General features: G+C 36.7%; 5 protein-coding genes and 3 pseudogenes across 8 annotated transcripts; 3 read left to right on the top strand and 5 right to left on the bottom strand.

Moving 5' to 3' along the window:
• Positions 1-8,365: 8,365 nt before the first annotated feature.
• LOC306862291 (olfactory receptor 52K1-like) lies at positions 8,366-9,245 on the top strand (annotated as a pseudogene). The gene has a single exon. The product of its transcript is annotated as an olfactory receptor 52K1-like (transcript).
• A 6,538-nt stretch (positions 9,246-15,783) lies between these two features.
• On the top strand, positions 15,784-22,824 carry LOC306862926 (DNA polymerase delta subunit 3-like). Its single transcript, XM_079406033.1, has 12 exons — positions 15,784-15,935; positions 16,370-16,425; positions 16,529-16,631; positions 16,735-16,774; positions 17,037-17,169; positions 17,259-17,505; positions 17,584-17,656; positions 17,747-17,915; positions 18,042-18,151; positions 18,536-18,618; positions 18,978-19,056; positions 20,304-22,824. Exons 1-12 carry the CDS (start codon positions 15,879-15,881, stop codon positions 20,504-20,506), a joined length of 1,353 nt encoding a protein of 450 aa, XP_079262159.1. The 5' UTR covers positions 15,784-15,878; the 3' UTR covers positions 20,507-22,824.
• A 5,886-nt stretch (positions 22,825-28,710) lies between these two features.
• Positions 28,711-35,411, bottom strand: LOC306862585 (chordin-like protein 2; the record flags this gene model as incomplete). The annotated part of the gene is made up of 11 exons (XM_079405472.1): positions 28,711-29,588; positions 30,599-30,691; positions 31,346-31,522; positions 31,604-31,792; positions 31,898-32,066; positions 32,961-33,025; positions 33,171-33,264; positions 33,885-34,030; positions 34,136-34,229; positions 34,457-34,569; positions 35,315-35,411. 11 exons carry the CDS (start codon positions 35,409-35,411, stop codon positions 29,455-29,457), a joined length of 1,371 nt encoding a protein of 456 aa, XP_079261598.1. The 3' UTR covers positions 28,711-29,454.
• Positions 35,412-36,523: 1,112 nt separating this feature from the next.
• On the bottom strand, positions 36,524-40,984 carry LOC306862290 (X-ray radiation resistance-associated protein 1-like; annotated as a pseudogene). Its single transcript has 11 exons — positions 40,880-40,984; positions 40,024-40,096; positions 39,816-39,913; positions 39,552-39,700; positions 39,366-39,451; positions 38,805-38,928; positions 38,488-38,622; positions 38,287-38,380; positions 37,817-38,209; positions 37,360-37,475; positions 36,524-36,685 (listed from the first exon to the last, which is right to left on the bottom strand). The product of its transcript is annotated as an X-ray radiation resistance-associated protein 1-like (transcript).
• A 1,714-nt stretch (positions 40,985-42,698) lies between these two features.
• Positions 42,699-47,756, bottom strand: LOC306862366 (sialidase-3-like). Its single transcript, XM_079405132.1, has 3 exons — positions 47,456-47,756; positions 46,716-46,964; positions 42,699-46,046 (listed from the first exon to the last, which is right to left on the bottom strand). The coding sequence occupies exons 2-3, from the start codon at positions 46,947-46,949 to the stop codon at positions 45,138-45,140; spliced, it is 1,143 nt and encodes a 380-aa protein (XP_079261258.1). The 5' UTR covers positions 46,950-46,964; positions 47,456-47,756; the 3' UTR covers positions 42,699-45,137.
• An 834-nt stretch (positions 47,757-48,590) lies between these two features.
• On the bottom strand, positions 48,591-50,182 carry LOC306862289 (sialidase-3-like; annotated as a pseudogene). The gene is made up of 2 exons: positions 49,956-50,182; positions 48,591-49,455 (listed from the first exon to the last, which is right to left on the bottom strand). The product of its transcript is annotated as a sialidase-3-like (transcript).
• A 1,038-nt stretch (positions 50,183-51,220) lies between these two features.
• Positions 51,221-55,356, top strand: LOC306862937 (sialidase-2-like). Its single transcript, XM_079406048.1, has 3 exons — positions 51,221-51,326; positions 52,229-52,507; positions 52,601-55,356. Exons 2-3 carry the CDS (start codon positions 52,244-52,246, stop codon positions 53,540-53,542), a joined length of 1,206 nt encoding a protein of 401 aa, XP_079262174.1. The 5' UTR covers positions 51,221-51,326; positions 52,229-52,243; the 3' UTR covers positions 53,543-55,356.
• Positions 55,357-56,227: 871 nt separating this feature from the next.
• LOC306862598 (WD repeat-containing protein 73-like) lies at positions 56,228-59,480 on the bottom strand. Its single transcript, XM_079405488.1, has 8 exons — positions 59,285-59,480; positions 59,101-59,168; positions 58,925-59,010; positions 58,758-58,846; positions 58,533-58,600; positions 58,149-58,310; positions 57,692-58,060; positions 56,228-57,534 (listed from the first exon to the last, which is right to left on the bottom strand). The coding sequence occupies exons 1-8, from the start codon at positions 59,335-59,337 to the stop codon at positions 57,296-57,298; spliced, it is 1,134 nt and encodes a 377-aa protein (XP_079261614.1). The 5' UTR covers positions 59,338-59,480; the 3' UTR covers positions 56,228-57,295.
• Positions 59,481-72,089: the final 12,609 nt, after the last annotated feature.

The raw sequence follows: 72,089 nt of genomic DNA, 5'->3' as shown, positions 1-72,089 counted from the left end.
AGGATTTGGATGGATCTCTGTGATCTCTCTTTGTTTCACCCACTGCTGCTGCATCCAGAGGTCCTAAGTAATTTTTATGGCGGTCACAGGCCAAAACCTTAGGAATCAGTCAGTTTGTGGATGAAGGGCAGAAACTGTATTTTGACCAATGAGAAGTCCTGTCCTTCCTGGGCTTTGTACCAAAGGTCTTCTTCTTGCCCTCTCAGAGGTGTCTGGCCATTGTCCTGGCGTCTTTATCTGATGGTGTTGGGCAGTTTGCTTATGTTAGTCCACCAAGATCCAATCAAAATGTAGCAAACCTTTGTCCACTATAGTGGTCTGAGAGGGGCCCTGCCGTAAACTGGGCCCTGGAATGTGCTGTCAGGTCAAGTCAAGTCAATATTATTTGTATAGCGCTTTTAACAATGCAAATTGTGTCAAAGCAGCTTTACATCGGCTTGATATAAAGCTGGGTGGCTTTATATCAGCTTTACAGTATTTAAGACGGGGAAATGCTGTCCACTACAGCTCATAGGCGGAGTTTCACTTTTATGTGTGGGGGAGCACCCACTGGCAGGTGAGCCACAAGCACTTTTTTATGTTCATATATTTATGTAACATATATTCTACTTTAAAAATACATTTAGAATGAACAATAACTGCTGTACAAAGAGTAAAAAAACAAACACAAACCTAATGCAGAAAAGCCGACTTGAGGCCATCGCTTCAGGTGAAAATTGCCTGTCCAATTCAGCCTACAGTGACTTAGTCCACCACATTTTTATTAGCAGGTTTATTAAAAAATGACGAATATCTATTTTTCAGTTAACTTGCTTAAATGGGAAAAGAGAGTCCTTTCATGTATCGTGACAGCTGACAAGTTGAGAATCATGAGTCACAAGGAAATGGGGCTTAAATATAATTGAAATTAATTTAGCCAAAAACTTACTTATTCTATCCACTAAAATAGTAAGATCATACAAATAAAATGAGAAAATATTAATTCTTTAATTTTTATATTTTATTCATAGCTCAGACAAAATCATGATTGGCTCTTGTCTGGGGGGGCAGGGGCAGTGCCCACCCCCAAACTCCACCTATACTAGATCGTTTGTGTCGGCCTTGTTTGATCTGTCAGATTATAAGAATAAATGTAAAACATCTCCTCTTCCCACATTCCCACTGTCATGGCTCTGAAAATGTAGAATTTACTTTGAAACAACTTTCATTCAGAAATGGCTGAATTTCACACATAATCACACAAAAACAGCAAGTAACACATTGAAGATAAGAGTAAATTTTGCGGGAAAAAAATACATATTATTTATAGTAAAATGTAGTCCAGTAATAGTTATTTAGAATTTTGAAAATTATTTTTTAGAGGGTCCAAAGATTCAAATTTTACAATCCACTTTGGAATTTTTATGGAAAAGGTTGTGGTTGTATTGAAAATCTCTTAAAATAGTCCCTGTGGAACATTTAATGGTCCTGAAATTAATAATAAGTTCAGTTACAGTTCATTTAAAATAAATATTATTATTTTAGTTAAAAAGTGTTTCTGCTGGGACATTTCCAGAAATCATCAAGGCCACATTTACATTCAATAATTATTTCTGAATTATCAAAGGAGTGTTAGATCATTATGATGTTGTGTCAGGAATGAGGCCGGGATCCAACAGCAGGTGAAAAAAAATCAAATTTATTGAAAACGAAAATAGAGAAGACTCAGTCCCCAAAAAATCAGCTGGACGGCATAACCGCAGCAAATAGTCCAGAAAAAAACAATCGTGCGTAGCGTGAAGACCAGACCACTTCGGAAGTGCCAACTGGGCAGAGTGGCGACAAGACGTCAATAGCCAGCCGCCGCTGAGATCCAGAGCGAGTGCAGGGCACGAGCAGAAGGGAATCGGGAGGGACTACGGAGATGAGGCGGGCATACCGGCAGAGACAGTCCAAGGAAGAGAGCCGACCAGAGTCCTAGAGAAGCAGGCGTTTGTAAACAGGAAAAGATGCAAAAACAGATGCGCCAGACCGACAGGACTAGAAAAATAAACAAACAAAAAGGTCAGATACACAACTGTCAGCGAGAAGAACTGAATCATTCAGACTAAAGGCCATTGCACACTGAGTCCGAATTTTTCGTCCGAAATGTTCGCACGTTGAAAATTAAATACGACCTCACGTTTTGTCAATCACGTTTGCACACTGCCTCCAAATTTTTCGTCCGTCAAAAAAAAATTCGGATCGGGTTCGATTTTTTTCGTTTTTCGCATCCGCATAAAGCATTTTGAGATGCTTTGAGAAGGTGTTTTGACCATTCAGAGCCACCGTACAAGCGAAAGCCAAAATCCAAAATAGTGTCAGACAAATGAATACACTTCGTCTTGCAGCACAGAGCATTTTATGACAAACAAATTGCGGAATACAGAATATAAAGAACTGCTGTAGCCTATTTTTTATGCCTGGCGCGCACCTTTCCGATGCCGCAGTTCGGTGTGTGTGTGTGTCCATACCTCAGACAGTCTCTGTTCAGGATAAATTGGTTCACGGAAATTGGTGGTCTTCATTGGTGCTCTTCTTTTTATTATGTGGATTCAGTATCGCTAGCAAAGTATCAAACTGAGGCATTGACATCCTGAAATAAACTTTGAATCTCTCGAGATAATCCCGCAGCTCTTTGATAAGGAGGTGGAACCTTCCTCTCAGCGCAATCTAAGGATTGGATGGACCCAATATTTTCTTTTTCTTTTTTTAAAAACAGAGAGGACAACAAAACCATCCTCACTACTTAAAGACATTTTGTATAGTTTTGCGATTTTTTTCGCAACGGATTAATTAAAACGCATCGGACTCAGTGTGCAAGGTCTCTGTGCGTGACGAATTTTTAAGATTGCGAATGCAAAAAAACGCATGCGAAAATTTCGGACTCAGTGTGCAGAGACCTTAACGCATACGGACTGACATCAGACAACAAACCAGAGGGCAATATAAAGGGGAGATAATGAGGATGAGATAGAGTGCAGGTGAGGATGGGGAATTAGTAAACAGGTTAACAAGAGGGGCGGAGTCAACCACACGATGACAGCGGAACACATGGCAAGCTGTCAAAACAAAAAGCCATGTGCTCCAGGACAACAAAACCAAGACAGCCCCCACCGAGATCGTGACAGTACCCCCTCCCCCAAGGGACGCCACCAGGCGACTTAAGGGTGGGGTTTACCTTGTCTCCGGCAGAAGTCCTCAATCAACGAACGATCCAGAACGTCCCGAGCCGGAACCCAACTCCCCTCCTCCGGACCATAACCCTCCCAGTCCACCAGGTATTGAAAACCCCTGCCACGACGACGAACATCTAGTAATCTCCTAACAGAATAGACAGGAGAACCATCCACTAGACGAGGGGGAGGGGGGGCAGGGGATGAAACGTTGGCATTGAGAGCAGATCTGAAGACAGGTTTAACCCTGGATACATGAAAAACAGGGTGTACCCGACCAAGAGAGGAAGGTAACTTGAGCCGTACCGCAACCGGATTAAGGACCTTGGTGATCTGGTATGGGCCAATGAACCTAGGCGCTAACTTGCGAGAGACAGCCTTGAGAGGCAGGTCCTTGGTAGACAGCCATACTTTCTGACCACAGACATAACTGGGCGCTGGAATCCGGTGGCGATCAGCTGCTACTTTGGTCTGTCTGGAGGCCTGGACCAAGGCCTTCCTAGCCTTCCTCCAGACACTATGACATCTACGAACAAAGCCTAGGGCAGACAGTACCGCAGCATCGGGTTCCTGAGAGGGAAACAAGGGAGGTTGATAACCAAAAGAACATTCAAATGGTGACATACCTGTGGACGCAACAGGGAGGGTATTGTGGGCATACTCAATCCACGTGAGCTGTTGACTCCAAGAGACAGGATTGCGGAACGCCAGGCAGCGGAGAGCCCGCTCGAGATCCTGATTGGCTCGCTCACACTGTCCGTTGGTCTGGGGGTGATAACCTGATGACAGACTCGTAGAAGCCCCAATCTGTCTACAAAATTCCTGCCAAAAACGGGAGACAAACTGGGGACCCCTATCTGAGACCACATTGACCGGAAGACCATGGATCCAGAAGATGTGGTCAATTACCAGTTGGGCTGTCTCCTTGGCAGAGGGGAGTTTGGCTAGGGGCACAAAATGAACCGCCTTAGAGAAGCGATCCACCACCGTGAGAATCACGGTGTAACCTCTTGAGGGGGGTAAGACAGAGACGAAATCTAAGGCTATGTGGGACCAGGGACGAGAGGGGATGGGCAGGGGCTTGAATAGACCAACAGAGGGACGGTTAGAGACCTTGTTCTGGGCACAAACAGAGCAAGCCAATACAAACTGCCTGACGTCCTGGCCAATGGAGGGCCACCAAAATCGCTGGCGGATGGCAGCCAGCGACCTCCTGACTCCTGGATGGCAGGCAACCCTAGACTCATGACCCCACTGAAGGACCTCAGGACGCAGCGCTTCCGGCACAAACAGACGCCCCACAGGACACTCAATTGGGACCTCCACCCCTCGTCCGGCCCCCTCCACCCTCCGTTCAACGTCCCAGGAGAGAGCCCCCACCACCACTCCTTTCGAGAGTATGGTATAGGGTGGGGTCTCCTCTCCCGGGCGCTCAAACTGGCGGGATAGAGAATCGGCCTTAACGTTCTTGGACCCGGGCCGGTACGAAAGGGTGAAGTCGAATCGGTCAAAGAACAGTGCCCAGCGAGCCTGGCGCGAGCTTAGCCTCTTGGCCGAACGGATATATTCTAAGTTCTTATGATCCGTCCAGACCAAGAAGGGCTGCGCTGACCCCTCCAACCAGTGACGCCACTCACCCAAGGCCAACCTAACCGCCAGCAGCTCCCGGTTGCCAATGTCGTAATTGCGTTCAGCCGGGTTGAGACGATGGGAGAAATATGCACAGGGATCCACCTTCCCATCTCTAGGAGAACGTTGGGACAAGACTGCGCCTACCCCGACATCAGAGGCGTCCACCTCAACAATAAATTGCCGTTCGGGATCTGGAATGGAGAGAACAGGAGCAGAGATAAACCAGGACTTTAAGTTATCAAAGGCCTCCTGAGCCCGAGCACTCCAGGTGAATGGTACCTTAATGGAGGTGAGCGCCGTTAAGGGTGCAGCTACCTGGCCAAAATTCCTGATGAATCGCCGGTAGAAGTTGGCGAACCCCAAGAAACGCTGCAGGGCCTTCCTAGTGTCGGGGACTGGCCACTTGGCAACAGCCTCGACCTTGGCCGGATCCGACTTAATCTCCCCCTCTGAGACAATAAAGCCCAGAAATGAAACTGACTTAGCATGGAACTCGCACTTCTCCGCCTTGACAAAAAGCTGGTTCTCCAGCAGCCGTTGGAGGACTTGGCGCACGTGCTGAGTGTGTACCTGAAGGAATGGAGAAAACATGAGAATATCATCGAGGTACACAAAGACAAACCGGTTAATCATGTCTCCCAGCACGCTATTGACCATGCCCTGAAAGACAGCAGGGGCGTTAGTGAGCCCGAACGGAAGGACCAGGTATTCATAGTGTCCCGTGGGGGTATTGAAGGCTGTCTTCCACTCATCGCCCTCGCGAATGCGGACAAGATGATAGGTGTTGCGGAGGTCTAACTTAGTGAAGACCTTGGCTCCCTGCAAGAGTTCAAAGGCAGACGACATTAAAGGCAAGGGGTACCTATTTTTAACAGTAATGTCATTCAACCCACAGTAATCAATGCAAGGACGCAGAGAGCCATCCTTCTTCTTAACAAAGAAGAACCCGGCGCCGGCAGGGGAAGACGAGTGGCGAATGAGTCCGGCTTTTAAGGATTCTTGAATGTATTTGTCCATAGCCTCTCATTCAGGACCAGACAGGGAAAAGAGACGACCCCGGGGCGGAGAGGTGCCAGGATGGAGATCGATGGCACAATCGAACTGTCGGTGGGGAGGAAGCGAGGTGGCTCGGGACCTGCTGAAGACCAGCCGCAGATCCAGGTACCCCTCCGGGACCCCGGTGAGATCCGCTGCCTCAACCTGCAACACAGGATACACAGACACAGGAGGAGAAGCAACACCTAGGCAGCACATATGACACGACTGACTCCAAGACATAATCTGACTGCGGGACCAATCTACATGAGGGCTGTGCTGAACCAACCAAGGATGCCCCAGAACAAGACTAGCATTAGGGGACTCCATGAGGAACAACACAACCGACTCGTGGTGATTGCCTGACACAACAAGACTTACACAGGGAGTGGTGTGGGTGATAGTGGCTACAGGCTGACCAGAGAGGCCCCAGACAGTGACAGGAGAGGAGAGGGAAATGGCCGGAATGCCCCACCTCTTAGCCGTGCTATAGTCCAGAAAGCTGGCTTCAGCACCCGAATCAATAAGGGCCTTGCAGGAGTGAACAGAGTCTTGGTAAGTGATGGTGGCAGAGAGCTGGGTGCGAGATTTAGGGGAGACTAAAGGAGAAACGCCCACCAGGACTCCCCGGTTAACTAGTGGGCCTTAGCTTTTAAAGGACAAGATAGAGCAACGTGACCCGGCTTCCCGCAGTAGAGGCAGAGGCCCTGAACCAGCCTTAGTTGTCTCTCTCTGGCAGACAATCGCAGACCTCCCAACTGCATGGGCTCGGGGTCAGGTAGAGGTGACTGAGGTGGTGGATGGTCCTTGAAAGGCTGGGCTTCGTCCAGAACCCAGGACGAGCGGGGAGCCAGACGTCGTTGACGCAAGCGAAGGCGGCTTTCGACACGAATGGTCAAATTTATAAAGCCCTCCAGGTCCTGTGGTTGGTCGTGGGTGGCAATTTCATCCTGGATCTCGTAGTTAAGCCCCTCCCGAAACATAGCTCGCAACGCCCCCTCATTCCAATCGCAGGAAGCTGCTAGAGTTTTAAATTGGATGGCATATTCAGTCACGGAACGGACTCCTTGACGGAGCCGTGCTAGTTTGGATGCAGCTTCATCTCCTCTTACAGAGCGATCAAAAAGCCTTGTCATTTCACAGCGAAAATCCTCGAAATCGTTGCAAAAAGGAGCTCCTGCGTCCCATACAGAAGTTCCCCACTCGCGAGCCCTGCCCGTCAGCAGAGTAATGACGTAAGCAATCTTTAACCGTTCTGTAGCATATCGGCGTGGTTGCAGCGCGAACACCAGTGAACACTGAGATAAAAACACCCGACATGAATTCGGATCTCCATCATATAAGGGCGGGTTGTTGGCGTGCGGCTCGGGCTCGCGGTGAGAGAGAGGCAGGGGGGCTGCTGAAGCGGAGGACAAGAGAACCTCTTGTTGAAGTTCACGGAAGCGGCCGCTTAACTCAGCTACCTGGGCCGTGAGGGTTTCGACCTCCTGAGCTGTGGACGAGAGTTGGCTGGCTTGGTGGCCGAGGAGGGCTCCTTGATGAGCGATGGCTGACCGAACAAACTCCTCACCCGCTATATCCATAATTGGTCAGTCCGTTCTGTCAGGAATGAGGCCGGGATCCAACAGCAGGTGAAAAAAATCAAATTTATTGAAAACGAAAATAGAAAAGACTCAGTCCCCAAAAAATCAGCTGGACAGCATAACCGCAGCAAATAGTCCAGAAACAATCGTGTGTAGCGTGAAGACCAGACCACTTCGGAAGTGCCAACCGGGCAGAGTGGCGACGAGACGGCAATAGCCAGCCGCCACTGAGATCCAGAGCGAGTGCAGGGCGCGAGCAGAAGGGAATCGGGAGAGACTACGGAGATGAGGCGGGCATACCGGCAGAGACAGTCCAAGGAAGAGAGCCGACCAGAGTCCTAGAGAAGCAGGCGTTTGTAAACAGGAAAAGATGCAAAAACAGGTGCGCCAGACCGACAGGACTAGAAAAATAAACAAACAAAAAGGTCAGATACACATCTGTCAGCGAGAAGAACTGAAACATTCAGACTAACGCATACGGACTGACATCAGACAACAAACCAGAGGGCAAGATAAAGGGGAGATAATGAGGATGAGATAGAGTGCAGGTGAGGATGGGGAATTAGCAAACAGGTTAACAAGAGGGGCAGAGTCAACCACACGATGACAGCGGAGCACATGGCAAGCTGTCAAAACAAAAAGCCATGTGCTCCAGGACAACAAAACCAAGACAGCCCCCACCGAGATCGTGACATGTTGCATATCTGACTGTATATAAAGTTCTCTCATGGAGCTGTGTGCAGAATGCAGGATGGATTTGTAAAACAGGCGTTCAGAGGCCTTCTCCAAACCTCACAGCCCTTTAAGCCATTTCAATACAGCATACTGCTTGTAATGATTTGAAGTCTTCCAACTGCACAACAATATACGCAAGACTGAACACAAATGGAATATTAGAGTAGAGTCAGAGTTTGAGAAGAAATGGATAACATCTCATCTTCCCATATTCTTACTGTCACAGCTCTGAGAGAGTGGGACTGGACCAGCAGGATCATAGTTTTTTCTTTTGCGTTTCCAGTTTACCTTCTGACTATTTTTCTGAATGCTGGCTTGATTATGATTATTTCTTTTGAGAAATCCCTGCAAGAGCCCATGTACATTTTCTTGTGTAATCTGTTAATGATCTATGTGGAACTACAGGGTTTTTCCCCGGGCTTTGGTATATTTACTCACGGAAACAAGCAGGATTTCACTTGAGGAATGTATTGTACAAAGTCTTGTCATTGTGGTCTATGCAGTTGGTGAATTCACAAATTTAAGCATCATGGCTGTTGACAGATACATAGCGATCTGTCGACCTTTACATTATTACAGTATTATGTCACCTTTCACTGTGAGGAGCCTGGTGACGTTTATTTGGATATTTCCTTGCAGACATGACATAAATAAACTTTTCTGTGAACACCTTTCCTTGTTGAATCTTGCATACAAACAAGATATTTTTCAAGGGATCTTTAATGGATTTATTTATATCAGCATAGCTGTCTTTTTTGTTTTTGTTCTGATTTCCTATTTAAAAATAATTCTAGCTTGTAGAAAATCTAAAGTAAATCGAGAGAAGTTCTAAAGCACATGTGTACCACACTTGATTTCCTTTCTGAACACAACTTGTGGTCTTTCTGATTCTCTTCTTACAAGATTTAAAGTAGAAACATTGTCAAATATGGCATATACTTTTTTGTCTGTTATATTCCTGACTTTTCCCCCTGTTGTCAATCCTGTAATATATGGTATAAAATTAGGTCCAATCAGGGCAAAAATATTGTATATTTTCCGAAGTCCAAGGATTACTAACCTGTAGTATGCACTGTTTTAAATGCGGACTGATTTTTGTGACATGATGCATCACTGTGATTCTTTAAAAGTGGAAATGATAGAATCTCATTTTTATCATTATTTTGAGCTGCAGAAACAAGTATGTGTTCATATATTTGTATTTAAATAGAATAATGTTTTCTTTGAGCTGTATCATTAGTCATATGATTTAATAGCTAAGCAATAGGTATATTTAAAGAAGTCTTTATGTCTTAGCATTTGACTCTGCATATGACATCTTTAATGCTATTAAAGTCAATAAAAACAAAGCAGGCCTGTGTCATTAAAATTGCATTAAAACAGTAGTACGTTTTCCTAAAAACAGTGGAGCTGTATAAGATGTTATGAACAATGCTAATACTGAAACTCAACCAAGAAATTGGATATCATAGTAAAAGTTTGATAACATCTTCTGGTAAAAACTTAAATGCCACCCAGGATTTTTGAAAGATTATTAGCTAGCCATATTCTGTTCTCATGTGTTCATATTTTTTTAGCTAGTTCTTTTTCAAAGTCCAAGGGTTAAAAACTTGTAGTATTCACTGTTGTGCTGACTGCTTTTTGTCTCATGATGATGCATCACAGTGATGATTCTTTAAAAGTGGCAATGATAAAAGTTTTATTTTTTAGCTGCAGAAGCAAGCATGTGCTTATATAATGTTATTTGAACAGGATAATGTTTTATTTGAACTGTACCATTAATGTCACATGATTTAATTTTTAAGAAATATATGTAAAATTAAAGAAGTGCTTAGTAATGACACTGCATATGACAGATCTTTAATGCTATTAAAGTCCATTAAAATGCAGGCCTGTGTCACATGCATTAAAACAGTAAGGTTTCAAACATACATGGGATGTCAGGAACTGGGACAGGATTCAGTTTGCAGGCACAAACAACAGTTTATTGAAATTATCAGCACTAAACAAAGGCAGGCAGAGAATCTGAAGAGTATACACCAATACAGAAGGGGGTGACGGAACGTCGCAGGGTGCTCAAACAGCCGAAGAAGAGCAGCGCTTTGAGCAGGTAGTGACTGGGGCTGCATCCGAAAACTGAAAAATGCTGCCTTCGGAGGTATAAAGTATATCAAATATATCTGAAGTAAAATTTAAAGTATATAAAGTATATCAAAAAAAGTTATTTAGCACATGTATGCCACACTTGATTATCTTTCTGAACTACATAGCCTGTGTTTTTTTTTATTCTTCCCAGACAGAATTAAGAGCAAAAACATTGCCTAGCAGGTTATATACTTTTTTCACTGTGATATTTTGTCAATTCTTTTGTCAATTCTGTAATATATGGTATAAAATTAAGTCCAGTAAGGGCAAAAGTATTGTGTATTTTCCAAAGTTTAAGGATTAAGAACTTATGGAACTAATGGTTGAAAGAAGTATATGTATAGGCTTATGTATATTTATACACGTGCTTGTGTCTTAACATTTGACACTGGATATTTTTTGTGCTATTAAAACCAACAAAGCAAGCATGTGTCACATTCATTAAAACAATGGGTCTCATAAATATAGTGGATCTGTATAGGATGCTATGAACAAAGAGTCTATCAAAATCATCAAAGTAACACTTTGGTGCCATCTTCTGGTTAAAAAGCCTATATGCCTACCAATATTTTTGTAAGACTACTGGCAAACCAACATCCAAAGGACTGAATGCCATTCTAGATGGTCCGTTATTGTTATTTTCTGATGCTTATCACTCATTAAACTGAATCTGAAAGTTTCAGTGCAAGAAGATGATGTTACAAACCATACCTTTGGGTAGATTGCGTGTATGCGAGATATCCTTAAAAAAATATATTTTTAAAAATGGGCAAAGAAGGATGAGAAAAATACCTATGAAAAATAGAATGATGGCTGGATTCAGCAAATATTTTTCTCTGGGATTTCTGTCCGTGTAACGGTGATAGGGGAAACAAACATTCACATATTTCACAATCCATTTTTTCTATAATAGGGAAAAGGGGAAAGGGGAAGTGATGTGTGGCCAAGTATGGTGACCATACTCGGAATTTGTGCCCTGCATTTAACCCATCCAAGTGTACACACAGTAGTGAACATACACCCAGAGCAGTGGGCAGCCAATGCTGCGGCGCCCGAAACAGGAAGCCATGGTTGGATAATTTCATGTTCATAATCCCCCTGGAGTGCTCAAAATTGTAAATATGAATAGGAATACCCTTAAATTAAAGGTCAAATATAAAAAAATATATACCTCAAAAACAATGTATGTAGCTCACGTACAGTGAATACATGCAGGAAAATTTAAGGATATTTTTGAAGCGTTTCAGTAAAGCAGAATTGTATATATTTTCAAGAAAATATTTAATTGATGAGATTCCTGCATTAAAGTTCACAATAACTAATAAAACAGATAAAAAATCGTGTAGGATTTACTTTGAAACTATTTTCATTCAGAAAAGGTCAAATTTCACAAATAATTACCAAGTAATTACCAGCAAGTAACATATTGAATTAAGAGAAAAGTTTGGAAATAAAAAGTCTGAAATACAGTTCCGGGCTGTATTTCAATTGAAGGTATTGTCTATGCATTTGGTGAATTATCAAATTTAAGTGTCATGGCAATTGATAGCAATCTGTCGAACTTTATTATCCTAGTATCATGTCACCTTTTACTGTGAGGAGCCTGGTGACTTTTATTTGGATAAATCCTTGTTTTGCGAGTATAATTGCCATTTTGGTGGCTATGAAACACCTTATTTGCAGACATGACATCGATAAACTTTTTGTGAAAACCTGTCCTTCCTTGGTTAATCTTGGTTGTAAAGAAGATATTTCATATGGGATTTTTAATGGGTGGATGTATGCCTCGATAACTGTCTTTACTGGTTTAGTTCTGATTTCCTACCTTAAAATAATTCTAGCTTGTAGAAGATCTAAAGTAAATCAAGAGAAGTTCTTTAGCACATGTATGCCACACTTGATTACCTTTCTGAACTACATAGCCTGTTCTTTTTTTTATTCTTCCCAGACAGAATTATGAGCAAAAACATTGCCTCGTAAGTTATATACCTTTATGTAGGATATTCCAGTTCAACCTCAACTAAACTAACCATAGGCAATTTAGTGAACATTACACAAATGAAAATCATACCTAAATAATCAATACAAATTTTTTTCACACAATTGTATTTTTATTATAGGGCCAGCAGAGAAGGCCCTGCCTCCCCTGACGGCCCACCACTTATTATATTATTGTTACCTTATAGACTCAAGAAAACATCCATTCCAGACAAGGAAGACGCCCTAATTTGAATTTACAACGTTTATTTTACCAACCAAACATTTAACATGTTTGTTGTCGTCTTCTAAATAATGCCGCGAGTGGGACTTGAGGAAGTGACCTGATGCAGCCCCAGAAGTGAGACACAGGAAACAGAAATAATGCAAAATAATAATAATAACGCGACTAAACGAGACGAAATAACGTTATAACAATTCGTTTCGTCTCGTTTTGGTCAACGAAAATCAAGAGACATTTTTGCATAGTTTTTATTTTGTAAACCACATTTAGTCTCGTTTTTATTCGTCAACAATATTGCAAAATATATTTAATTATAGTCATCGTCACATGACCAGCATTTACGTTGTGTCTCGTCTCGTTTTACGTCACGTGATAAAGGTTCGTTGACGACGATATTTAGTCATAATTTTCGTTGACGAAAGCAACACTAGGTAGATCACATATACAGTGCATGCTAAAAATAATAACAACTGCAAACTAATTGTATTATATACATTTTAAATGTATTTATTATTTAAAGTTGACATTTATTAGCTATATAAATCATGCAACTGTGACATTTCTTCATTCCAAAGAACTTTTGTTTTGTCTTTAATTTCATTTAAAATAAATATACATTAACTACATTATTGGAAATTAAATATTGTTCTAATATTTGCTTTACATATAGCTAATACAGCAAGACAGTTTTAAAAAGGGCCATAACTATAAGGTTTGGTAACAAAATTCCAATTATACAAATATGTGTGTTATCTTAAAAAGTGTTTCTATATGGTAATATGGTTCTAAAATATACCCAGGCAAAAAAAAAAAAGTGCACTTCCATGTACTTAAAATGCTCTATTTTCACGCACTCATTTTGTACTTAATATACTATGAATTATTATTTAGTACTTCTTAAGATAATCTTAAAAACATTTAAGTGCATTTAAATGTGCCTCAAAAAATTTGGGACAACATGAATATGAACTAAAATGTGCTTTTAACATCACATTTCACTGTATTATCACTGTTTTTTGTGTTTCGCCACACTGGCATATATTCAGACAAGAGTCAACTATAGAGACCAGCATCTCTGCAATGTGGGAAGCTCAAGATTGTTAAGACACCTAAAAATTATAGCCGTCAGGATAAACATGTGTTTCAGATCAGGTGATGATTTTTTTTTTACGATGATAATTTGCAGCAGCCTCAAACAAGTGATGGTACTCTTATGCCTTGGTATTTTCTGATTACACCAAATAGGATTAAGAACAGTATGTCCATTCATTCTGCTACATAATTGAATTTTTAACTTAAAGTCTGATTGGAGTGGCTTCAGTTGGGTCAAAATAAGACCGAGCCTGACCAGAGTACTGTGCAAACGTCCTGGGAGTGCCATCATCATCCGAAGATACCAACATGAAACCTCAGAGTATACTTGTCTTGCTTGTCCTTGTTGTATTAGCATTACACTGTAAGTTTAGTTTTTTTTTGCATTTAGTGATAGACGTGTTTTAATTTACTAACTTTTTATTTAAGGCATATTTGCCCTAAAACTGGGAAATCTTGAACAGCAAAACTCATGGATAAAAATCATGGATACATGGCTCCAAATCACTTTAGGCTCATTTTACTGGATCTTTCAGTGCTAAAGCATTTCATTTCTGTCTAAGGCAAAGAGAATGAGGCTGCGTCAATTCCCTGGAGCTGTGCAAGTCTCAGTGGAGTTTGCAGACAAGGAGTGTGTCTGCCTTCTGAGCTTTATTTTGGACCCTTAGGCTGTGGCAAGGGATTCTTGTAAGTTCTGCCTATGCCTAATATCATAGCAATAATCTGTCATATCAGTTATGAACAATATTAAAATATACTTCTATTTTTCCTTTTTTCAGGTGCTGTGTATCACATTTTCTTTGAGAACTGGAAATGATGTTCCTCAAAAGTCTACTATGTGAATCCAGCCTTACCTATGATAATTCTCTGCTTTAACTCATCACATGCCTGCATGTTTGATTTGGGATCATGTACATGGAGATACCTTAAGGATTAACATATTTTAAATAGTCTCATATATAACACTGATTGTCATCTAATAGCATCTGATTATCAAGAATTTCAAACCATCATGTTAAGGCGAACCATACAGTTTACTACATGGAATAGTTGTTTAGGTCTTCTGATGGACTGTTATTTTGTCTGAATATATAATACAGCACCGATGCAATAATAAAACTAATGGGCTAGTGCTTACCTCTCTGTAAATGTGTGATTCCAAGGCTTGTAAAACCTGTTCTCGAAGACAATGAATTTGTAATATGACCTAGGAGGAGAAGAAAAAAAAAAGAAAAAAATCAGGTCTGTGTTTGTCAACTATAACTGAAACCAAAGGTAGACAATCCATGCTTAGGTGGCTTGCACATCGCAAACAGGTTATACATTTGAGCAGCTAAGGTAAAAAGTTATTTCAAATAACTATTTTGAGAAAAATATTTAGTTTCCAACAGACTTTTGATGAAACAAGTTTCTGAAAAAAAAGATCTTTGTTTCAGTGTAAGGCACCCAAAAACTGACAAGACAAACTGTTTTTGCAAAATGGGTAAAACAAAAATAAAAGTCCCATTTTAAGTAATACATTAAAACGTTACCATGATAACCATATAGATTCTGCCAAATACCTATACATAACTTCAAATAACTAAACTATATAATAATAATATGAAATCATAATGTAATAAATTATAAGATTAATAAAAAATAATAACAAAATAGTTACAACGGTTATTGGTGCTACAATACAATTTTTTACTTGGCACCACTGGAAAATAAAATAAATAGAAAATAAAACAAAACACAAAATAAAATACAAAATCTGAACGCGTGTTGGATTGTTTTAGTTACAGTAGTAACAAAGCTGTTAGTAAGTTACAGATATTTCGTTATTTATAGGAATTATGACAGGTATCACGCTTACCATGGTCATTTTTCTTAAAAGCTACAAGAGCTCGTGGAATAAAAAGAACATACAAGAACCTGCAAGCAATTGAAATAGCTGCAAACCTACTGCCAGTCTATCCCTGCATCCCAATGTGCATACCATCCACCCTAAATATTATTGGAAATAACTAATATCACTTAGAATTTAGGATGGATAGTATGCACATTGGGACGCAGGCCATAATAAAATACAGGTGGCGAAAGCATGATAGAAAGCATGTTGTGTTGTGCAGTATGTCTCGCTATTCGACGCTCTAGCCCACGTGACCGGAAGTAAATACGGTTCAGCAGCAGTTCCCGCGTTTGGCGACTCTTTCAATCGCAAGCGTAAACTTGGAGTAGCAGCCAGTCGGTCTGGATATGGATGAGCTGTATTTAGACAATATTGACGAATTTGTCAATGATCAAAATAAGATCGTAAGTTGTTTTTTTATAATGATATCGTTGTTGTCATCGTAAATGTAAAATGTCGGTTGATATAGGCTACCAAAATGCTTACATGTGGCTGCATGCTTGTTTACTTGACTGTTCAGGGTTGGGGACCACGAAAAATACCTGTACCAAATGATTTTCCTGCCGTTCCTTTCCCTTAATTTTCTTTTTCTGTATGAGTTGGCTGTTTTTAGTGAATTAAATACATGCGCGAGATCCCAAGTTGCTTCTTAACTTATTCAAATCCGACTCTAAGCGAACAGAAAAGGTACTATACTTAAAACTAGGGAGAAATCGTTTATTTACTGACTGACTGTTAACGTGTAGTTGAAGATACAAATTATGAGATTTATAGTTATCATGTCAATTATTCAGTCTGCAGTATTCACAATTCAGCGTTTATATTTTGATTTTTGCAGGTCACCTACAAATGGCTCAGTTTAACTCTTGGAGTCCACGTCAACACAGCAAAACAGTTAGTCCTGTCCTTTTTATTGGCACCACATTTTGTATTTGTACATTTTGCACGCATTTCATGATCTGTTTGAATAACTAATGCTCATTTAACGTTTTTGCAGAATGCTGTATCATTACCTGCAGCAGAAACGCAATGAAAGTTCAAGGACTCCCCTTCATGCCACCTACCTTGTATCTGGGAAGTGTGTTGAGAATGGTAGTACGGTAAGGGTTGAGATCTGATCATTGCTTAACCTTTGTGAAATGAATGTTTCCCGAAAAATCATTACTTTGAGATCTGCAGTTGAATGTTTTCCATTGCTTTTAGTGCCATAAAGTGTCAGTAGTACGTGAGGACAAGCTTGATGGTAAGATTACCATATTTATATCTGTAAATTACAACAAAAAGCATTAATACTGGGCAAAAATGCATTAATCTTGGGTTAAGAAATGTTAGGCTTCTCTAATCTCACATAGGTGATCTTATATTTATACTTATAGCTAATCTTTATAATTTAAAATATAAAATATATTAATGAAATATAAGGAGGAAACATAGGAAATAATAAAAAAAAACATTTAATGTGATTTCCATTTTTAAATATTCAGTAGAGGAATTTTTTTTAACAGCTGTTAAAGCAAAGATGGACGTGACCATCAGTGTGCATGTGTACAGTGTGCAGAGAGCCGAGCTGAAGGATAGTTCACCACTTTACAATACAGATTATGATGCTGTTAAGGAGAACCTAAAAAACTGCAACAAGTAAGTGATACTCATATGACCTGTAATGTCACATGCATGCATTATATGCTAAAGTTGTGACACATCTAATATTTCTGGTCTTTCCTCAGGTACAGCGCTATACATTGTGCTGCGGCTGTCCCTATGTGTTCTACAGAGCTGCAAAGAGCTCAAGAGATCCCTCCAGCGGAGAAGGAAATCAGTAAACCTGACTTGAATGAAAACACTTCAGCTACCTCCAAACCTAGTGCTAAGCAGCCAGCAGGCATCATGGGAATGTTTGCAAGCAAAAAGGCTTCTAAGAGCCAAGAATCCAGCAAGGAAGTGAAAACAGAGCAGAAAGACGATTCTTCTCTGGTAAGGGTGTAACTCTACAGTTTAATGTTGATGGAACACAAGACTCTGTGAAATTTATAATGGTTTCATATGTTGTAGGTTGAAACATCAAAAAGCAAAACAGCCTCCAAAGCGAACCCAATGAGCAACTTCTTTGGGAAGTCTGCCCAAAGTGAGTGTTTTTCTTGTCTGCCAAAAAAAAAATGCAAGAAACAAAGCGTAACAAAGTAAACCAAACAAAACATTTTCTTGTGAAATTTAGAAAAGGCTGATGAAAAACCTAACAAAAGCATTAAAGAAGAGACGGACGGCAGCTCAACAGTATCGGCTACTGCAAAGTCACAGACGTCTGCCAAATCTGAGATTGACATTAAAGCGGAACAATCCAAAGTGTCCAATGCTTTGAAGGTTGAATCACAAGACACTCGGAAGTAAGGTTTACTTTTTTCCATTTTGAAGTAAATTTTTATCTATACTTTATTTAATTTATTTATGCTTTTATGTATATATACTCATCTCATAAATGTGAACTAAAAACTACATATGCTTTCTCCAAGTAAAACAAAGCGCCCTGAGGTTGTGGACAGTGACGATGAGAAAATAGAGAGCCAGCAGAAGAAGAGACGGCGGATAAAGAAGCCCCAGCCAGACAGCAGTGATGATGAGGGTAGGAAAGAGATAGGGGGAAAAACATGGGGAGAAAGGTTCACGTCATGCTTGGCAGATTTGAATCAGTCCAGATGAGGCGCTCTGTGACCCAAAATGAAGAAAAACAAAGAAATGGGTTCCCCCTCTGGGCAAAGTGCTGAATAAAATGTCAAAATTGCTCTCTGACAAACAAAAGCTAATTGATAACATTCATTGTTTCTTCCCTTATTCTTTCTCTTTCTTCCATCCATCTATCTGTCTCTCTCTCTCTCTCTCTCTCTATATATATATATATATATATATATATATATATATATATATATATATATATATATATATATATATATAATATAATATACACAAAGACTTTTATATTTGACACGTCTCTTCTTCCCTCTTCCAGTTGTGCCAGATTCTCCACCTGTGCCTAATGTACACGCTCCCAGCCCTAAAAAACAAGTGAAGAGAGAGCCTGTTTCACACCAAGTAAGCATTACCAACACCAATAATTACTAGCTTTTTTAGAAACTATTTCCAAACACTCCTACAGGAAGTATCACCTCAAACTCGACATGCCAAAATGCCAGGTCACTCAAACCAGTAGGGTCAAGATTAACATGGGAAGTTAGCTATTGCCGATAGATGGCGCAAGAGAAGTCATTCATGACCATTCCAAAAGAGTCATCTATTCATACAAAATGCTTTTCTTTTCTGTTTTTTTGCAAAGGAAAACACTTTGTTATTCTCTTGTGACTAACAGATATACAAGTCATTAATTTACACACACCTCATTTGTATTTTCCATACAGTAAAATTGTCATTGATTATGTTCTTGACTCGTTCAGGAGAGCTCAGAGGTAAAGAGGAGGAAAAGAAGGCGTGTTTTGAAGTCTAACACATTTGTTGATGAAGAAGGTGCCTTTGGTAAGTATGATTTCAGTTGGCATTTTCCATAGTTTTGATTAATGTTCCAATTTTTGAATGGCTGATATACCAATATCTTAAGAGAGCAGGATAGCTGATATAAAGCTGAAATATGGTATTAAACATTACTAACAATTACTGCAATGACATTTGTATTTATTTGACATTTTGTAAATTAAAATAATATAAACAAGCATTCTTAGCGCTTTGAAAATGAAAGACTAGTCGATGTCAAAATAAATGCTGGTCAAACAAAAACGTTTTAGCAGTTGCTGAAAAAAATAGCAAATATCAATTGATATCGGTCTGCTCCACGTACGTGAACAATCAAATGCAACATATCTGTAATATAAAGGATAATGATTTAAAAAATCCATTGTCTTTAACAGTTAGTTTAAATGCAAATATTGTTTTATTGACAGAATTTGTGGCATTTATGTCGGTTACCACATACAATTGATTCTGCTCATCTGTTTAATTATATAGGAAATAAATATGACAATGCAGTGTGTTTTAAGTTTATTTTCTGTGGTAATTCGCATGAAAGGTTTCTTTAAACAGGGTGCATAACATTGACTGAACTCTCTCCTTACTTTTACAAGCACATCATTTATAAGCGCCGACAGAAACTCTTAAACCAATAGGTAAATCATAAGTTATATGACAGAAATACAGATGGCTGGCAAACTATTTTTGCTGAAACTGTTTATTTCTGATTATTTTTGACTTTATGTGGAGGAAATCTTTGTGTTTGAAGACCAAAAGCACAAATGTGTGTTTGATTCCTATAGCTTTGCGCCACTGGTATTATTTTCGTACTTAGCACAGTGTCTAATATTACACATTCCTTAATGCCTGTTGTCTGTTCAGCACAAAAACTCTTTGAAATGGATTTATTTTTTTATTGTATGGTAACCAAATTCATATGTTTTTTTTCTTCTTCTTTATTTGTTTGTTATTATACATGGTTGACCAGACCAAGATTTATAGTGTAGCCAGGAATGTGTATTGTTCTAAAACCCAGTGTGTACAGAGGCAGTAATTTAAGACATTATAATAAGCACAATGTGAAGGCTGTTAATATTAATTAAGCTGCCTAAGGCCCTTTCTTTTAGCCAAAAAGAATGGCAACTTTGCAAAATCACGGTGACAGAGTAAATCCAAGTGTATATATAGACCCCAAACCAGACACTTATATTCACCACATGCATCTTGACTATGAATAACCAATGTTTCTGTTTTCGTAGTGACTGAGAAGGGTTATGTGAGCGAGTCTTACTCTGAGAGTGAAGAGGAGCCTGAACCCAACAGTCAAGCCAAAGACTCGAGCTCACTCAAGCAGTCATTTGGAAAAAGAGAGGAAGAGAAAAAAGAAAAGAGTCAGAAGACCTCTACTGCTAACAAACCTACGAAACAGCCATCCATTATGGGATTTTTCCAGAAGAAATAACTTTTTTTTATTCTTTCATGGCCTTTTAAAGGAATAGTTCACCTGGAAATGCAAACTGTCGTTAAATGCTCAGCCTAATGTTGTTCTACGACATAAAGGATTATTGCATAGGTCTTTTTCTGTTCATAAAATCTGTCCATTAAAGAGGGGAAAAATAACATGAGGATGAAGAAATAATGCCTTCATTTTTTTGGAGTGAAATATCCCTTTAAGCACTTAATTTTCAGCAGTGACATTCCCATGAACCACTTCTGATGCTGTAAGGAGGAAATCAGTCTTCATTGTCATGTCACTCTTCAGAGACATTGAAACAGGAGATTTCTGCTTCTACGTGAACAACACTTTTGTGCCGACTATCCATTCAACTCCACACGCTGGATTTCAGTTCTGGGCCTGATATGATTGACTGTTGTAGTATGCAAGTGTATGATCCTGCTGATCGAGCAGATTTCTTTACTATTAACCAACCTGCACATGGCCAACCACCAATAATTCCCATACTGTAAGGTTTGTGGAGTCTGTCTATTTTTAGTATGTTTCTGGATAATAAATCAAAAGATAAAATAATTTCTTTTTGTTTGTATTAAAATTCATGTAAAAGAAATATCAGTTGGTTTAGACATTCATTAGTTAAGTCCATGGTCAAGAAAATGTTTTTCTCTTGCTGTCTTGTTTGGTTCCTGTGAGTCAAGTTGTTTTCTCCACTGAGCTTCATATTTCTACATGACATCAGTTTCTGGCTCCATAGTTGTGTTGATCTTGGACATTTCCATTTATCAAAACTAAACTTACTGTGTGGAAAGGCATGCCTCTGGAAATGCACATCAAAATCAGTCCAAGCTCTTCTGATCCAGTGCCACAGACGTGAAATTGAGCATTTTGTGCCAAGACATCATTCCCCATAAACTCACTTTTTTCCCTGAGGAAAGGCTCCTAAACTTAGATCTGAGTTAGATTGAATGTGTGATTGAATTCAGGAACAGAGTGTTCTTTATATTGTTGTAAAACATTTGTAATTGTGCTTTCAAAGTTGGGGTCCAGCAAAGTGAGAATTTCTGTTTGCTTTGTATATTGAATAATCATGTGATCATTTGTTAAAAAAACAACAACACTTTTGACATTAATTACCTTATCCAGCTGCATTCTGTGAAGGAAAACAATTTGGTTTTGTTGTTTTGTGCAGTTAGGTGTTTGCTCGTTCCCTTAGCTCACCCTTGCAGGCCTCTCGCTGGGCAGTCAGATGTAGAATAGGGTGAGGCGCCTGTACTGGATACCTTATCAAACAGCCGTTTAAAATTTTAGGTGCCTCATTGTCTGAGAAAATCCTTTGCTCGATTGCATAGCTGTCGTTGGAAAAATGCAGCAATGGTTTTGGCTCGCCGTTACTTCGGGAGAGTGCGGTTAACTGTTTCCAGATTTACCTTCAGTCTTCAAAGGTGCACTTGTTCAGCAACCTGTTTGGATCCTTTTGGTTTCCATATAAACCACTAATGCACAACAATAATGGAACAATGAAAAAAAAAACTATTTAATTGAAAAAGTGCAATTTGCAGCCCGATTGCTAGTGAGAAAACTGGCTGCATTAGATATTTATGTCATGATTTACTCATCCTCGTGTCATTCCAAACCCTTTGTTTTCTGCAAATACACTTGGGGGAAAAACATTTTGTGTAGAAATACATTCATAAATTGCATCAAATTAAATGTGATTTTTTGGAGTAGAAAACAAATCTTTTTGTATTTCCCCAAAAAGCGTAGACAATTCTAAAGAACTGTTTTTGGCTATTCAGTGCATATCAATGGGGTCCAAAATAACACTGGACCCCACTGACTATATTTGATTTGTCAAATGATCTGTTATGTTCCACAGCAGAAAGTCATACAGGTTTGGAAAAGTCCTGAGGGTGAGTAAGTGATGACAGACATTTTGGTGACCTGTCAGCCATCGTCTGGTGAGGTAAGATATTACACAATGCTACTATAAAGTGATGTTAAGGGAAAAAAAAAAAGGTATGGAAGCCCAAATTGTAAAGGTAATTGGGACTCATTATCTCACAATTCTGGCTCCTTTCTCACAATTCTGAGAACTGAACTTTTTCAGAATTGTGAGATATAAATTCAAAATGGCAAGATATATAAACAATTCTAAGACTGAATAATTCTTTTAAGACCTAAAATCGCAATTGCAAGAAAAAATGTCTCACAATTCAGATTTGTTTTCTCTGAATTTTGTGTATGTCGCTATTCTGTGTTCCAAATTGTGAGATATTTTTATTCCACAGATGAATCAAGCTTCTATAATAAAGTTTATTTTCCATAAAAGAAAAATAAATGTGGCAAGAGTCATTATTTACCACATTTATTTGTGTAACACTTCACTTTCATCTTGTTCTATCCATCCATGCGATTTAACACTTTTGGCCACCGTACGATTTCAATTAGATTGCTCTTGCAAAGCCTCTCAAAAGTGGAATGCATTTTTCAGCCCAGGTGGAATAAATCAATAGGCATTTTCAAAATATATCAAGTGAACCCACATTATTAAATTCAAACTGGCCTTGGGCACTCTGCAAAGCCATTAAATATTGTTTGAGTGCTTCATATTTTGCTCCCGTCTTTTGTGCTCATGTAAAAATACATATCTGACAAAATCAGAAGGGCTTTAGTAGATTTTTCTATCCTGTCATCTCACACATGTGACAAACACTATCCACTCATTGCTGAATATTCACATTTTAATTAGTAACCTATTTACCCATGTGACTCCTCCCACTTCCCTTTTGCACATGGACCCTGTTTGTGGTTGAAATAACCGATTAAGCAAGTACTTGATCTCAAGATATTTTAAGTTCCTTTTGAAATTTTTACAGACCCTCATAAAAGTTCATTAAGTGTAAAACAATTAATACAGAGAATTTGCATTTCTGAAGATGCCTTTTAAGTCCGGGCAGAGCTCGCAGGCATGAGAGAGTCTCGCTTTGTAGATCAACGCCAACAAAGTACATCAAACAGCAATAACTCAAACTTTGAGCAGTGATTTATTTTTTTAATCCTCCTCACTGTTCTCATGCAGAGCTCTTAAATAATAAATCATTGTGTATTAATTGAAAGCAGATTTTTACACACGCTCGTCTGACGGGATGATATAAATGCATTTGGCTGAAGGATCACTGTTCTTTGTCAAAACAGGAAAATATGCAGAACATGATTGGAAGAGGCAGCGCATGCATCACCTTTCTGAGATTTGATGTCTTTGGGGTTATTTTTAGGGTGTTGGGTGCCTGACATCTGGATTTGTCTTGTTGAAATCAAGCAAAAATTAGTATTTTTCTGATTCTTCTGATTACCAAATAGAGCCTGTGATCTCATTGCAAATGTCACTGAACGCATTGAAACACTGCACATGTGCTAAACTTGGCATGAATACAAGCCCTGATTATCTCTAAAACACTTCACATCATCATTTATCATTCTGTCATATTAGTTAACCGGCCATATGACACCCATCTATTATGGGCTGATGTGGCTTAATTACCGTTTTCCGTGGCAAAGGCCATGTAGTCTGTTCTCAATTAAATTAGTATTGTTTGGAAGTAAATTTTTGTTATAATCATAATACTTTAATTTTGGCAGAATGTTTAGCAGAATGTATTATCCTCTGTGAAGGGATAATCATAAAGGAATAGTTCACCCCAAAATGAAAATTCGGTCATCATGTACTCTCTCATGTTTTTTGAAACCCATATGACTTCCTTTCTTCTGTCAAACAAAAAAGCAGTTATTTATAGCAAGATCCAAGCTGCTCTTTTCCATTCAATGAAAGTGAATGATTTTCAAGGCATGAAACTCTTAGTGATTTCAGTCTGCTCCTCACACAAAATAAGCATACATTTAGTGCATTTTGATTATGGTTGATTTTTTAGAAATCAACCATAATCAAAATCCACTTTCATTGTACAGAAAAGAGCAGCATGGACATTCTTCAAAATATTTCCTTTCTCATTATACGAAAGAAAGAAAACATACATGTTTGGAATGACACAAGGGTGAGTAAATGATTATGATGACAGTCATTGATAAGTAATGGTGTCCTTACCATTTCCAGTAGGGATCAGGAAAGGCACATTTTTTACTGGATTGTTCATGACAGGCTGTTCAGTGCTTGCTTAGCATGATTCAAATCATTGGCTGAAACGATCAAGGCCACACAAAAAAAACAAAAAAACCTTCTGAAGTATTTGGATGGCACATTAATTCACAGGTTACATGAACACCTTAATCAGCTATGAAAGCTAACCAATCCATCAGAGTTAATTAGCTTAACACAGTTTAGCTCCCTTTGAATCTTGTTTCAGTTGCTTAGAGACTGTGAATCTGCAGGCGCCGTGCAGAGCTGCAGTTCAGAGGCAGAAACATTACATATTCACAGTGGTGGACAGTTTTTACATCAGTACAGTTTTCAATTATTTGTACTTTATCAGACTACTTTTATTTTGAGAAATGTTTACTTCACTACATTATGCTTTCTTCACCACATTTGATAAAAAATATCATTCCATATTATTTTGAACAGTGGAAATCGCTACACTCTCTAAAACAAGATAGCAGGGTATACTTCAGGTTGAATCATCTGTTGAATCAGTTTGCAAATAGCATTGAACAATTAATTTAGACAGAACCAATCACAGAAGTTCTCCAGTCAACATCTCTAAGATTTCATGATCCACTCAGAGCGAGTATCCAGTAACAATTCACTTGTTCATGACTGACTCGATATGTGCAAGCACAGGCAAAAACTAAGTAAAATTAAAATAATGCAAATTAATGCCCATGCATCTGTCCTGCTGCTGTGGCATTTTTAAGTAATATAGAACTAGTTTGTTTCCATATGCAGCAGGTGTTGAATTTTTGAAGTCAATAGTTATGTTATAAAAGAGTTGAGTTCTTGTTAAATTCTTAACACACTTTGCCCATTTTTTAAATAAATGTATACACTATTTCTCACCATACATTTACAAGCATTTTTCTTAATTGAAATACCATATTTTTATCTTGTTTTTTGCACACTTGAATTATCAGTATGTTTAAAGGGATAGTTCAGCCAAAAATGAAAATTCTGTCATTAATTACTCACCTTCATGTTGTTTCAAACCAGTAAGACCTTCATTGATCTTCAGAACACAAGATATTTTTGATGAAATCCGAAAGCTTTCTGACCCTCCACACAACTACCATGTTCAAGGCCCATGTTCAAGAACATCGACAAAATGCTCCATGTGACATCAGTGGTTCAACCGTAATTTTATGAAGCTACAAGAATACTTTTTGTGCACAAAATATAAAAAAGAAAATAACGACTTTGTTCAACAATTCTGCATGCGTGTGCTTTGATCTGAACGTAAACAAGGCGTAGTGCATGCATGTTCTACATCAGCAGCACCATGCGCATGCGTTGTTTACTTGCAGAGAAAAGTGCATGCATCGTGCTACTCTCCATAATGGCGGGGGAAAAAAGGCAAATAGCACTTTCAAATAGCTGCTGAACATCACAGTGGTATAAAACCTAAGTCCATTTACACTTTTACATGCAACAATGGGAAGAAAAGCTGAGCAGGAAAACTCACACAGAGAACTGACCCATTCACCTGATTTATACCCAGTGACTGCCCCCAGCTGTTCAGATTGCCAGAGCCAAGACTAAGCATGCATAGCTGAAAGCTATTTATTGGGAATTAAAAACCTTTAGCCAAAAGCGAAGGTGCCAATGGAGCTATGTTTAAAATCAAATTTGCAAGCATCGAACCCCACCGAGCTGAAAGCATTTCAGATTCCATAAAATCAATACGGACATAAAAAATCGAAAGGTTCTCAACATTACAAAGGGTTCTTTTTGTGAAACTACGGCCTGCGTACGGATCAAACGGGATGTCCGACCATCCCCTTAAACTAACATACACAAAGAGAGAAAATGAAATAGGAGCACACAGTAAAATCCCCTTTGTCTCCCTCCAAAGCCGTTCAAAGAGAACAAATTGCCAGAAACTGTTAGATCCAACAGCCAGCGGAAATAATTCACAGCTTCATTGTGTGACTATTAAGGTCTGCAACTGAGGGGCTTCTGTTTCAAAATATTTTGTCAGGCCTTCAGTGAGAGATGAACAGCACCGTCTGGCACTTTGTGTGCGGCCAGCACAATGACTCATTGTGATAGAAGAGGAAAGTGGGCTTTTTGGATCTAGAGAGAGGGGATATTAGTCACAACTCCCTGAACTGCCCCAATCTGGGTTCGACGGCCCGTCTCGGTTCATTGTGATTAACACGACGGAAGAAGAAACAATGTCAGGAGCCCGTCATGATGACGGGCCACAACAGGTTTCTTCTCATTTATGCCCCAACGGATTGTTCGTTCCAGCTCAAAGTAAACATCTCATCATGTCTGCTTCTCATTTACAACATTATGAAAGTTTCTCATCAGTATCAATGATCCTGTGAACTAATGACCTGCTTTAGTACATGGATGTTTGATTCTTAAAGGAACACTCCAATTTTTTGGGAAATAGGCTTATTTTTCAACTCCCCTAGAATTAAACAGTTGAGTTGTACCGTTTTTGAATCCATTCAGCTGATCTCCGGGTCTGGCGGTAGCACTTTTAGCTTAGCTTAGCACAGATGCGTAATATCACTGCGCCTGCTGCACTCATGGTACGGCAGCAAAGTTCCTTGATTATTACGCCGGAATGAGAGTATAGTTCCTAGCCATATCAGCCTAGAAAATCGCAACTTTTCATTTTCCATCAGTCTTAGTACACGATATAACTACAGAAGAGTCAAGCTTTAAATAGGAAAAATATTGAAACTCTTTGGTAATTTTTTAGTGAGATGCTAACGGTCTAATCAGATTCAATCATCTATGGTAAGCTAAGCTAAAAGTGACCAGCCAGACCCGGAGATTGGCTGAATGGATTCAAAAATGGTAAAACTCATCTGTTTAACTCTAGGGGAGATGTAAAATGAGCCTATTTCCAAAAAAAGTGGAGTGTTCCTTTAAAAGCCTGCAAAAACCCAGCATTATCTACATTTATTGCAAAAAAGTTTCCTATTATAATTATTGCATTAGGCCATAATATGGAAACCCATTTCTGCCACAGAATAAAAGAATTAAAAAGGTACTTACAACTTCATACCTCACAATTCTGACTTTTTTCTCTCAGTATATAAACTCAGAATTCTAAGATATAAACACTTTATATTTTGATTGTGCAATGTTACCTTGCAATTACAAGACGTAAACTCTTGAGATTAAGTCAGAACTGTGAGATAAAATTCAAAAAATTTTTTATTTTTTATTCTGTGGTGAAAAAAAAAAAGAATTGTGAGATGTAATCTCAGAATTCAGAGAAAAATTTAGCTTTTTTGTAATCACGTGATTCTGACGACACACAAAATTCAGATGGAGGGCAGGAAGTGAAAAGCAGAATGGATGAGATAGAGGAAAGGTAATATGTTGGACCGGACCCTTATGTTATGAAGAGGAGTGATTTTTCAACTTAATTTAAATACTTGCCTACCATCAAGGAGGTGGATATAGGTTAAGCAACTAACCCTGATTGCAAACAAGGTACTTCCAAAGTGAATCCCACATTTATACGAGGGATGTGGGTTACATTTCACTCCTGAAACTTTGCTGCATGTACAGTGTATGTGGCCGTTGGTCCTGATAGCAGAATGAAAAACAAAAGAATGTATTCAAATTCTTAATTGATTATAGCCTAGAAAGCGAGCCAATAGCACTTCCATAGCTGTCACTCACTTCAATTTATCGCAAACTCACAATGTTCCATTATAATCAATGAAGCTCTCTAAACTGCAATCATAATATCTTATTTACATCGTGTCTACGTGTTAGGATTGAGTGAATTCTGACTGTCTCATGCTGAATGCATAAGACTTGGCAGCCCCATATCTATTTATATATGTCCTTATTAATATCTTAATATAGAATTAATATATTAATATATCTTATATTAACCATTTGCAAACACAAGCATTATCTGACTCGGCTCCACAGGCGCAGGTTTTCAAGCCATTTTTTTCCTGTGTTTTTCAGCCAATTTCTTGCACCCATCTATTTTTTTTTTTTTTGGCAGAAACAGGCTTCCATAGCAAAATATTGTTTAAAAACAAGAACATAAGAACAGTCTATAAAAGCAATCTTTCAATACAATTTTATATTAGTTAGTCAGGACACCAGCCCAATATATTTCTCATCATTTTAAGTGCATACGAGTTATACATAATCAGATCAAAACACACGCTACATACATTACAATGCAAAACATTTTCTGCATAGAAGATAGGCAGAAAAATATTCTATTGAATTAAAGATGTTGGCTGCTTTGACTGTACAATAAATAGTGTATTTTTAGTTTATCCATGTTACATATATGAGTAACGTATAACTAAGAACAGTGGAAAAAATGTGGCCTACATCAACTTTATAAAAGCATTCCGGCCAATAAGCTGTCTACATCATCCTTTGTTTTTCCTCTTATGTACATACAGTGGATGCTTGCTAAAATTACACACATCATTTCCTTTAATGATGATGATGATGATTGCTTTAAACTCGTACTTCCTTATAATTCCACCCAAATAGCATATATTCCCTCACTTTTCTCATCAAACATGCATTTTTCAACAATGCAAGAAAAATGACTGACCTCGAGGCCTCTGGAAAAAAAATAAAACAAGGTCTCAGAAAGAATTCTGGGATGTCAAACTCATAAAGACTAAACTGACTCATAGTAATAAACGAGATCTTTAGACTACCTGCTGCCAGCATCTGGTTTTGTACTACATGCACATTGTGTGAGTGTGGGTGTGTGTGTTCTTCTGGTAATAAAATGAGTGTCAGACTGGGATGGCACAATGTTAGAGTAGGGTGGAGACTAAGAAGTGCAAAGACTGTCCAGCTGTTCAGGGTTTAAGTACTTCACCACTTCCTTGATCCCGTCTTCACAGCTCCTAATCTTACTCAAGTCTTTCTGCTTGTCCTCTTCTTCTTTGAACTTTCTCCAAGTGTCTGTGCCAACATAAAAAAGAAAGGACAATCCAAACTGGGAAAAATTAAGTTGCTTACAGAAGTTTTGCAGCAAAGGCATGTTTCATAGCGAAGCAACAGCATAAATTGGGGTTTTGGAAATTGTATGGAAGCTTGTTTGTGCCATGGGATCATAACATAGATAAAAAAAAAAAAGATTCTCAGAAAATTGCGAGATATAAAGTCGGAACTGTGAGATATAAACTCGCAATTGTGAGAAAAAAGAATAGTTGAGTCACAATTACCAATTGTATTCTGTGACAGAAAAAAAGAAATGCGAAATATAAACTCAGAAATTCAAGGATAAATATGTTAGAAGTCTCATAATCTTCACAGAAAAAGTCAGACTGGGAGATATAAAACAGTTGTAATTATCTTTTTTGTTTTTTTTATCCTGATTCGGAAACAGACTTCTATAGCATTGCATATCTATACCTAAAAAAGTGAATTCTGCGAATACTGTAATACATATGACAAAAACCGTACAGATTGCTTTAGCGTGCCGTGTCAAACAGGCCTAAGTCTGTCTGGCAGTTCAGCATTTAAGCTGAAAGACAGCCAAAGCACACAAAATGCATTAAGAGTCACATGCTGAAATAGTTAAACAGAAAATTTGTAAAAAGGAAATCGAAAACCTTTCTTTAATTTTCATGTTAGACATGTTCAATTTCCTTTGGTCTCCTTCACCTTCTCATATTTCCTGGCAGCTGTAAATACTCTAAGCTCAAATATTTAGTTTCATCCCTAGACTTTGTTTTTAGGGCTGTTTAAATCATACTGTATGTTGACTTATAAGGAGAGGAATACGTTTAACTTTTACTCGCCAAAAAAAAAAAAAAGTTTTCAAATCAAACTCAGTTTAACTATCAAAATACACAGTTGAATGTTTAAATATGTGGTACTGCGTATTGTATGACCTTCTGTGTTTCATAAAGCAATAATTCTAGACTAATGCAAAACTAATTTCGTGAAATGAAAAGAGTTAAACATACCTTCATCTAATGTAGTCAGCAAAATGTAATTTTCCGGATGGTCTATGAGGTCTTTCTTCTGAACGTCACCTGTCTCCATCAGATGCAAAACACCTGCAAAGATTAAAAGACAGTTTTGAGGTAAAAAACAAAAAACAAACAAAAAAACAAGGTAAAACTTTACAATAAGGTCGCATTTATTAATGTTACTTAATGAATTAACTAGCATTAACAATGACAATTACGTTTGTTAAAGTATTTTTTCATCTTTATTCTTACTAGTTAATAAAAATACAACTGTTCATTGTTAGTTTGTTCGCTCAGGTGTGTGCAATAATATTAACAGATGCAACCTTTGATTTTAAACAACGATTAAGAAATGATGAAATTAACATTAACTAAGATTCATAAATGCTTCAGAAGTATTTTCATTGTTGTATGTTGATTCATAAACAAATGTTAACAAAAAAATAACCGTATAAAAAAAAAAAAAACATTCCAGTGCTATAATACACAACCTTATCTTGCAGCTGAGAACCGGCAAAGATTTATGAAATTGATTTATAAAATCTAGGTCAGTGACTAAGAATTTGGATGTAATGTGTTAAAGTGAAAGAATCTTTTCTTCTATTTTCAGCCTAAACGATAGGTTGTTCCGGGACTGATAGAAATGATGTGTTTAATACTGTAAGTCTGAAATAGTCTGGAATGACTGCACAAAAGTAACATAACCTGTTGATGCTCAATATTATAACTTGTTTGAATCACCTCCAACCGTTTTCCAGACTTGCACCTCTACTTCCGTGGCTCCTTGTCTCTCAATGGCAATCATCCGTACTTTATCTTCTGACTCAGCAGCTGATGGGGGTTCAACTTTATACACCAGGAGACTGTTATTGTCTTGAGCAAGGTAACACTCCGTCCTGTTGCTCGCTGCTTTGAGCTCTGGAAACCAAGTTGAAAGAAACACGCTGATAAACCATGAAGTTTAAATCATTGCAAATATAATATCACTCATATGCCTACCTGGACAAATCTTACAGCATTTGCCCTCTATCTTTATGGGATGTTGGCATGGATACTGGTTGGGACACGTGATGCGCCTGCATTCTTGAAAGCCGTCTCTGCAGGTGCACAGGATGCACTCCAAGACCTTCCCCAGCACCGGGTGCCACACGTCGCCATGAGAATACGTCTTGCCACTGTACACACAAGCTTAGACAAAGTCAGAAACCCTTCATTACTTTGACAGGATGTGACTTCATTGGATTTTGACGAGCAGTTCTTGATATTTGGAATCAGTGGTGCATTACAGTTTACCTCTCTGATGTTTGCGCTGTAGAAGAATTTTAACAGTAGTTTCGGAAGCTCCTTTGAGGTGAAGGGTCTGTAGGTTGAGGCCTCGGAGAGACCCCCGCAGTGTCGACGGCGTGGCCCTAACTGAGCGACCCCTGACCTGATCCGCAGCACACTGATCCACAGAATGCCTCTTGTATTTCAGGACACATAAAAACAAATGTTGTAACTCTGGACTAATACATAGAGTAGCATGAATAAAACAATGAAACAACCCTGTAAAACCTGACATACTAAATCATTTAAAATATATATATATAACCAGGCTTTAATGGCTCATATAGTATGACATAGCAGAATATGAAGGCTCATACTCAAGGAGGAAAACACCTCAATTTTATTCAGAGGCCAAAATAAGCAATAAATATGCAATTTGTTGCAGCTGATGATATTTACATGGCCAAAAAGTTAGATGAAATTCTGATAAAGTAGCAGACTATGTAATTGCTTATAAATATCAGTTTTCACTATGTTTTCCAATAATATGACTTATTAAGATGATTTATTATTATACCTGCCTAGTTTTATGAGCAAAGCTCTGTAGTGTTTATTGTGGGGGGCAAAACATATAATACAATGCAATACAAAAATTATTGAGAGATTGTACAAATAAATGTTTCTCAAAAGCCTGATGTATTATATTTGATACTCACAATTTAAAAAAAAATATTTCTGGCTAATAAGTAAAGTTGCTACAGTCCAGTAAGTGTTACCAACAATATAAACGTTATTCTTACATTTACGTTAAACAAAAAAATCAGTAGAAAATTCACAGAAAAAGATGGTTCCACCTCAAAGACTTTTTAGAATTACAAAAAAGTGTGTGTGTGTGTGTGTGTGTGTATATAGATAGCTAGATATAGATAGATAGATTTATTTATATATATATATAAACTATCAATCAGATCACAAAAGGCATGTAGTAGACTGTATAAAACAAGTCAAGTTTTGATAATTTGAACAATTTAGAGATATTTGATACAGTGTTAAAGAGTACAGTGAGTCCCCTGAAATATAAAATACATACAACTCCTCTGTTCAGTTGTTGTCCTCCATCCTCAAATGATGCAGAATTGATATCAATTGCACTTTCTGTTTATTCAAAAGAGACAATGTTATTTAATCACCACAATCAGGGGTGAAATTAAAACATGAATACAGCTTGTAACATCAAATTTCAAAATTAATAGCATTTACATCTAAAATACTCTAAATTGCACATAAAGTATATTCTTACCTTTGCATACTAAGCAGCAAGTATCCGAGACTGAAATTGGTGAGGAGCATGTAATGGGCTGACAGGTTTTCAATGCACAGAATATGTTTCCATTCTTAAATAGAAAAGAATGAGATTAAAAATATTAAGAATCAGAAATGGACAAAATTATTAAAATCAGCACCTCAACATCAGTGTCTGACAACATGGGGGAAAGCAAGGATAAATGACTTTTTTAAAAATTCATATAAAATCAGGCCAGTAAATGTCTCAATAACATATGAAACTGTGGAAGGAGACGTAACTTTTTTTAACATTATGCATGTTTTTATAGATCCTAAAACCAAACATTGTTATTTGATTTTTTTTGTGTCTATGTGTCTGTTAATGAAACTATATATTCACTATTTTCAGGAAATAGTTGGAGATATGGTGAGTGCATTATGGTTTATTGAGAATTATATTTACATTTAATTTAAAAACATAGCCCTTTATCCAAAACAACTTATACTGTGTTGAATATATACATGGAACCCATGAGTTTGGCATTGCTAGCGCTTCCCTCTACTGTTTGATCTACAGAAATACTATATTTACACCTGCTCTCCAATGCTGTCTTTCAAAACACTTTATTATAAAGGATTTTTAAACAGTTTGAGGTTAGATCCCTATGTTCATTGATGTACTATAGTGACAGCAACAATAATGATTACAAAAAAATAAATAAATACTTACAGAGCAAGTGCACATGACACACTGGTTTGACTGACGGGATGGGAAAAGCTCATGGTTGGCAAATGTTTCCCCTGTTTGATAAGTGCTTCCATTATACCTACAGGTTTTAATGGGTGCCCGAAGACCAGCAGGAGTTCTGTGCTCATCTGTGATTATTAGAATTGCCATCAGACATTTCAAATAAGAACGTTTTAGAATCATTCATATCAATTTACATATACAATGGGACCTGGAATAGTGTGATGTTTTACCTGCACAACGAGGGCAACATTGCTGTGAGTTAGTCACTGGATTTTCACATCGCAGAACAGGGCATTTGATGCTGTTGCATTTCACATGACCAGTCTATATGTACACCCACATGAATGTAGACAGAAACATTGACATATTACACATAGTATGTGTATCTGACATGTGCATGCGCCTACATGCATGCATGACTGTATAGGAAAATTGCAACGTTAAATCCTATGTGAATTTATGAATGATCACCTGTGAAAACCCCCACAAAAATGAAATGCATATGAAAACTTAAAAAGTAATTTTTTTAGACTTGGAAGTTGGATACGTACCTCTGTGCAAGTACAGCGCATGCAGAACATGAATCCAAAGGGCTCCAAATAGGGGTGCCAACTATCTCCTGGCCGGTATGTCTTCTCTTTAAAAGTGCAGAAAACACCTGCCACTGTATGCAACACAAACATATAATCACTTGATTTTCACAAATAGCATTAATTATAAATGTTTTTTTTTTCTATACATAAAACAAGGTTGATACTTTATAGTTTATTTAGCCATTTTTCTCAAAGTCATTACACTAAAAGATGGCACCATAACATTAAACTGTTGTTTACTTCAAATACAGGGTCTCTTACTAACAAAGCTGACAAAATATAAGATCCTCATAGGATGATGATGCCATTATTACAATTTATGTATGCTATACATTATATTGTGCATCATTTTTAGGGAGTTATTATTATAACAATTCACTTGTTATATTTTTTATTTATTTTGTTTTTATAAAATGTTATGTTCACTGAATCCTGTAAATATAGTGAGAGACTAATTACAACATTATTAGCAATCATGGCTGGGGAGACCAAAAGGCATCCTTATGGAGAAAAGGACGAATAAATAAATAAATAAAATAATTCTACTGGGTTTTGTTGTTGTCTTATTGAAATGAACTATAACAATAATATCCTTGTTTACACATATTAATGAAGGACATAACAGACACCTTTTCACGCAATGACAATCATTTTATTGACTATGAAACACTGAAAGTGCCATTATATATGAACTTGTATTATATAACTTCATAACACAGCCTTTTCAATACAGTCGTATTGCTGGCAGAATAATGCAACGAAGTGTGATGCCCATTTGACGTTACCAATAAAATATTCTTTGATGGAGTCACTTACTTTTTCCTGGTCGTATTGCCTCTGTTTCACCCTGAACGAAGCATCGCATTATGACCAATATGAAAAGATGTTTCAAGTAGGTCATTCTTTTCTTCATATTCCAGGAAACTGTGGACATGCAGGATTGGTCTTCTCAAACTTCTCCGCACTTTATAACTACGACGGTCTGTGGGAGTTTCTGCAGCGCTTCTAGGTTTTTATCTAAAGCGCCTCCTACAGGAAAACCAACTTGCTCGTTGTGTTGTATAAACATTATTTTAGAAACATTAAAAAAAATATATATATATAGAGAGAGAGAGAGAGAGAGAAATAATAATGAGCTATGGAAAATGTGAACTGCTTCAAGCTCATCAAATCTGATATTATTCTGATATATTTTTTATTTAGAAAAATGTTTTAAATAAAAAGTAATAAAAAAGGTGTGTAATATTGACAGTAGTTAAAAAACTGCTGCACGGTATCAGTATATGGATTTAAGCACATTAAATTTGATATTTTGCTGATATATGTCTATTTAATATTTAATAAGAGCTATTTTATGCACTAAAAAACTTTTATGTAATAAAATTGATGTAAAGAATTATGTAATTATTTTCTGGAGCAGTTTACACATTGTTGTAGTTAGTCCTGTTCTAAATATATTAACATGTTTATTGATGTTGGAGTTCAAATCAGTTTTTTGAAATTGTTAAATTAATATATATACTATATATAGTTGTTGTTGTTTCACATTTCAAAACTTAAACGTTTTTCCCAAGCTGACCAAAAAACATCACATATTTGTGTCAAAAACACTGAAAAGTTGACCCTACAGCCTAACTGTTGTCATATATATATATATATATATAAAGATAAAATTATTTTTTAAATAATTTGGATGGATGGATGGATGAATGAATGAATGAATGAATGAATGAATAGTGAGTGACCAAATTTTGATGTGAAAAGGCAATCCCTCAGGTAATTTACCATTAATTTCAAAGAAGAATGTGAGGTAAAACACATGCCCTTCTAGATATATAAACTCTCAGCACATGATGAGAATAAATGTATTGCAAACTCAATATATCTGACAGCAATGACATATACTGTTAATTGTAATCAACACAAAGATCACACAATTTGTCACCATCTCTCCAATATCTTAATAGTGTTTTATTGCAAACTTAAACCAACTCATTCATGAAAAATCTGAAAGTAAAGCACCTGTTAGTTTAGATTACATATAATCTCAATCTCAATCTGTGCTGCCTGTTCCACTCTTTTCAAATAAGCCGTCCTGCGCTTCCTTTTCATGTCCTTCAGTAGCATCAGTGCTTCCTCGTATTCTCTCTTAGAAATACCATTCCCTCCTTCAAGTACATTATCTGGCTAGAGAACATATAAAAGTGCATTTAATATCATTCTATGGCCAATGATGTGTTTAATATCAGAAATATCTATTCATGTTAATTGAATAGTAGTTTGGCGGTTTTCTTAGATGGCATATCCACAATCAGTCTATTGATGTTAATGCATGCAGCGCAGTCCTACACACTAGCAATCTGTTAAGTGTTTAAATAATAGAGGAACAGCTGCAGAGCCAAATAGAGCATTTCAAAGTAAACAGTGCTGAACAATCATTATAACATCTCTGCAGTGTGTTTGTTAGTTGACCTGTAAAACATGCTAGTTTGTGCTAGCTGATGAAATTTATTTGCTGCTCAGTTGGAAAATATTTCCTGCTGGAATAGCATCACTAGTCTTGACTCACTTAATTACACTGGATTCCATCAGGGTTTTGTCATTTTAATAAATAAGTGACTACATATATTTCAAAGCCTGCCATAAAATGACAAAAGAAGTATCTGTTACCTAATGGAACTTTGCTTATTGTTTTCGCCTGCTTTATTTGGGCAAGAAGTTCCTCAACTTTTTCTCCCTTCGACTTCTTTGGTCCCAAAGGAGGCACATTTTGAATCTGTGAAACAAATGTTTCTGTCAGGTTATTAATAATAGATATTGGGTCTTCATGCTGAATGCACTGTATATAACTGATGAATGACCTTTTTCTCTCTTTCGGTGTACGGCTTCTGAGGAAGGTCCAGATTTGCTTCAGAATCTCTATACACAAGCAGGTTCTTGAGCATGTGCTCCAAAATACTAATGGCTTGCTGAATTCCTGCGTCGAGAGAAATCAATAACAACACGAACAAACAAACGGCACTGATTCAAACAAAGCAAGAGGTCAACAACAAGTTTCAGGAAAATTCCTATCAGAAAACTCAGGCATTTCTGCCTCAGATGTGTCATCAAGTAAGATTTCATAACCAATCAGTTTTTCTGGACATGCTTTGCTGCATTTTTCCAGTTCGGTTTCCTTTGAATCATCTGGATCTTCTTGGTATTCAGATTCATTTAAGCCATTAATCTGGAAAATTAAATAAAACAAAAAAGTCTTCTAACATATCATACAAATCTTCATATGTAGACTCCTAGTTTCTATAGGTGCAATAAAATTACCTGTCACAAAGAACGGATCTGCATTTTGATTCGTCTCACAGAATATGTCTGCACTTGTCAAGTCAAAATGCTCCTGGCCTATGGCAATGTCTTCCTCGTCGTCAATGGTTGTTTGAGACGAGAAGCCAAATACATGAGTTAACCCATACTCTAAGGGTTGAGGATTATCTTGTCCAGTACATTTCTTGGAGAAGAGCGTTTCTGTAGCATGTTGATTTGCCTTGATTGTTTCTGAAAGGATTTACTTTAAAAATATAAAGAGCTAACTCCAAACATTTGTGACACTTTCTTTTAGGGAGTACAATATGTCGCTTAATGAGATTAGTTGTTTTTTGCATGTTATCTTAATGCCCAGCTTGTCTTGAAGAAAACAGGTCAGCATTGGTGGATCGCCTGTATTGAAAAACAAAAAAAGATTTAGATGATTTAATGCACTAACAATGAGCTTGCCTGAGGATGTGTGAGCTTACCACTTCTCTGAGTTGTCAAGGGGTTTGAGTGAATAACAAGCTCATTGAGCTTTGGAAACAATGCCACGGGCAACAATGACTCTTCCTCAGCTATCTAGAGGAAAGAAGTGGCAAATAGCTCTGCTTTCAATGACTTCATTCAGCTGTCTATGTTTGGAGCAAATCAAATGCTTTTTAACCGCCAGCACGCAATAAACAGACCTCATTGTTGGCCAAATTCAGATGACGAAGTTCTAGAAAAGGTATACGGAGACCCAGAGCACATCCATCGTTCTTTCTCGGATAGTATTGTGAGGAACCAGAATGCATTTCGAGACTTGTCCTTACTTTGTCCTCCTATTTGAGATGCAAGTTAGATTGTAAAATTCTGATAAAGATCTCTGATAAATTGATTAAAAAAATATGGACATATGTAAACAGGAAAATAACAAATAAGAGACCAGATCCTACTTTCAATGTTTTTTCTGGTTTTTGCTGGCTCATTGTGATTTCAGAGTCTATCTGGCAGAGAAAGTCACTGTGCCCACATTCTGTCCGATGCTCTGTGGCATAACGCCTGTCTGGGCATCTGGTAATGTTGCCATCTGTTCTAAGCATGGGACTCCTGAGATGTCATTTCCTTGTAAGTTGAGATGACGAAGTCTAAATGCACAAAAAGTTAAATAAGAAAAATAGAATGAAAGAATCACTTATGCAGTCTCTTAAAATGTGAGCTTACATTGCCTGTTTGCATTTTCCTCATTTATTAGTTTATAATTTAAGACTTCAAATTTCTATAAACAAAACCGGGCCATTTAATCACTGCACATTCATATTTACAACACTTGGGCTACAGCACTGTTTTGTATAAAATTCTAAAAGAACATTTTGTGGCTGTGCCTCAAGAGGGCAGTCTATACCAAGAAGAATGAAAAAACTGAAACTTGATAGACTATAACTGATTGTAATGACTGTGAGATGACTAGTGAGATAATGTTATATCTTGTTAAATGTGACTTTTATGTTATATGACTGAAATTCATTTTTAAACATTCCACAAATGCCAGAGAGAACTATTCCTCTACAAAAAGCTTGCTTACCTCTTTAAATTAGCAAGGCTCATAAACACTCCTGGATCAGCATCAGTACCTCCAGCATTTGAAATAGCGAGACACTTTGTTCTGTGCTATTGAAAAAAAAAAACATATATGATACAGACACTGAAAACTACAGTGAATGGATTCTACGTTTAGTCTTGTGAAGGAACTACAGTAGTAAGCACTTACTTTTCTCCAGGGCAGGTATAAAGTCCAGCCATATTGAGTGGGAGCATCTGCAGCTGGTTTCCAGTCAGATGGAGCACCTTCAGATATGGTAGCAGGCCTAGATTTAATATACTTTCTCCTGTTAAGTTATTGAAGGATAAATCCAACACCTGAAACAAATAAATAATGTCAAGCTTCTTTGATCATCAAAATATTCCATGTGACATCTGCTTAAAGCCTTCAAGGTTGAAATACGATCACAGCCCTGCATTCAAGCAAACTCACCTCCAGTTTCTGGAAGTCTTCAGCATGAATTTCCAAATCATGGAGACTGTTCAGTGACAGCTCCAATTCCCTCAGTGCAGAAAACCTGGCGAAGGGTTCTAGAAACAAAATATATAAGAATATATTTTGTATGCAAACAATTTCACACTAGAAATGTCAAATATATACAAAATGTAAATAATATAAAATGTACAAAATATTGTATTACCTAAAGTTAAATGGTTATCAGAAGCATTTATGTATGCAATGTTATCAAACTGTTCCAAACCCTCAAGTTTGACCTGTTTAAAAAAAGAAAAATCCTTCTGTGATGTAATAGCAAATGTGTTTTTTAATTATTATACTTGATTTATTAATTCATTTTAATTTATGTACAGAAATAGATTATAATAAGTAATTATGTTGTAGAAATCTATAAGTTTGGTGGTTTAAAATACGTCAAATATGGCTAACTTGAGAAATACTTATCCACACGATGCAATGTACGTTGAAGTGTTTGTGTAAGTTCAATACAGAATATTAAAAGAGAAATTGACCATCAATGTCACATTTTAAACAAACATTAATTAATATAAAATTTTAATGAGCATTCTTACAAAAAGTTGAGCATCTAAAGTGTTGCTAGCACTCTCTGGTCGTCAATTTTCATGTTTCCCAGAGTGCACTTCAAAATGTGACCCTGAAATGATTTTCCTTTTTGATGTCCTCTCTTCCAAAGTATTTCTGTTTGCTACAAGTTTCCAGCCCCTTAAAAATAAATAATATTACAGTGGACTATTTAATAATAACAGCTTTATTTATTTTAAATGTTATGAGTAGGCATGTTTTCCACAATAGTCAGTAAGACTGTTTAAAGAAATGAACACAGCAAGGACACATTCAGTTAATCAAGTGATGTTAAATCTTTTATTTCAAATTAATATAATACTGCTAGAATACTGAAAAAAGTAGTATAATGATGAAACAAAAACAATAAGCAGCACAGCTATTTTCAACATTGATACTAATAAATGTTTCTTGAGAACCAAATCAGGATATTAGAAGAATTTCTATGATCATGTGACTTTGTCATCACCTTCGTTTCTTGGATGTGAAAATGATCTTATTGGGAAACAGTTTGAAGGATAGCTTTGTCCATTGTCCAATTTGTAAATCCCCAGTCCTGCCATTTCTTTCAGGCATCTTAAAATGTTTTATTTTATTTTTAAGCTGACACTGACATCACAAAAACACTCAACATATTATTCTTAAAATTGAATAAATTACATTTAGATTTTTTTGTCCTTGTCAACAATTCTCCCCGTAAGAAGCAATACTCACAGCAAGGATTTTTCTTGCAGCAGAAACAAATGAGTCTTACAGCAGGTTCGTCACCACCTCTCAAGCCAAAACATACCGAGCATCCCTTATTTATAATAACCTATATCAACACAGGAAATTTCAGAAACCAAGTTAAACTAAGTTAAACATTTACTAAGTTAAAGAGCAGGATGATAAGCAAGAATCAATGGTCATATGTTAATTATTTTTCTAAATAGACTTCCTGCAGGGTGAAAAACATTGTTTATCTGTTTCATGTAGTCCGTAAGTAAAAGTATGCAAGTAAAAGAGAGCATAAAGTATTTTTGCACCTGTGTGAATTTGATGTTAAATACCAATAAACCGTTAAAATGTTTGCATATTTGTATTCTAGGGTGAAAAACAAATGTGTGCACTGTTTTAAGTTATATATATATTTTTAAATATATATTTAATTGAGTGATTTAATGCGTAACAAAATCTGCATATTACCACTTCTGCAAAGAGTTATCCTGGGATGTAATGTGGAAAAAACACAATCAATACAAATAAAACCAGTTATACTTTGAATACAGACTATTTTAAATATGCAACTTTATTAAATTGGTTAATAAATACATATTTTATCATATTTTAAGAAAAAAACTGTCCCCCCAATTTTTTTTTTTTTTTACATATTTTAATCTTAATTTTGATCAATATAATCTTATTAATGTGCTGATTTGTCTGTGGTGTTGTCTCCACTGTAGGGAAATAGAGGCAACGCCACATAAACAAGTAGCACCAGTGTCATAAGAGTAAGCACCAACATGAAAATTAATTAAAATCAAAATGTCCTTAAGCTTGAATTTGACTGAATATAGAACATTATGCAAATTATACAAATTCAATTCTAACATATTCTGCCTCTCATTTGCCACTGATTTTGCATTAGTTCTCCTGTTTGACAGACATCTTGAAGGATTGTGTTGGATAAAAAATGTGCTTTACATGCCTTTTTTTATTATTGTGTTTATATAACTGTTATTGATTACATTCCAATTAGCTTGCTTTATCTGGCAAAAGTCCAGTGATTTTCCAAGTTACCATTGATTTGAACTGTAAGTAGGTACAGACAGATCCATTATTATGTTTACTGGACTGGGTGGGGAAACCACTGAGAGATGCTATCACTAATATTTTATCACCAAGTAAAAGGAGTTGAGGACATGAGCTTGTGTTGGTGATATTTGGAGTATCTGGAATAATTAGAGAATAATTATTAAATGATTTATGAGCCATGTTACGTGCATGAATTATAAACACTGGGATAACTTTATCTCTTAAGTCAAAAATGAATTATGGTCTCCATCCCTAATGTTGAACAGCCCTGCGCAAATGTTTAAAAACACACATCTTATCTTTACTGAGCACTCAAATAATACTGAAAAGAAGTGAAATGGTGTACAGCAGAATGTGCAACAAGATACTGATTGCCTTTTCCCTAAAATGATTTCAAGAGGTAATGTAACATCAGAGAAACTTATCTGAAATAAAACTTGAACATTTCACTGCTGCAAAGAACCATAACATGAAATTGCATGAAGTTGCATTCACTTTTTATTTTCACAAGTTTGTTCATATAATCCTTGAGTATGATGAAGGCAAACAGGTATATGCCGTCCATGAAAGGGGGCTTGACATGCAACTCAAGCACTAAAGGACTACCTCAAATAAGTTTGTAACAAATAAAAATAAATAAAGCATGGTTGGAGGAAGAACTGTCATGATAATGAGGAAAGCAGCTGTTATATATTTTTGCAAAAGAAAAAATCTGACATCTGCAATGAAAATGAAATAATGGCACAGAACTATTTTGCATAAATCATATTTTTGGCTAGACGGTAATATATCAGGAAGTATTTTGATCAAAAGTTTGGGGCAGTACAAGCTACAGGCGGGCATGATCCCACCCACTGAAAAGTAGGCAATTTTCTAAATGGATGTAAATTATTAAACGATAATAACACTGTTTTTTTTTCACTGTAGCTCAGTGTTGGGAAGGTTACTTTGGGAATGTAATAGGTTACAGATTACAAGTTACCCTACTTAAAATGTAATAAGTAGTGTAACTTTTCAATTACTTTATTAATGTAACTGATTACGTTTTGATTACTTTTCTAAATTTCTAATGTTTTCAACTGTCAATTCAAGGCGGGTTTTGTTAAAAAGTTAAAACTCAATAATGGAGCAGTACCCATTGTTCATGATCAGCTGCACCTCCAGAAGAAGAAAGTCTCACACTTTATATTTTTTATGATTATTTGTGAATAGCCTTTGCTCTTCCACAGAAGAGAGGGGTGGGGTGAGTAGAATTCATTAGCATGTAAAGAGATATGCACCGAAACAAGTTGCTGTGAACAGAGCTGTTTTTGACAAGGTAAAAATGGTGTTGTTTTTCACAACCACCGAGACCATTTCAACCTGTGGAAAATGGGCATCCAATGTCCCCTTTGAATCACAGCCACCACAAAATTAGACTTACTTTAAAATCAGGTTAAATATAGATTTAAAATCATAAGATACAGTTTAATAAGTATGCAAAGATTTGATTTCAAAAACAGTATCATAGCTATGACGGTACACTCTGGAATCTAACTATGCCTTAAAAAAAAAAAATTTTTAACCTTAAAAAAAAAAAGCATATACATAAACCCATATAGGAAATATAAGAGTTATCGGATAAGCATGTTACAGTATAAACTTCTGAAACATTGGCGTTTCATATTTTAGAGAAGTTACTATAGAAATCAATTGAATGTCTATGTGTGTGAAAAAAAAATCAGATGTAACCCCCTTTGTAATCTTTAACATTTTTATAAGTAACTAATTTAATTACACATTTTTTCTTAGTAACTGTAACTAATTACAATTACTTTTATTTTTTAATTAAATTACGTAATTCCGTTACCTGTAACTAGTTACTCCCCAACACTGCTGTAGCTTTATAAAAATGTTTTCAAGTCAATTACAGGCAGTTTCTTCATTTTTCCTATAGGTGTATACCATTAGTCTATGCTTGTCAAAATGATGATTCGTCAGTTTCTCTTAGTCCCACCCACCATGCTATGTTTACAACGTAAGGACATAATAGTAAAATGCGCACGTTTGTGAAGTTGAGTTTGAAAATGGTGAAACTAACATCAATCAGATCAATTTATTGAAAAAATAAGTTGCAATTGAAAATAAGTCTTTTAGCAATGAATCCGGACCATCAATGAAACCAGACCACCTGTGAGTGATGGATTTATCAATCGAAAACTTCTGTGCCAAGCATGTTGGAAGCATCACATTAGCTTAGGCATAGTGTTTGATCTAAACATATGCATCGGTGAAAAGAAACACATAAACATTGTTCTAGATACTGTTCTCCACAACAAACTGCATATTGGCAGCTGCACTCATTTCTACAATCCTCCATGTTTTCTCCCTTCTCTACGCGAACTGACAGAAGCACTTGATTGTGAGATCATATGTAGCCCTGTTGTCTCAGACTGAGGTAATGTTTTAAAGTTAAGTTCAAATGTTAAAATTAACATTATTGTTAATCAATGCTTTAGAAGTATTGTGTATTGAACCTTTGTGGTGTATTTTTCTGTTGGCAATTTGACATGCAGTTTTCATAAGCTTTGCCCACCCTGTTTTATGCAGGCCCACCCACTTAAAGACTTCTGGCCTCGCCTATGGTTTGGAAATGGTAAAATTAAATGTTTTTTTTTTTTTTTTTTAAGTCTCTAATGCTTATCAAGATTGCGTTTATTTGATCAAAAATGCAGCAAAAACAGGAACATTGTGGAATACGATTACAATTTTAAGGGTTCTTTATTTTAATTGTTCTATGTAATTTTTCTTCATATTTTGATGATTTATATATGTTTAATAACAATTTTGTGAGTACTTGTCCCTTAAACTTAGCAGTAATTTAACAATTTGCAAAACGAAAAGAAAATGTTGACTTTTGCCATCTCATTTAGCATCGCTGGCCTAAATGAGGTCACTGAGTTTAAAAAGGACCAAGGCTATCCCTTCAGTCTCCTTTATCTCGCCACATTCCATGAGACAGGCAAAGTGTTTTCCATCTCCACAGTGAGCCAGATCTGAGTATCCACTTGGACCATTGTAGATTATCAATTTACGGTCCTCCCATCCTGAGGCATCCCATGGGGATTTATTCAAGTAGACGGCAAGGCACATTCTCTTGCTTGGATTGGTTGGATGGCAATAGAGTAGCCATGTTTTTTCAGTTGCTTGATCAGGGGCAAAACTCAACACACTTCCTTGGCAGCCATGTCCGGTCTCTGTCAGCTTACGTGCAGATGAAGGCTTGTCAAACGCATCTCCATTACACTCGCTTAGAGCCTCGACTCTGTGGCCGGATATACTCCGAGCATTGCAGTAAAGTTTACCGTTACCTTTGTCGTCAATGATCTCAGCCATCTGACACTCATTAGACTCACCATCCACACGTTTTCCTGAATGCCAAGTACTTCCTTTATCATCACTGTAGAATGTGAATGCACGTGATGTGGGTTTACAATTGAGTGAGTGGCAAGGATACACATATGCTGGGATAATCAGTCTTCCGTTCTTCATTTGAACACCATGTCCTGGTCCGACAGCAAAGGTGGCCCAGTCCTTCTCCTGCTCACCGATCACATCTGCCGTCAGGTCTGTAATATCACTCCAGGTTTTGCCAGTGTCTTTACTGGTTATGTAACAAAGTCGTGCCTCATTCTTATTCTTGTGTATTTGTTTGTGTTCAGAGACCCCAACAGGAACAGTGATGAAAAACAGAAAGAGGGTCTTGGATTCTCTCTCATAGACCGGACATGGATTCATGCTGCGGCGGTTTGGTTGACAAGCCGAAGTGAGCAACTCATGACTACTATCCCACTGAAAACAAAACAGAAAAATAAAGAAAAAAGGCTTAATATAAAAATTTGCTAAATGTGCTTACCCTCAGGCCATCCAAGATGTAGATGAGTTTGTTTCTTTATCAGAAAAACACTAAATCAGTTGCTTACCAAACAGATCCCCTGCAGTGAATAGGTGCCGTTATAATGAGTTCAAATAGCTGATAAAAACATCACAGTAACAAACAAGTAATTTACAGGACTCCTGTCTATCAGTTAATGTCTTGTGTAGTGAAAAATAAAATACGAGTCCTCCATTCAAAATATTACTTTCTCCAGTCCTCTGTTCAAAATATTACTTTCTCAAGTGTTCACAAGTGATAACAATCCAAATCAGTTCTAAACAAACAATGTGGAAGAATTAATTGTAAGTATTATTGTGTTTTTAATAGCTGTTTGGACTCTCAATCTGATGGCACCCATTCACTGCACAGCATCGATTGATGAGCAAGTGATGTAACACTAAATGATTCCAAATCTGTTTTGATGAAGAAAGTTTTGTTGAACTCATCTACATCTCACATGGCATGAGCCAGGTGAATAAATTGATCACTTTTTTATTTTTGGGTGAACTTTTCCTTTAAAATTGAACTTCCAGAGAACTGTTTAACAATGAATAGTGACTAAATGTTAATGAAGCAAGACTCACCTCAACTTCACCATCCTTCCATATTCCTTTTCTCATCACAAGGACATCTGCATCCGTGTCACCTGCAGTTTTCCGCTTTTCAGCAAAGGCAAGAAATGTTTGATTGTCACTGATATAGATGAGAGCTGGAATTCTGTATGTCACCTGCATTTTTTCAGATTTCTGAGGCTCCTGTTTAAATAATGTTGTTATTGGAAAGGGTCTTGATTTGCTTCCTTGATGTGTTTTGTCCATTGTTAAATTTAAATCCTGAAAATATAATAAACAGAATTATATTATTAGCCAAAAAAAAATAAAAAATCACAAGGCAATTAAGCAATATAAGCCAAGTCAAGTGGTGAAGTTATAGAGGGTTTACGTTAATTATAAAGGAACGATTATTTTTGTTGTGCCCTGTCCTTCCTACTTTTACCTTCTTTTTGTCTATTCTCTCCGTCTCCACAATAGGGATACCGTTACTGAATTGCGCCATGTGTGCGTTTGTTAGAGCTGGAGAGTGTGTATTTCCTTTACTTTGATCAAATTACAAGCATAGTTCCAATGGAAACCACAACACGAAGCATATACAAGTAAATGATAGCGAAAGTGATGGCTGCCGCTTTGTTAACTTTTAGCAAAACTTGAGCTGTTGGTGTTGTTGTAGACTAGAGACTGTAGCTGCCTCTTACTTGCATTACATTAAATCATGCATTATATGTGATCTACAGTAACCTGAAAGTGCGACGCAAGTTAATACTTACAAAAGTGCTCTTTTCTGCTCCAAAAGTGAAAGCGTCCTGCAGGCTACTTTCCTACTGACCTTCACCACAAGCTCCACACACGCGGACTCCTGTTTTGCTGAGACAGCAATTAATAGGCCAGATGTAACACCTGTTTTCCCACGAAATAGCTGCCTTTCTGTTTTCAAATGAATATAAGTAATATAAGTCTATAAGAGTTGAAGACTATTAAAATGCTATTTCTACAAATTTCCAGTTATTTAAATTTATTACTTTTCAAAGTCATGGTTGCAAGGCTGACAATTTAAGATCGCCCCCTACTGACAAACAAAATATAAGAAAAAGTGATAAAAATGGGACAATTCCTTTTGAGTTCAAATCCTGAAATTATGCTGAATTACGCACAAGATGGGAAACAATTTAAAATAACTTCAATATAATGTCCACTGCGACCTTATTGATATCTGTAATAAAATACTATATATAAATAATATAGCTGTCTTTTTTTTTTATAATATAGCTGTCTTTATCAGTGATTCTGTCCACTGTGACGTCATGAAAAGGCCAAAAGGCACACTTAATAATAATAATATTATTCCAGACCAGACTAAACTTAATCATACCATACATTTTAATGACCCGAGTGTGTAACAGTGCAATATTGATAGTGTCCTCTTGAACTACTTTAAATGAAAACATCAAAATGACAATAAATACATAAATACAACGTAAAGCATACCTTACATGTATCAAGTCAGTACTAGCACAGACATGATTTAATTATCACATTAACTGCATAATTTATTAAGTTATAACAGTATCATGATTTCAAGAGATGCTGGGACTTCACCTCAGATAAATATTATCTGAATTCAAAATATTTTGTCGCTATTTTTATTTATTTTTACAGTATCCAGTAGAGCAAAGCAAACGTTAAAGGACTAGTTCACCCAAAAATCAAATTAGCAGAAAATGATGTTTCATCCACCGGTGAACAAGTTGATATAATGCTAAATTCCTCCAAATCTGTTCAGATGAAGAAACAAACTAATAATTTATATCTCAGAAGGCCTGAGGATGAAAACATTTTCAGCAAATTTTTATTTTGGGGTGAACTATTCCTGTAAAACATGCCACAGGAAGTACTTTTATCATTTCAAGTGCACAATAAATCGCTGAGTTTAAATTCCACAAAGGCTATTTCCTCAAGCTCACTTTTCTCTCCACACTCCATGAGGCAGGCAAATCGCTCCTCACACCGTGTCAGATCAGAATATCCACTGGGACCCTTATGGATGATCCACGGTAGGCCCCAGCTCGACGTTTTCAAGGGTGATTTATTCAAGTAAACTCCAAGATCCTTCCTTTTCTTTTTATTGGTTGAACACGCTACCCTGGCAGCCATGATGGGGCTCCACGAGTTTCTGAGCAACATGAGGATTGTCAAAAGCTGCCTCGCTGCTCTCACTTAAAGCCTCCACTCTGTGGCCACATGTACTACGGGCGTTGCAGTACAAATGACTCCTATCAGCATAGTCTATGATCTCAGCCATCTTACATTCGCAGAATTTAATTGGGATTTTTCCTCCCATCTGCCAGGTGACACCACAGTCATCACTATAGAACGATAAAGCATGAGGCCTGACTATGAGTGGAAAATGAAAAGGAAAACACCTACGATGTATGTAATAAACATAAGCTGGAATGATTAATCTTCGACTTTTCATCTGAATACCATGTCCTGATCCAACTGCAAAAGTAGCCCAGTTGTAGATCTCATCTCCAATAACACTATTTGTTAAATCTGTTAATTTGCTCCAGTTTTGGCCATAGTCTGTACTAGTGACGTAACACAACCGTGCTTGGTTTCTACCCGTAGAAATCTGGTGATGCTCTGTCGTATTGCCCAATATGCAGACGAACAGATAGATGGTTTTGGATTTCTTCTCATAGACTGGACAAGGATTCATGGTGCGATGATCCGGCAAACGAGCAGAAGAGAGTGTTTGAGCAGGAGACCACTGAAATCAATAACAATTAATTCAATTGTGTTGAATTATACACTATTGTTAAAACGTTTGGTCAGGAAGATTTTTAACAATGTTTTTGAAGTTTCTATGCTAACCAAGGCTGCATTTATCTGATCACAAATACAGTAAAACCAGTAATATAATGCAATATTATTATTATTATTTAAAAACTATTGAACGATGTTGAAAGCAGTTGTGCTACTCAATGTTTTTGTGGAAATACTGACTAATTGTTTTCAATCAGGAATAAAAAGTAAAAAAAAACAAACAATTATTTTCTGTCACTCTTGAACAATTTAATGGATCCTTGTTGAATAGGAGGATTAACGTCTTAAAAAAATAAAATTAAAAAACAGTACTGACCACAAACTTTTAAACTGTAGTGTATATTGTAAACAACAAATATATTTATAAATAATAATACACACACACATATATATATATATATATATATATATATATATATATATATATATATAAAAGGAAATTACTTGAAGGGATCCATTTTGCAGTGACTCCTCATGACTAACACTTTTGCATCCCTGTCACGTGGAGTGCTGTGCTCTTCAGCAAAGGCAAGGCAAGTCTGACCATCACTGATGTAGATTAGAGCAGGAATCCTGTATGTTTTACCATCCTTCTGCTGGAATAATGCTGTTCGTGCAGGCAGGGCGTGCTGGGCTTCTGAGTGGCGTTTTGACGCCATGCTGTCAATCATTCCTAGAAAAGCAAGTAGGTAAATGTACTGTATATGACATGAAATGCAGTGGACTTTGAACTCGAGGCATTTTCATGCACAGATATCTAACGTTAGACACTTCTTTGAGACGTCTTCAGAAAATACCGTCCCTGCTGTTATTTAATAATAAATATAAAATAATATAAACCATATAAACTCTTCTAAAAGACTGGCATAAAGTTGGCTTGACGTTGGACGTTCGATATTCGCATATTTAGGGACCGTCTCCAAAGTTACATGCGATATTGGTGTACATTTTTCTAACTTCAATAGCATATGAGCAGAATGACTTACAGTCATGAAAACAACTGTACACTGTTCATCTAGGTGTCAACTATAATGCACACCTTTTACATTTTTGATATTTATTAAAATCTACAGTAAATCATATGCAAAAAAATGCTATTTTTCTGTACCGAACTGGCTCAAGTGCAAATTTAAAGCTCAATAGCATATGAGGAGAATGGCTTACAGTCATAAAACAAACTATAAACTGTTCATCTAGGTGTCAACTATAATGCACACCTTTTAAATTTTTATTTATTTATTAAAATCTACTGTAAATCATATGTAAAAATTCCAAGCCAACTTTATGCCAGTTTTAAAAAGACTTAAACGTCCTGATCCCACACGGTAAAGACAAACATAATCAAATGATACGATGCCAATAATATGTTTTTTAATTAAAAATATGAAGGCAAAAACTGAATATACATAAAATCACTTCGCGTTCCATATAACGTGTAATATTCCGTTTAAATGTACAGTATTGTGTGGTGCAGCTCTCCTTCTCCAGCTTCCTCCACTGCAGACAAAAGCGGAAACTAATTCAGTGCATTGTGGGAAATGTAGTTCGGAACTAACAAGGACGCTGTAAACTTATTTCATTCACTTGTATTAATTCAACTGTAACTTTTTAAAATTAATTTATCTTTTTTTCAAATTGTATTTACTGAGTTAAAATCTCAAAAGAATCAGTAAACATGGTACAAGTACTACATTTACCATATCGCGCGCGTAACTCCGGTTGCTAGGACACCATGCAAGACACTTGTTTGTAAAAAAAAACAAAAACAAATTCGAGACAGAGTGCATAGAAGAGGCTTAGTGGTTCCAAGTTAATGTAAGTTACTTTTCTAGAGTTACTAAAGTACTTAGTCTTAACGTTTGTGGTTAACGGCTTATTTGGTATGTTGTGTGTGTGTGTGTGTGTGTGTTGTTATTGCTCACAAACGGTAACGGATCCCGTATTGTGCTTTTTGGAAAGGTTTTTTTTGCAAAAAAAACAAACAAAAACAAATCATTATACATTACCTGGTCAGCTGGATTGTAAATCTGCCATTTTTATGTTTTTATTGGTCAGTAAAATTGGGGTAAAAATTGTAAAAATTACAAATTTTTAAGAATGATTAAAAAACAAAATAGAATAAAATGTTTTTGTGATATTAGTGTCATTTTTAAAATGACTGATTTTATAAAATAAAATGGGCTAACCCAACTATAACTTAAGCGGCTACTATAATGTGCCATTTTTATTATTCTTTTTTCTTCTTCTTTTCTTTTCACATCAGTTCATACTCCATGATGACAAAGCAAAAACCAGAATTGTTCTAACTTTGCACATTAAAAATGTAAAATAATTGCATTGCATAGGATGTGTCTATTATAAAGTCGTGACGTATTGTCAAGTATGGTGACCCATACTCGAAATTGGTGCTCTGCGTTTAACCCATCCAAGTGCACACACACAGAGCAGTGAGTAGTGAACAAATGCACACACACCCGGAGCAGTGAGCAGCCATGCTGCGGCGCCCGGGGAGCAATTGGGGGTTCGGTGCCTTGCTCAAGGGCACCTCAGTCGTGATATTGAGGGTGGAGAGAGCGCTGTACATTCACTCCCCCCACCTACAATCCCTGCCGGCCGGGGACTCAAACCCGCAACCTTTCGATTACGAGTCTGACTCTCTAACCATTAGGCCACGACTTCCCCATTGTTGTTACTGATGCTGTTTAATCTATTTCCAGGGTTAAAATTAAAAAATGGGTAACAGGACAGCTTCAAGAAGCAAACCAGGTTGTCTGGAAGAAATAAACAAAACAACAATATTCAAACAAGAACAGCCTCAAACCTGGTGTTGCTGTTGTAAAAATCAGGTGTCATACAGAATTCCAGCTCTCGTCTATCTCAATGATGACCAAACCTTCCTTGCCTTTGCTGAAAAGAGAAAAACATTAAGTGATACAAACGCAGAAGTGCTTGTGGTGAGAAGAGGAACATTGAATGCCAACATTCAAGAAATTGAGGTACAAAAAAAATATTAAATATTATTCCAGAGTTTTCTTTACTTAAGCCTACATAGCCTGGCATGAACACAGTCATGATGCTTTTTATTTCAGTGGGTCAGTGGTCATCAGCTGCTCTCTTCAGCTTGTCTACCAAACCACCGCAGCATGAATCCATGTCCGGTCTATGAGAGAGAATCCAAGACGCTCTTTCTGTTCTTTGTCTGTATTCCCACTCGGGTCTCTGAATACGAACAAATACGCACAAACAAGAACCAGGGACGACTATGTTATGTAACTAGTAAGGATGCTGGCAAAACCTGGAGCCATACTGTAGACTTGACAGCAGATGTAATTGGTGAGCAGATGAAAGAATGGGCCCTGTTTGCTGTTGGTCCAGGACATGGTGTTCAAATGAAGAGCGGAAGACTGATTATCCCAGCATATGCTTATCGTTACACAGGCAAACCTGACTGCACATCATGCTGCTGCTTATCGTTTTGCTGTTTCACGCCTTTTGCTTTAACATTCTACAGTGATGATCAAGGAATCACATGGAAGGTGGGAAACCAAATGGACATTGAGTCGTGTGAGTGTCAGATGGCTGAGATCATTGACAAGGAAGGTAAGAGTTCTCTGTACTGTAATGCCCGAACCCGGCTTGGCTACAGAACGGAGGCTCTAAGCTACAACTCTGGAGAGGATTATGGCACAGTTTTATCCCCAAACAAGCTGATAGAGACCGGAAGTGGATGCCAAGGGAGTGTGTTGAGTTTTCTAGAAGAGAGTAGTCCACCAAAGACATGGTTGCTCTATTCCCATCCGTCCAGTCCAAAAAATAGAGTAGATCTTGGTCTCTACCTGAATAAAACCCCACTGGATTCCTCAGGGTGGCCGGGTGAACCTTTACAGATATTGCATCATGGTCCCAGTGCGTACTCAGATCTGGTAGAGTATGAGCCTGGACGCTTTGCTTGTCTCATTGAGTGTGGGACAGAACATGAGAATGAAGAAATAGCCTTTCTGCTGTTCGAACTCCCAGAGAAAAAGCTGTGAAAGTGTTCATTTTTCTTTAGTAAATGTAAGTGAATGCATCTATCACAAATCTATATTTTCTTTGTTTTTGTTGCTAAAAACTGCTTCTGTAAATACTGGTTTGGAAACTGGGATATATATGGAACCAAACAGACTCGTTGTGATTAGCATAATAGTAATTGTCAGCAATTTAGAAGGTATGTATTATATATAGTTCTTGAAAAGATCAAACTTTTACACATTAAATGCATATAAAGACAATTTGATTAATATTAGGGATGGTTCGATCGATCGGCCGGAGATCGGTATCGGCCGATAATCACATTTTATGACTTGATCGGTACTCATACATTTGGCCGATCTCACGAACCGATCGCAATTTGATGACGTCAACGCATGACGAGGTATATGATGCGTGGGGACATATGTTGCAGTCATCTCCAGTGTGGAAATGCTATGACGTTTTGAGAAACAATGAAAAATTTGTTATATGTCGTGTATGTTTTGCATGATGATATGATGAATGGATGGTTCATTTTTAACAGCAGATTCAGTGACGTTAGAGCTGATCTGCGCATCACTGCTCGCGTCTGAGGAGCGCAGGCTTTACAGCCGGAGCTGATCACGGCCGCTCTATGAACATTTATTCATAAAACATAATATCTTCTTTGGCCATATTAGCCTACTCAATAGCATTAACAGGTTTTACTCCTTTATCTGGAATGTCACCGTTTCTGTCACTGCAACTTCCCCATCAGGCGAACACACACAAATGAAATCGTCTGCCTAATGAAACAATGTATTTTAAAAAAAAAAGAAGTACTAAATATTGCACCATTTATGATTTATTTTATCCATCCGCAAATAATCAGAATGCATTTTTTATTACCCGACCCACGGATGGCACCCGTGGATAACCGTGATCAAACTACTCCGTTTTGTTCTTTCAGTAGTTTTAATGTTTCTATTTAGTTATAGAATAGATAGTAAGAAAAATAACTATATTTGCAGCATTGTTTTTTTTCCTGCTGTATTTTAGTGAAAGTAATCTATAATTTTGCCTCTCACCATGTTTCTGTTGTTGTTAAAATAAAAATAAAATAAAATAACCGCAGCAGCTCTTGAACTTGTCGCCGACGCTCGTCCGGAGAGAGAGAACGAGAGAAAGCGCACGGAGCTGAAAGGGCTCGAATAAAGCACGTTTAGCTTTAGATAAAAATACTAGAGTATATAGCGCTGAAAGATATTTACCATAAACAACCCTGAGCGCTTGTTACGTGAACCGCTCCGCTGTTGACATGCTGCTCACTTAAAATGGTGCTTACGGCTCGCGGTCCGGATGGATGCCGGGGTGCGGATGAGGTTCGCCTTTGGAAAATCAGTTAATATAAGTATTTAAGGATAAAAGACTCGAGTTGCTTTTCCTCGAGTCGAGTATTTCAGGTCAAGTCAAGTCTGAAGGCTATGAAAATGCGACTGGAGTCCAAGCCCATCTCTGCCTTGGGTTGCATCAGACACATTTTGTTTGCATTTATTTTTGTCTTATATTAAGTATCCTGATACACGTTATGCATAAACACAATTTTAATGGAATATTAAAATGTTCACTGTATAAGGAATAATTTTTGTGATTATTTATATAACATTATTACATATGTTATATAAAGCTTGAAGCATCAGAATCGGCATCGGCCGATCACCATGACAAGAAATCGGTACTCGGTATCGGCTGCAAAAGTCCTGATCGGAGCATCCCTAATTAATATTCCCTTTTATTTCTGAACGGATCTGCTTTTGATGTATTTGTGGCAGTAAACTTTCAAATGTATAACATGAACATGGTGTTTCCTCATTTTTAAATGTTTAATGATTATGAAAATCACATATAATGGGTTTCTCATGAGATATGTGTTGTAGCTGACCACATCCAAAAGGTCAGTGAAAAATCCTTTTCCACCCAAAGAAAGTGTAACAGAGAGAGGGGAGAGAGAAAGAATTCATATGCATGCATGCACAACTTTAAGTTTAAAAAAAAAAAAATCCACACAAGAAAACAGGAACATCCAGGGAACAATACAGGGAAATCTTCAAACAATGACCAGCAAACACAAGTGCAAACCAAGCAGTTTATAGAGACAGACAAGCTAAAGGAGATAACAAGGGGGCATGGGCAGTTGGCATGGGAACACATAAGGGTAACTATGGGAACAAACAAGCAGACTAAGGAAACAGGTTGTGAAGCCAGAAACACTTAAAGTCCACAACAAAATACAAGAGACAGAACAGGGATTGTGACAGAAAGTATCTAATGATACAAACCTTAGAGTCTTGCCTGGAGTTTAGGAATGCAGGGGTTTCACCCTTCTGCCTGCCCAAAATCATAGTTTGTTGTATGATGTAGAAAATTTAAACGTTTTCATGTTATAATTTTTTATGTGCCGTTTTATAGTGTTCTTTGTGATTTACTGCACATTAGTAATGTTTATGGAGTCATTTACATCCAAACTTAGTCTTTTTCTCCTGATAACGATAAATGTTTTTCAATTTCCCAAAACAGCACTGTAAGCACAAAGTAAAAAACTATATATTGGGGGAAGTGTTAAAAATGTAATATCAAATTTTACTATTATAGTATGTTGCAAATTTCAAAATGTCGAGATTTCTGTGAACTGAGGTGTAGCAATGTTAGTAACATTTGGTGTTTTTAATTCCCTCTTTTATTGTTAATCTTTTGTCACAGAAACACTGAGTGACCAAAAATGTCTCTTGAACAAGCAGTAAATAATATGATAAGTATATATGTTTATTATGGAAATGTTATTTAATACATGGATGCCACGTTTTAGTTCTATGTCATCACAGTATTGATTGATGGTTCAGAAAGGTTTATCCACTGCCAAAAAAAAAAGCATTTTATTTAAAAAAATTTTAAGTACATAAAAATTTTCACATGCCATCACTCATGCATGCACATGTGGAGAAAACATTTTTATGGTTGTGTTTGATGTCACTGACAGCCATTTGAAGGCAAATTTTAATTATTGAAGATAAAGTTTTGAACAGTGTTTGAGTTTGATTACAAACTAAATCACATTTTTTGAGTATTGTGTGTTATACAAAACAATTGGGAACAAACCTGACAAGGCAAGTATGAGTGAAAAATGTGCTGATATGACCAAATTTGGACAATTTCCTGTGTTGCTATATATAATTCTATAAATAAGGGGAGCATGCATGGGTTATTAGACTACAAGTGGTGACAGACTTTCTGAGAGACTCAACTGTTGCTGCAGCAGGAAAGATCAATTCTGTGAGTATTACTTCTTGTAGTTTACTAATTATTGATGGTAGATAGGGACTTAAATGTAGAAGATCTTTATTTGTATTGTATGTTAGCCTATGTTGTCATGTTTTCCAGTCGAAAGCAAAAATGATTTAACAAGGCTCAAAATTATTTAAAGCTTTTAGTCAATATAGGTGGCTGACAGTTCCTGCCAAATAATAATAATAGAAGGACATGTTGTAAGAATATTCACTGTTTAGTTGAACCTTGCCTGATTATGTTATCATTGTGTTGTTATTACCCAACAGCTACAGCAAAAATGTTGTTTTATAAAACATATTATATTACTTTTTTTTTATTGAGAGAAAATTAAACATTGTAAGAAACATTGTACCCTGACTGCAAATTGTTATCAAAATCTAATGAATAATGGATTTCCTTCTATCATTACACAATAGTTTTGACTATTAATTACCTAATCAACATCAACATCATCTGTCAGTGATTTTATCCAACCAGTCCCATACATGTAGAGATCCATCCGTAGCTGCTGAGAGAAGAGTTTTTGGTCGTGACTGATGCCAAGAATGGGTGGTAACCACAGGCGGAGAACCACTGTATTTTGCTTCATGTGACATTTCATGACCTCGGTGTGAAAAAACTGGCTGGGGGTTCTGTCCCTGTGTACTCCAATCCATTGTGTTGTAGATGTGCACTGTTCCATCAAACCCTTCCAAATTTGAGAAAACAAATCGTCAGGTCATCATTGGTAACCAGAGGTCTTCCCATTAAGGAAGATGAACATGACATTTTGTATCTAACAACCTTACAAAACTAAAAGTTTGTTCTTTATTTGAGACAGAAAAATGGAAGCATTCTATACTTACCCGACACAGACAGACATCCGTCGAGAATAGGAGCCCAAGAAACATGCGGAAAGTCATTCTTTGATGTGCTGTGTTGCACATTTAGTTGGGTTTGACAAAACGGACTCTGCAAATCTCTTAGATCAGACAGCAGCATGTGACCGGAGGACGAGAGTCTGGCTACAGTACAACAGGACGGTTCAGACTGAGAGCTATCACTCCTCAACCCAAATGACCAGTGCAAACCACTCTCACTGTCTTGCAGAGGATAATGACAAGTCGAGGGATCTCTTGTGTCACCCATGAGCAAAGTGCCATTACTTGCACAAATGAGAAACACACAAGCATTCACAAACTGTAAGCCACTCACTGAATCTGAGGACTCGTTCACTGTAAAACAATAAATAAGTAATATGAAATGAGCTGTACTAATAAAGCATTTAAAAAATTATAAAAAAATTATATGTTTTGATATTACCTACTGTATACAGAACCCGTCCTGTTGCTATCTCTGTCAGCTGAACTTCACTTATACAAGAACCATGAAGGACTGCTGGCTTGTCTGTCAATCCTGGTGCTATTTTAATGCCTTTTGCTGATGTGCTCTTGAGGTTTATGTCTCCAGTCCTTTTTATAACATCTGTGTCGCAAAAACAGGTAAGATGCTGCATGAAATGTTAAGAATTTGCTAAATGCTCAATGAATTAAAAAATGTCAGATTATTTAAAAATATTTAAAAAAATTATAACGATTTTCTATTTAGAAGATAATTATACAGGATTCAACAAATGCAAGTAGAATATTAGTTTAATTTCTCATTGTTAATTTCATTTGTAATGAATTATACAGACATTAATCCTACCAGTATCATCGCCTCCAATATCCCAAATCTGCAATGCTGAACTAGAGCTTCCAGTAGTCACCACACATCTGTAAAGAACCGTATATCAAATAATCATATACAGGCAAAATAAATAGGCCGCTAAACTTTTAAAACTGAGAATGGAATATTTCTCAATATCTTGCTGTTGTTGGCATCGTGTCAAATCAAACTGAACTCCTGAACTTATCAAGATCTAGTTTTTACCTTGTTCCAGGGATATGTATCAAACTCTCAACAGGTTCCTCTGAAAAGCCACCATGCTGTACTTTGAAGTCTCTTTCTGCACAAAGACCCTAAAGTTGTGACCAATAAGCAGTTAATGAAATTAATTGCACATTCAAAATACATAGGCTACTAGTTTCTTTAGTCACCTGATTTTCTCCTGCATATAATTTAAGAGGCAGAAGTAACTCTAAGATTTCACTTCTTGCTCCAGTATATCCTGCAACACAAATACCTGGAATACAGAATGAAAAACAGCCTTTAGAATTCAATGCATTTTCTACTTTAATGATTCAAAATTTTCGGAGATTCAGAGAAGATTTACTTTTGTCACCCGTCCACTCTATTACTTTTGTCGGGTGCTCGAGTTGAAATAAATGCAAATCTTTGTATCTGAAATCAAAAAGACGCAGATTTACTGGGTAATGAAACACGGCCCTGGTGCTCAAGAAAATGCTGTCTAGGTAGGCAACACAGCAACCGCTATTACAGGCGATCATGCAACTCACGTGTTTAGAGACTCCATAAACCAGTCATCAGCTTCATCAGAGGATATGTCCATGCTGAATAACTGTTCACTTATTTAATAAATGAATACAAAACCTCGCTCCTCCATACGTTTATTCATCAGCAGATATTTAAAATCAGTTAATATTTCCGGAACATGTTCTTCTGTATTCCTCATGTGTTTCTAACGTACAAAGTTCCGTTGTCGCCATCTGTCGGCACAAAGTAAAGTAAGGTAAAAAATAAAATAAAATAAAATAAAATAATAATTTTAGTTTCGTTTTGGGCTGGAATAATACATTTAAGTCTCCAATAAGGTGAAAAAAAGTTAATAGTTAATATAAGAGCAGCCTTCTTACCTAAAATTACATTTGCTTCCAGTTACAAACTGGTATTTTAAAATCATATTATTAGATTGTATTATCATAGTCATAAACACTCTGGTTTGTTGTGCAAATAGTTTTACCATTTACTGCACATAGTTTGTAACCTAGTTATTTATACCCATACAAGTGCTGATGAATCAGAGGTATTGCACATTCAAAGAAAATATCTTACTTCCCTGCACAAAAAAGGTGGATATCTTTATGATATGTACACACAATCTTTTGGAAATCCACCACTATTACATAATGAAAAGATTTATGTTGACCCTTTGTCATGAAATAATGCCATAAAATCAAGTTGATTTGAGCATGAATGGCTACTGACTTGTAAATCATAGATTTTGGCTTATTGTGTAATAATGTAAAGAAAATCTCTGGATAGAGAATGAGTAAAAAAACGTTTGGCAAATATTTGATTTACAAAAGCAGCATTCCAAAACAGCTATTTGGGTCAGAGCCTTCATTATTGTCTAGTCGTGGCTGTACAATGCAGAGCAAAGCTGGCTCCACTTAAACTAGACCATGCTTTGACTTTCATAAACACAGACTGAATAGAGTTAAATGTTGGAAATGTGTGGCATGCCTTTCTTAAAAAAGAACCACGTATTAATTGTAATCCAGGATTTACGGTGGTGACATGCTCTAGCTCTCCCATCAGCATTACTCAGTTTGTGATCTGCCTCACTTATGTTGTATGCTAAAATATCATCCCCATGTGTAACTGCAATGTTCCACAGCTTATTACTTCAGCTGCTTTTTATTTTGAGATTCTCACACACTTCAGATGAACACACTTCTTTTTTTTTTTTTCCAAACACAAACCATTTTAACAGGAAGATTATTTTCACCTCTATAAAATTATTATTAAACGCCAAAAGGCTAATTACTATGAATTAGTTATACTGTATAATGATAATTAAAGTTTTTCATTTGCTTCATATCAGTACTGAAATCTAAATAAAGAAGTCATTCTTCTGAAGATGTACTTTTCAAATCAATCAGCAGTCGAGGCCTGCTAAGATTGTGACCTTTTTTTCTGCTAAAACCGCACAGCACAGCATCTGAAAATAATGAACAAACAATTGTTAAGAGTTACGACCTTTACATTTGTGTTTAATAAATCTTAAAGTGGTATATATTATATTACAAAGTTTGGGTTTAGTAAGATTTTTCTGTTGTTGTTATTTGAAAGAATGTATCAAATAAATGCTGTTCTTTTCAACTTTCAACACTTACATAATATGAAAGTTTTCTTGAGCCAAAAAAAAATAAAAATAAATTTGCATATTAAAATAATTTCTATTCTATTTAAATTCAACTTTGCGTCATATTTGAAAATATTTTCTAATAGAAAACAAAAATTTTAATTATAATAGTATTTCACAATATTGTTTTTATTGTATTTCTGATCAAATAAATGCAGCCTTGGTGAGCATAAGATACTTCTTCAAAAGCAGTTTTTAAACTTTACTATATATTACATTACATAAGAATTACAATTTTGTATAGTACTATTTTATATATAAACTATATATCAACACACCTGTATCTACGTGGACAGCCATGGTGACCGACAATGTATTCTTGATCAAAACAGAAGCGACTACAGAGTCCTCCATAACCACATGTCCAGTTCTGAATCTGCACTTCAGCATGATGCACTGAGACAAAATAATATCCAAAATTATCCAAGTACTATTGTGCATGTATGTGTTGAATTGAAATGTTAGTATCAACTTTGCACACAAGCTTTAATGCTATATTGGTAGAAACAAACAAATACAGTAATGACTAAAAATCCAATATATGGATGAATATTCAGATGAACAACAACAAAAGTAATGTTCCCATACTGTTTGCAAAATGAGCAAATGGAATGTTCCCTTAAGGTTAACATAACCAGTAAGAAGATTCTTTCTATTCTAAATGTTCTGGTGTAAAATATTTAGCGATCATAATCATTCTGCCAAGTCACTGAAAACAAAAAAAAATATTTCACTGAAGGAATTGCTAAATTTCACAAACAGTTTCAAAGAAATGTGAAGAAACACATTGAATTAAAAGTGAAATTTTGAAGAAAAAAAAAAACTGAAATAGTATTTTCTTATCATTTACAACTTTGAAAAATCTTTTTTATAGTGTACTGAAATATCATTATTTGCCTTCGATCTTTTTAGATTTTATCCCCAAAAATCTGATTTATGAATGAACCAGCAGATGTCGCTGTAGCATTAAAATCCATGGAGCAAATATCCTTCAATAACGCTAAATTATGAATAAGGCTAAATTAATTTTCTTTCTCGAAATTCACTTTATGTCTCAGTATGTGTCATAAAATCATTCCTTTATTGGAATACAAATTGCTTGAGTACAAAATATGTTCCTTAATAAAGCTGTATTGGTATATTTTAAATCTAATCTTAGCACACCTTCCATTTCTTTTTCTGTAGGAATTTCAGCTTCCTTGAAGTGTTCATGATAGCAATCAAACAGTCTTATCTGTTATTAAAGCAGATTATTCACGGTTCTCACGTTGTTCAGTGAAATGGGGCAGAACCACATATCCTTTAGAAGACAGAGTGCAACTTATGGGGAATTGTACAAAGGAGTTAAGTTGCTATAAAGAGTGAAAATGGGTCACGGCATTATTAGCCCTTTTCTAATGTGCGTCATCTAATGCATCACAAGGCCATTATGGAGGGGCCAAATACAAACAGAGGGGAACATTAGAGAGATTTCAAATGAATCTCACCGTATCTAGTTTTGGGTCTAAGGACTAAAACCCATTCAGGTTCTGGTTTAAAACTTCTCTATGGTGCACATGCATGTGGTTAGGGTGGTTTCTGACTTCGCCTTACTGCTGTGGAAAATTATACATAATACAGATAATAATGCTTTGTGACAGGCTTTTAAGCTGTCTGTTTCTGCAAATGGTCACAATTTCCTGTGTTTTTAGTCCACCTTTATTTCAGAAGAGAGAAACCATGGCGACTGCATCTGCCCGACAATAAAAGCAAAAAAATGGAGCCAGTGGCTCCCTGATATACTGTGGTGAAGGTTGAAGTGCCTTGTGACAATGAGAGCACGACTGACCTTGCTTTTCAACTTGAAATCCCCCTCAAATCAGTGGGTAGATACTGAGAACAGTCTCATGCAAATGAGGACATATAAATGACATGGTAATTCATAAAAACCAAAAGAAAGAAAGAGAGCTTTTCTGCAAATGTCACAAGGATACCATAAAGTGAAAAGAAATCATGATGGATTTGAAAAGGTTCGTTGTCACTGCGTTCTTTGACAAGATGTTGGATGATGAACCCGTAGGGAGACTGAGGCGACTGTTTGTTCACGCACACACACACACACACACACACACACACACATACATACAAAGCCACATTTGAAAAGAGACATCCCTCCTGTCAGTCATGCTGTAATTATGACTGTATGAAATGATGTAACATAATTGTTTGTCATATGTTGTAGTTTTGGCTCTAGAGCTTCCTGCAGCAGTTGTCTAATGTCAAAACAATGATGAATAGGTTACAGTTCAAAGTTCTCACAATACATACTTTTAATGCAACACAATAACAAAATTGCTCTGTGTCCTCTCATGATAACTATCGCTGTTGCTCATTTTCAGTCTTCCCACGTTTCATATAACAATTAATCAATCATTCATTGATCTTTTCAGACTAAGTTTATGTTGAATTCAGAACCGCATGCATACTACTCATATGTTTTACATATCTATTTCTATGGCAGCATAGTAGTATGCTGAACCCAGTTCAGCATTAATCAACTCTGCTTCTTTTATGTCAGTTTTAATGAACAATAATAACCATTATAAAAGTATAAGTACAAAGTATAAGAGGCTTGTATAAGAAGAAATAAAGATAAAAGCAAACAATTCAGTCAAACGTATGCTACAAAGTCAGCGCTGTTCTACGGTAAAATTCAAAATAAATATATAAAGTTAAACATAACTTTTTGCTCAGCCAAAACGATATGACTAGGAACAAGTAATAGATTCATGAGACTATGAACGCCTGTTAAATATTCCCAAAACGAATTGTATCTCATATTTAATCATTACGGAGACATCAGAGCTAGCGGCAAATGTAGTAAGGACTAGCCGAGCTCGAAATCGCCATAGCAAATTTTCAAATAGGTGCTATCTTTATAAATAAACCGCGGATTTGAGTTTTAAACAACTACATTCTCGCCTAAAAAACTCTTAAAACTATATTTCATGACACAATAACAGTAATATTTTGAAAATTATGCGGGTTTTGAGCAATGACGTATTCACAAGTCCACAAGAACAGACAAGAATGCATATTGAAAATATAAAATACACTGTTATATATATTTTTTTGTATTTGCGCACTCTGATGTAAATAAGCCCAACACTCATGGACAGCAGAGCGGAACGAGTGAAGGAGAAGCTTTATCCCCTTGTATCACGCAAAAGTGACGATTCTAGTCAACCAATCAACGTTCTGCAGTGAGTTTAGCTCCACCCTAACATAGATGTGTATACATGTCTATACATATATGTCTGACGGTTAAAAGGAACACTTCAACCTTTTTTGAAAATAGGCTCATTTTCCAACTCTCCAAGAGTTAAACAGTTGCGTTTTAACATTTTCGAATCCATTCAGTCGATTTCCGGGTCTGGCGGTAGCACTTTTAGCGTAGCTTAGCATAGATCATTGAATCTGATTAGACCGTTAGCATCTCGCTCAAAAATGACCAAAGAGTTTCGATATTTTTCCTATTTAAAACTTGACTCTTCTGTAGTTACATTGTGTACCAAGTTGAAATGAAATGAAAAGTTGCAATTTTCTTGACCGATATGTCTAGGAACTATATTCTCATTGCAGCATAATAATCAAGGAACTTTGCTGCCAAACCATGGGTGCAGCAGGCATAGATATATATACGTAGATGCCTCATTAGCGACTGTTTTTATGGGCCAATATACATAAGCCGTCCGCCATATTGCAGCGGTAAACTTGACGTCATTTACCATAGTAATCACCGAATATTCGAAAGATGCCACAATCATGCACCGAACGGCTCTGTGCTAACCTACAGTATGGTGAATGATGTAAAAAATACCGTTCCAAGATGGCGGCCGCATCTACGTGTCTGGAGCGGTCGAATAGGGCATTTATATATGTCTATGGCAGCAGGCGCAATGATATTACGCAGCGCCTGAAAGTAGTCCCCAGCTAGGTAACTAGTTATGATATAGCTGGGGACTACTTTCAGGCGCTGCGTAATATCATTGCGCCTGCTTCACCCATTGTACGAAGGGATACCAAAGCCACTAGAAGGCAAGCCTGCAACCATTAGCCGAAAAAGCGTAACGGCTAAAGCTAACGCTTCCGGTCTGGCAATACGTGGGAAAGGAGACCAGAGGCTGTTTTTTTTTAATGGATGTCAATGTAGTGAAGAGGCTTCACTACGCTAAATAAACAGCTTTTCAGAGGAAACAGCTCATCATTTAATGAATCGACAGCCTATCTGCTAATCTACAACATTTTTACACTAAACAGTACTTTTGGATTTAACTATTTTTAGAGTTTACACCAAAAAAAATGCCGTTTTATGAGAGAAGTCACAGACTTTTTGCAACAGGTGGGATTCAGCTTAAGGCACTTCCCGTTCATTACTATGGTATCCGTAAACGGCCAATGAGTGTCGCACAACTCTGACTGAAATTCAATGATGTCAAGGCTGTAATGTGATTGGTCATCAAGGCACACGTGATCCAAGTTGACTGCTACGCTTTCTCCAATAGTAAGTAATACAGACCCTCTCATCTCCCTATATTAATAAAATCTCTGGGGATACTTCTAGAAGGGATACATATGGTGCTACTGGGCATGTGCACATCAATACAGCGTATTTTTTGTCACACTGTACAACAATAAGTACTATTTTTTCATTATTGTAAGGGGTAGGTTTAGGGTTGGGGTAGGTACAGGTGTAGACGTTAATAAAACAATCTAATAGGTAGAATATTAATTTCATTGTTCATTTGCAGTTGGAGCTGTATCCCTTCTAGCCACAACCAGTACTCTAACGGAAGGGTACCAAAAAAGTGGTACAGTACAGTTTGCTATTTTGGTACCATTCACAACTTCTGACAATGAAAAGGACATAATTGCATACCGTACTGTACTGTACTGTACTGAACCATACCGCTCAGTGGAAACGAGTAATTTTTGATGAAAAAAAGGATAGTATTTGGGGAGATTAATTATGTGGCAGAACTAGCCTACAGGATTGACTGGAATGACACTGGAATGCATGAAGTTAAATTATTATATCAATCCAGGCAGTAAGACAAGACAATATCATCTTAAAAATCAGTTTTCTTGTAATTCACAATGATAAAATTCCACATTGGAATTTTGCATGGTTGCTTGTAAAATGTTATGTAATTTAATTTCAATATCAATCTTTGAAGCACAGTCAGATTGGACTCTTTTATAATATTTATTTTATGATCAGGCACAAAGAGGTGTCATATGCTGTCCTTGCCATAAAACTAATTTAGAGAACTAGAACTCAAGGGTCAAACCTATTAAAACGGTCACATCTGATGGACTGCCTGAAACCTGTACAGAAAATGTTCTTCATAGAATAAAATGTCAAGTGTCTATCATGTCATAGAGTTTTCATCGGGGTTACAAAGAACTACATACTGGAGACTTAAAACTATGCTCAGGAACATTCAAACGGTTTCTAAAAGGTCTATATTTTTGTATTCTTCTAGCAATTATAATTTTAATTTCAGTCAGGGCCTCTTTATAGAAACAGAAGAGAATGAAATGGCACACTAGGACACACACTTTGGGAAATGCTGGTTATATTTGTAGCAAGGATATTTAGGTAACTACGGTGATCGAGAGAGCTCAACAAATAGAAATAACACCTGCAAATTAAGAAAAAAACTTCATCAATGTGACAACACACGCACTGCAAATGCTCACAACACAACCAAATAAAGAAACGCACTGCAAATAGAAAAAAACACCTGCAAAATTAAGAAAACAACTTCTTCAATGTGACAACACACGCGCTACAAATGCTCGCAACACAAACAAATAAAGAAACACACTGCAAATCCTCAACACAACCAAAGAACAAAGAAACGTGCTGCAAATAAAATTCTTTATTTCGTTGCGTTGTGAGCATTTGCAGTGTGTTTCTTTATTTGTTTGTGTTGTGAGCATTTGCAGCACCTGCTGTCAAATTGATGAAGATGTTTTCTTAATTTGCTGGTGCTTTTTCTATTTGCATGTATCATTCAGCGCATTGAGCTCTCTCAGCCACCGTAGGAAACAGTGGAAAAATCAGTTTAGCTCCAGTTCTTTGCACATGTAATTTGTAAGATTATTACCAAAAGCTGTGACTAAAAATCCTTCATTAAATATATAAAATAATATTTTCTAGATTCACCAGTAGTAGTGTAAATGGTATAGAATGAGAAGTGTTCAGCTAAAACTGGATTGCCCATGTGCAAACTCATTCACAAATCAAAGGGAAGGTCTCTGAAAAAAATTAATATTGCTCCACTTTGATGTCTCTCTCTCTCTCTCTCTCTCTCTCTCTCTCTCTCTCTTTTTCTCTCTCTCTCTCCCATTAAGAATGCGGGTATATTAACAAAGTGAAACTTCCATTCCTTCATCCGCTGAGATTAGCCAGCAAACTAATTCCCTCTCTAACCCTGCTACTTTGAAGTCTTCAAGGGACCCAAGAGCTTTTGTGCATGATTTACATAATCTGACAACTGCATCCCATCATAGAGATGTCTATTAACAGGAAAGTGTTCTAATTTCTTAGCAAGATAGCATCATCATCACTATCATTTTTTCAAAATGATTTTTCATCACTATTTTTATTTCTGTTTAATAATAAAAATAACCCCATTTCTGTCTGTCTATCTGTCTTTGTCTATTTATTACAGTGGGGGAAAATGATTGGATCTCCTGCTTGCCCACTGACAAATAAATATTCAGTCTATAATTTTAATGGTAGGTTTATTTGAACAGTGAGAGACAGAACAACTACAAAACCCAGAAAAATATATTTCAAAAAAGTTATAAATTGATTTGCATTTTAACGAGTGAAATAAGTATTTGACCCTTTCACAAGACTTGACTGACTTTGTGGCAAACCCTTGTTGGCAATCACAGAGGTCAGACATTTCTTGTAGTTGGCCACCAGGTTTGCACACATCTCAGGAGGGATTTCGACCTACTCCTCTTTGCAGATTCTCTCCAAATCATTAAGGTTTTGAGGCTGATGTTTGGCAACTAGAACCTTCAGTTTCCTCCACAGGTTTTCTATGGGATTAAGGTGTGGAGACTGGCTAGGCCACTTCAGGACCTTAATGTGCTGCTTCCTGAGCGACTCCTTTATTGCCTTGGCCATGTGTTTTGGGTCATTGTCATGCTGGAATACCCATCCATGCCCCATTTTCAATGCTCTGGCCCTGATGGTACATGGCCCTGTCCATCATCCCTTTGATGTGGTGCAGTTGTCCTTCCTGTCCCCTTATCAGAAAAAACACCCCCAAAACATAATGTTTCCACCTCCATGTTTGATGGTGGGGATGGTGTTCTTGGGGTCATAGGCAGCATTCCTCCTAATCCAAACACGGCGAGTTGAGTTGATCCCAAAGATCTGTGGTCTCATTTGACCACAACAGTTTCACCCAGTTCTCCTCTGAATCATTCAGATGTTCATTGGCAAACTTCAGACGGGCCTGTACATTTGCTTTCTTGAGCACGGGGACCTTGTGGGCACTGCAGGATTTCAGTCCTTCACGGCATAATGTCTCATGATCATTGAAACTCCACGAGGTGAGATCTTGCATGGAACACCAGACCGAGGGAGATTGACAGTTATTTTGTGTTTCTTCCATTTCCACCTACTCACCAACACACCCATCCATCTGCCCATCCATCTATTAATCCATCCATCCATCTTCTCACCAACACACCCATCCATCCACCCATGAATCCATCTACCACCTGTCTATCTGTTTTTCTATTTATGTCTTTGTCTATCATCCATCCATCCACCTACTCACCAACACACCTGTCCATCCATCCATCCACCTATCTATTGTCTGTCTATCTGTCTTTCTATCTATTTATGTATCTGTCTATCATCCATCCATCTATCCATCTGCCTACTCACCAACACACCCATCCATCTGTCCGTCCATCTATTCATCCATTCATCTGTCTGTCCATCCATCCATCCATCCATCCATCTATCTATGTCTTACAGTCCGAAAACCATCCACTCATGGTTTGTAATGTAATCATTACATTGAAGCTATTAAGCCACTCTCTTCATTAGCAATGCCTTGGTGGCAGGTCAACAGCAAATGGCACCCAGTACAAATTAAATCACTTTCACCTTTGTAATCCATTGCTCCATCTAGGCCAGTGCTGTTGAGTCTCAGGAATGTTTAACAAATTTCAATTTATGGCTAATTTGAAATAAACGTTCGGAGCATTTTAAGGCTTTAAGCAATTTAAGTATGGAGAAATTAGTTTCTGGTTCTCAGAGGGCAGAAAGAGCTTTGATGTTTCTTAGTGAGCTGTCTTTCTTTTTCCTTTCTCACAAATTAAGGAGGGAATTTGTAACACACAAAATGGAGTTCAAGGTGTCAAGGGGCATTAGTCAGAAGAACGCTGGCTCTTCGAGAGGAGGAGAGAGAGAGATACTGAAGGAATTAAGCAGTGCTTGGGTTCAGAAACTCGGCCAATAGAGATATTCTCAGAGGTAAGTATTGGAAACTGCCATTAGGCAAAATATGCAAGTCAGGGCAGAGTACTGGGGATCATTTAAGGGTTTGATTTTAAAAGACATAAATTATGGTTTGTCATAGTGCTAATTAATACAGAACTGAGTCATTCTTTAAATAAAAATATGAAGGGAAACCCTGTACAGGTTTAAAAGCTCCCTTGCAGTTCATGAGTGTGAAATTGAACTGAATTGGCCACACACAACATGAAGTTAAACTGGAATTTGAATTGAAATGATCTTTCACATTGGTCAAAAAAAGTATCTAAAAATATCTTTAAAAAATGATTAAATATAGCAACTAAATAATAAATTATACTATAATTATACTATATAATTATGACTAAATCAATAGGTGTGATTTCAAACATAATAATTGTACTTTTTAAAGTTATCACACAATGGAAATAGATAATTTCTTCTATTTAATAACATGCATTGGAGAGAAACCGATTTAAAAAAAAATGTAGAGCAATTTTTTTTTCAGCTTTAAGGCGAAATGTATCATTTTCATTTAGTTTTACTTGAAGTGCTAAAATGATTACATTTTTTTTTTTTTTACATTAAAAAAACTAAAACTAATGACCAAAAATTAATAAAAACTATGTGGACATAAAAACACACACAACAAAATTACTATTACAAACTTAAAGTCAAAACAGAAAATATTTTATATTATTTTATTTTTAAATATTTTATAGTATTTTTAGTTTTTCATTTGATATACAAAATAATTTTCAACAAAACAAAACGGATTAATTTAATTAGGGGGATGATAAATTAAAATGAAAGCTTTTAATATAATAACATTTTTTTATTATTAATCACTAAATTAACATGTTAAAATTGACTGTTAATTTCAACATAAAACGTTGGCAGTATATGGATTTTTATGTTCACACAAGTCCCACATATTCTTGCTTCACCTTCATAAATAAAAATGCGTAATACACTGTCTGACAAACCACATCTTTGATTGTCCTTTTGAGGTGAATCCGCTGCAAACAACAAATGAAAATGCTCATTGTCTCGCCGGCACTAGTAAAAAGCTGTATTTGTAAAATGGAATGTGGTTTGTACCGTGTCCAATCCAGAGGGCACAGCTCATCTCTGGCTTCACCAATAGCTGCCTGGTGTTTGATAACCCCTGGATTTGTAAACATGGTTTGCATTTGTAATCAGGCCTCCGGCACTATGTCCTGATTGCTAATTGTATCCTTTGGGCCCTGCATGCTTCCTGCATGGTTATTACTGTCCTTACTCCCTCCCCTCTTTCTCTGTCTCTCACATGTGTTACTTTTCACTCTTAAAACCCCACATCCCCCACACCCCCTACTATGATTTTTTATTCAAGTAATTCTCGCCTATTTAACAAACCACCATGTGAGCTGCCAGTCACACTGGGCATTCCCCATTCAGTAATCGGAGCGGTTCAGCTGCACATGAGTTTTTACTGATGTGCTGTAATGGTGAGCTCTCAGCAGATCCCTGGATGTCTCAGCAAAATAAAGGCGGCAGATTATGTCTTAAAGGATGCTGCAGTTTTATTGACATTGCATTTATTTATTTTATTATATATTTGAACACATATTCACAAATCATAATTTTCTGTCAATTTGTATTCACTACTGGTCAAAAGTTTGGAATAATTAAGATTTTTTATGAAAAAAGTCTCATGTTCATCAAGGCTGCATTTATTGGACCAAAAATACAGTAAAACAGTTAATTTAAAAACTTGTTTATTTATTCCTTGCGAGGCAAATTATGAACTTTCAGCAGTGTCACATGATACTCCAAAAATAATTCTAATATGCTTCTGCTCAAGAAACATTTATTGTGTTTTGATTCTTAATATTTTTATGGAAACAAAGTTTCGTGGCAAGTAAGACAAGAGATGCATTACAGTAAATTGATGAAAAGTGCTAGTAGAAACATTTATAATGTAGATTTCTATTTCAAATAAACACTATTCATTTTGAACTGTCTATTCATCAAAGTATGTGAAAAAAAGTATTAAGGCTTCCAAAAAATATTAAACAGAAAACTTCTGCACTGATTTCAACATTGATAATAACAAAAACTATTATTAATTACTGATAATAACTGATAGTAATTATTAGAGCACCATATCAGCATATTAGAATGATTTCTGAAAGCTCAATATGACACTGAAGACCGGACTGAAGACTGACTGCTGAAAATTCATCACAGGAATAAATTACATTTTAAATACATTCAAATAGGAAACAGTTGTTTTACAGTAACATGTAATATTTCACAGTATTACAGTTTCACTGTATTTTTAAACAAATAAATACTGCAATGGTGAGCAGAATAATCCCCTTATGAAAACATAATAAAATAGTCCAACTCTTCACTGCTAGTGTATTTTTCTTCATGCAAAAAATGACTTTGTCCTACTGATGCATATGCCTTACATTTCACTGTTTAAATGTAATATGTTTTTTTATTGTTATAGCCAAAATCTATCTAAGTGACTTTGTAAAGTCTTCCTCTGTTTTCTGTGAAAATGAAAATGTTGCACTGCATAATAAGGAAATAAAGAACAAACTATATTACTGTT

The sequence above is a fragment of the Barbus barbus genome (genome assembly GCF_936440315.1).
Source record: "Barbus barbus genome assembly, chromosome: 43".
Taxonomy (NCBI): domain Eukaryota; kingdom Metazoa; phylum Chordata; class Actinopteri; order Cypriniformes; family Cyprinidae; genus Barbus; species Barbus barbus.
This window is presented reverse-complemented; position numbering and strand designations above follow the sequence as displayed.

Excerpts from the sequence above, each read along its gene's own strand:
- LOC306862598 (XM_079405488.1), bottom strand. The coding sequence starts at position 59,337 with ATGGACATATCCTCTGATGAAGCTGATGACTGGTTTATGGAGTCTCTA. Across the intron at positions 59,169-59,284 it reads TTTATGGAGTCTCTAAACAC|ATACAAAGATTTGCATTTAT; the intron begins GTGAGTTGCATG and ends TTTTGATTTCAG. Across the intron at positions 58,311-58,532 it reads TATTGGAGGCGATGATACTG|ATGTTATAAAAAGGACTGGA; the intron begins GTAGGATTAATG and ends TTTGCGACACAG.
- LOC306862926 (XM_079406033.1), top strand. The coding sequence starts at position 15,879 with ATGGATGAGCTGTATTTAGACAATATTGACGAATTTGTCAATGATCAA. Across the intron at positions 16,426-16,528 it reads CACGTCAACACAGCAAAACA|AATGCTGTATCATTACCTGC; the intron begins GTTAGTCCTGTC and ends ACGTTTTTGCAG. Across the intron at positions 18,619-18,977 it reads GAGAGCCTGTTTCACACCAA|GAGAGCTCAGAGGTAAAGAG; the intron begins GTAAGCATTACC and ends TGACTCGTTCAG.
- LOC306862937 (XM_079406048.1), top strand. The coding sequence starts at position 52,244 with ATGGGTAACAGGACAGCTTCAAGAAGCAAACCAGGTTGTCTGGAAGAA. Across the intron at positions 52,508-52,600 it reads CCAACATTCAAGAAATTGAG|TGGGTCAGTGGTCATCAGCT; the intron begins GTACAAAAAAAA and ends TTTTTATTTCAG.
- LOC306862366 (XM_079405132.1), bottom strand. The coding sequence starts at position 46,949 with ATGGACAAAACACATCAAGGAAGCAAATCAAGACCCTTTCCAATAACA. Across the intron at positions 46,047-46,715 it reads GGAAGGATGGTGAAGTTGAG|TGGGATAGTAGTCATGAGTT; the intron begins GTGAGTCTTGCT and ends TTTTGTTTTCAG.